This window comes from Mesitornis unicolor, unplaced genomic scaffold (assembly GCF_000695765.1).
Source record: "Mesitornis unicolor isolate BGI_N332 unplaced genomic scaffold, ASM69576v1 scaffold14607, whole genome shotgun sequence".
Lineage (NCBI taxonomy): Eukaryota > Metazoa > Chordata > Aves > Mesitornithiformes > Mesitornithidae > Mesitornis > Mesitornis unicolor.
The window spans coordinates 495-72,076 of NW_010197187.1; the positions used below are offsets into that span (position 1 = coordinate 495).

Sequence of the window (71,582 nt, forward strand, 5' to 3'; positions counted from 1 at the left end):
TATGACAAAGTCCAGCCAGGCAAACTTCGCAGTGAGCGCATGGCACCGCAATGGGATTACCTCACCAGCCTGGTAAAAGGTATTTCTCTCTTAGCTCTGATTCGTGGCAGAAGTTGAAGCTCAGCCCTCAGTATGGGAGGATGCTTGGGTGCGATTGAAAATCCCGTGGCAGAAGGAGGGAAATGTGTCCATCCATGTGAATCAACTCCATCACACTCAGTAGAGAGAAGGGACTCAGGCTGTGCCCTGGGGACATTCAAGGTGGGGATGCACAGCTTCCTCAAAAGACCTGCTGCTCTGTCTTGCAGAGCATCAGAGGCTAGCAGAAATCACTAAAAATCAAACCTTCCAGACAAGGTGAAACATGTGAGGCACACACTGAGCAATGCAGAAGTATCTGAAGCCGTGAAAGAAAACCTAAACCTAAGCCCTTAGACGGTGGGAGCTGGGGTAGCAGCAAAGGGGATGGCTCCCTTGGGAAGCTCAGTCATGTCCTGCCCCAGCTCTCCAACACACTCGCGTATCATCCGCTACCCAACGCACCCTGGCCTGGGTCACAAACACCTCGAGCTCTGCTGACCATGGCCGACCCTGGGGGATGTCCCCTCTCCCACCTCCCCGCTTTGCCCAAGGGTAGCAGTGACACAGCAGGGCAAGCACAGCCCATGGTGCACACACGCTTGTTTTCTCCAAGTTATATTTAGTCCCACTCTCAAGCCAGTCTCTCCACCCCTTCTGCAGCCCTGTATTTAGTTACAAATTCACTACACGGGTGCGTCTGAGGTTTCCTGTGGTTGTTTATCAGCTCGACTACAGACGCTCGCAAAGAAAAACCCATGAATTGCACAGGAACAGAGCATGGAAAGCTGTTACCCCATCCGCGATCCTGTCCCCTCTTCCCATCCCACCACCAGTTACTGCCCCCATCCCAACAATTCCCATTCCTACAGTGGACACCCCAACTTGCTCCCGGTGCGAGGAAAGATCATACAAATACCATCGGCAGTAGCAGGTAAGCTGTTCAGCAGTGGAGCGTCCTGACAGGAGACGTGGCAAGCGCTCAGTCGCACGTGTGCTCACAGCATTTTGTCATGAGATGACAGATGTCCTGTGAAGCAGCCCATAATTCGCCACCCCCCTGGACCGCCCTCCCCCTTCGCGATGGGTTATGAAAGCAGCACATCAGAGGCTCCGTCTAACGTTACAGAGCCCTCACTGCGAGGCGGCTGCCCAGCCTGCCTTTCCTTTGAGCTCTGGTGAGAGCAGCTGGAGCACGAGTCTTAGATGGGAGCCAAAGAGAGATTTCTTCCCTGAAAGGGTTGAAAGGCTATTTCCCCCAAGCCAGTCTGAGTTTTTGACACTGCATCCTCCAGGCTGCTCAAAACCACAGTCGACAGCTCCTGACACACTGTGCAATTGCTCCTCCAGACCCAGAGCCACTGCTTACACTGGGACAAACTGATGCTGCAGCAAAATTGACACAGGGAGTCTGTTCGAGGTTGGTTTGACATCCTGTTTGCACCCTCCCCCTAAACCATGTCTGTTTGCCAGAGAAGGAGTCGCTATTTTTGGCCCGGATCCTGCCCTCCTGCCCAGCTGCACAGCTCAGGTAGGAAAGGGGGACAAAAGCAGTTTTCCAGCCTCCAGCCATCCCAGCAGTCCAGGCAACAGCAGCTCCAGGCTCCCCTGAGGACCTGGACCATGGCCAAGGATAAACACCAAGGGCAGGGTCTGGCTCCATCTTACCTCCCATCAGCCACCCCAGAGCAAGGTGTCTCAGTTAAAATGAAAACCATGCAAAACTTTTGTTACAAAACTCAGAAACCACATAAAGATCACCTGTCAGGGAGTGTTTAAGAGCCTCAAGTCTGGCCCCATTCGGACAGGCTGCTGGGGCGGAGGGGACCTGCAGAAGAGGTGAGGGGAACCACGCACACTGTGAACCAGCCTGGTGTTCCCCTTCTGGCCTCATCTTCAGCTTCAGCCCAAAACCTGGCAGGGCTTGTGGTTGCAGACAGCTCCAATATGAAAACAGATGCTCTCCCTCAAGCTCTCACTGCCAAGGAAACCTACATCTCGAGCTCAGACTCCACTTTCCAGCGACGCTTTGCTGTGCCGCTTGCCTGCTGGCTGCTCTGTCACGGCATGTCCCTGCCAGGAGACTCATGCCCATGGAAGGAGAAGGCAAGAATGGTTCCTACAGCTGTCTCACTAATGAAACACCTCTGCATCTCACCCTGCAGCAGACATGCATCTGCTCATCAGCACTGAATGAGCCCTGAAGCCCTTTGCTAAAGCTGGTGTGGAAGTCAAGCCGCTTCCTGGACACTAACGACTCTTTGGAGACTTCCTCGCCAACGTCACGTTTCATTCTTTCTAAGGAAAGAAACGAGTTTTCCGGAAGCATCAGCTTTTTAGATTTAGCATCTCTCTTTCCATTCCCAGAGTTGGCTTTGGAAAAAACAATCAGAGGGAAAAAATAAGTGCATTTTGAGAACTGCTGCCAGGTTTGCTTGCACAAACAGCCCAGGCAAGTGCTGTCCATCTAGGAGGCAAATAAAAGCAGGCAGAGCTCAGGCTCCAAAATGTGGCGAGCCTGAGAGAGGCCAGGCAGGAACCTGTCTACTTTCTGGAGACAGAAGGAGCTGTGAGGTGGCATGGCTGCTCCCTGCCTCCATACAGTCGCATTTCCTGAGCAAGACCACCTTTGTACATTAACTTCACCAGCAGAGTCACTGGTGCAGCCCCTTCACTTTGCAGACAAGCTCTGCATCACCAGCTGGGAGAAAGCAGCCACGCATTAACAGCAAATCCTTTACCTCACACAAAGAAATTTGAGGTTTAAAGAGCAGTTTCAGGGTGCATTCAGCATCTCACACTGTGGGGCGAGACGTGCTCAGGCAGGAGCTCACGAGCATGGCTGAGCTGGTGCCACAAACGTCACTGCTCCTTGCAGCGCTCTGGCAGCGTGGCTGGGGGTAGCACATTGGCACTCATTGGCCTTGCCCTGACCACAGGCACAATCTGAAGACCAAAGCGTGAGGGACCACCATGAGTGTACCTGTCCAGAAGCCTTAGTGGTGAATCCAGACTTAGGGCTTTTCTGTTCCAGGTGATGCAGCCATGTCTCAGTGCACTGCTGTTCCCTTCCAAGTGGAGCAGATTTCACCCAGCCTCTGCTGGAGCCTGCACTCAGGTGGCCACATCAGCACAGGGAAGGGCACAGGGGCTCAGGAGAGCTCAGAGCAGTTGCCCATGGGCTTGGAGGGCGACCAGAACCAGAATGACCCCAGTATGTTGTGCACAGCACCTTCCCCCAGTGTCAGCAGATGACCAGGCTACTGGTGTGCTCTTGGCATTGGGGTACAAACAACGTCACAACTGCTGACAGAGCTAAGACAGAGCAGGAAGAGAAGCACGAAGCAAGGAAGGGGCGGGTATATAATGTTGCTCCAGGAGGACAAGGTCAATAACAAGATTTAATTACACGGTACGGGCAACAACAGAAGTCACTGTTTTCGGTAGGACCATGAACACCTTCCAGTAATGCCAGTCTGGACTGAAGAATCACACCCGAGACTCAGAAGCAAAACTCGTCCCAGCACAGATCACTCGCAACAACAGCTCCCTTGGAGAGCTCCTGCCCAAATCATGTTTGATGGACGGTGCTGTCTTCCAGGCATGTCACACCTCAAAATAGAAAGATGTGACTCAGCCACCACGGCATCTGCCTTCAGAACAGCCATTTAACACCAGCATAGTGCTCAAAAGCAAGAAAAAAGAACTTCTGAGAAGAGAAAGAAACTCCTGAGAGCCCCTACATGTGGGTAGGAGATGTGGTCAGTGTTAGGAAGGCTGGACACAACCAAAATGAGAGTCTTCTTGGGTCGGCTTTTTTCCAAGCACTTGGAGCAGAGGAGCTCTAATTTTCTGTGAAAATCAGAACTCTCCTCTGTCAAGTCTGGCACACAGAGGAAATATCAGGGGGTGGTGATATCTCACTATGTCTCAGTGAGATGGCACACACGGCATCCCCCACCAAAGGGGCTGCAGGCAGGTCTGACATCAAGGTCTCTGTCACCAGTGGAGCGAGACCATGTCCAGCACAAGAGGACTCTGAGATAGCATTCACAGGACTCCCTGAAGGAAACCATCTGAATACAAAAGAGAAAATGGAAACTGCTCCAATGGGGATGTGCAAGTTGGTGCCTGGCAATGGGGAACTGTGGCCAGTTGCCTCCTCCACAGCCCTCCCATGAAGCAGATATTTTTTTAGTTTTGTAGCAAAAAAGAAAGCACCGTTTCTACCATTCAGCATTCAGTCAAATTAATGTTTGAGAGAAAGCTGTGCAGTTTGAACAGATTCACGTGGCAGACCTGGCCATATATTTCAGCAGACCAACCCATGTTTTCTTGCATTGCAGATGTAGGACGTACCTTTAGACACTCAGCGGGGACCTAAACTGTAAAGGCTAAATAATGTCATCATCATGTGGACCATCCACAAGAGGAACTCAGAAACTGCTCGAGAAAGCCTTGGGAGTCACGTACTCACTCCACCACCAAAGTACCAAACAAGTACACACCTAAAAGTTTGTGTAATACTCGGAGATGAAAAATCAGTCCCTGAAGCCCAGAGGCATTTGTTTCTGTGTTCAGACTTGGTCAAGAGGCAGAAAAGAAAAGCTGCTGCTTTGTCTCATAGGCGCTCAGAGAGCTCCCATGGGAGGCCAAAAGCATGCCAAGGAGGTGAGCGGTCACGGGGCGACAGCTCAGGCTCAGTGCCTCTGATGCAGCCAGAGGATCCTGCCAGAGGAAAACATTCAGCAGGGCACAGCGAGGAAGAGGACTAAAACCTGCCCATTGCACAGAGTTGGCTCACCAACATTTCTGTGAAACTTGGGCCCCAAGCAGTCCCCTTTTGGCTTTCTTTCTGGCCGCGACTGCTGCGTTCTCCTCGTTATCACTGCTGTCATCGCTGTTTATTGCCATGCGGCTGCTGCAGCATTCAGGGCCCCCGAGGGACAGATGAGGCCCTGGGCCAAGGGGAGGGGACGCCCGGCAGCCACACGACTGCACAGCCAGCCAGCGCTGGCACGTGTGCCACCCTGGGCTGCACCAAATCCAGAGCACAGCAACCCCCAGGCTCTGGGCTGGATGCACGAGCACTGCCTGTCCTACAGGAGCTGGGGTGAGAGCCAGCAGTGGCTGGGAGCAGCTCTGGGCAGGTGACTCCATTCCTTGCAACTGAGAGCTGTTTCACACAGAGCAAAATGAACAAGCATGAGGTAGTGCTGAAGCGGCCCCAGACCAGTGATGTAATTGACTCGCCCCATCTGTGCTGAGCAGTGAGCTGTGCTGGCTGGCTGTGGGGCATGCATGGGGGACATGTGTGCAGCAAGTGACCAGGGGCCATGAGCGAGTGCCAGAGCAGTAACAACACCGCAACTGCCTGTGCTGCTCCAAGGGTGCAGACAGTGAAGTCCCTGTGCTCCTCCCTAGGACAGGCTTCAGGGCAAACCCTGTTTTCCACAAGTATCACACTTGCTGGCAGGGTGCAGCAGAGGAAGCTTGCACAAATATTCCCTTCCTGCAGATAAGCAGCACGTTCCTCTCCTCCAGCACCACCAGTGTCCCTCCCCTAATTCACCCCGAGCAAGGAAACAGCACCCATGCCGTTTAAGGGCTTTCCAGGGTCTTTCACCCATGGGGATGCAGCACTCAACACACGCACTGCTGACCCCTAAGACATAAAGCACCCCCCAGTAAAAGCACAGCACTGGGACCCATAGAGTAGCAGACCCCCCTCAAATGAGCAGAGAAAGGACCGGGCAGAGGACAAGCACTGCATTTCCCCATGCACAGACCCAGGAGCAATGCACCCTCCAGGACTCTACCTGCTTCTTCAGGGCAGGCACTGGGAGCCCGGTGAGTCACACGTGTGCCCAAGGTCCCATCCAGCATTGGAGGGCAGAGCAGGGACCTGGAGGAGTCATCGCAGGGTCCGCTCTGTCCGGTGAGGAGGTCGGTGAGTGACAGGAGAGTGCCGGGGTGGCTGCCGGGCTCTGCAGCACACTTCAAAGTCTGCAAAGCGAAAAGGGAAGCGCCGGAGTTATTTCAAGTCAACTTCCTCTTTCACAGAGAAGTCCCTCAAGGAGAAAGCTGTCCCCGCGCAGATTGCACTCACTCGGTGCTCACTGGACGTGCAGGAGCAGGCGAAAGAAGGCTCAGCTGTGCCCTGCCTCTAATCCCCAGAAACCAGCCATGCAGGTCAGGCTGCTCCAAGACCAGCCTGTCCCAGGGGTATCTGCAGTGAGCCCTGGTGCTGACACAGCCTCGGCTGTGCCATGGACCACCCCGTGCTGGGACAACTTCTCCAGTGCTGCTGCCTCCCAGCCTAGGCAGAGCAAGTGCCTTGAGGCTGCACACCCAGCACCTTGAAATAAACAGTGTTGCTACGAGAGACAAGGAGGAGTCTGTCCAAGCAGACACTTTTCCAGCTCCCTGTTCCAAGCACCGTGTTTTGTGCCTCTGCCAGTGCCTCCCGCCCAGAACATCTCACTTGCATCTGCTTTAGCTCAATGCCAGCGCTGCCCTGCAGCTGCCTGGGGACACAGGGAATGCCAGCCCCTTCTAGGATGGGTTCATAGAGAAATTTGCTATTGCGTTGACAGAGGCGTTGGCTACACGTAGGTTGGAGCAGGTCTGGCTGTGCTCAGCAGGGTGTCACGTTGTCATCAGAAGTGGAGCTCCTGGGATGAGTCCAAATGGAGCCCAGGTGAGGCTGCTCGGGGCTGCTGAGGGACACCCAGTTAGGTCTAAGACTCATTTGCACGTTGGCATAAGCCCTCATGGGAGAGTTGTATGGACCTGGCAAATCCAACCCAACTCAGGAAATGAGTTGAGAAATACCCCTAGGGATGTGCCCACCAGCTCTTGCCCCACAGCGAGCCAGTGGGGCATGTGTGCACGGCCACGCTTCTCTGTGCAAAGTGCTCAGGAAAGCTCAGCAGCATTGGCTAACGCCTCCAGCTGGCGACTGCCACAACCAGTGCCGTCCTGCCATCCAGGGCCCTGCTAGGTCAGCTCAGCACCCCAAGTGTCACCTCCAGCAATGTTTAAGGCTTTGAGCTTTTTTGTAGTAAGTGGGTCGGGGGGAGAAAGTACTTCTAGAGGGAGCGTGGGAACTGCGGCTAATACTGTATAACTTCCCATCTTCTTTTACATGAGAAAAAGCATTAGGTATACTTACATACCTGGGCCCCAGATTTAAAAATAACCTACTTCCTTCCTGACTGGGAGAGAAAGGCAGGAGGAGGTAGTTTAACTGGCTGTCAGCGTTACTTGCATTCAATTCCCACCCATTGCACTGGTGCCAAGTTGCCGCACCGCGCAGCATCCCCTTCCCCTGGCGGGCTCACCACCCCGCACAGCCAAGCAGCCGTCCTGCGGGCAGGAAGGCTCCAGGGAAACAGCAGCAGCACACAGCAGCAGATGATAACATCCTCATTTCCTCTGTCTTGTTTACATTCATGTTCACTCCCATTCATGAAGGATACGCGCACGTGTCCTGGCCCTGGTACAGAATCAGCAGCGGCGCTGGTGGACCCCAGGCCAGCCCTGCAGACAGCGTGGCTGTGGCACATACACACGGGATCCTGTTTGCAAAAGATTTGTCCCTCCTAGCATCAAGATTAGCTTCTTCAACATGCCCAGGCCACGTTTTTGGGGCACTGGTCAATAGCTCACTGTCTTGTGCCTGTCCATCAGTCCTGTTGCCATGTTGCACCCATCCCTCCTCAACGAGTTTCCCAGCATGCAGGAGCTCTTGCCACAGGCAGGGACTGTTTCCTATGCAAGTGCCAGAGGAAAGTGAACTGTGAAGCCAATGCACTGACACAAGTCGGTGTATTAGCCCCATGTGGTTGCACAGGAGGGGCAAAGGTTGTCATCGCTGCATGGCACCAGGTGTGCTCTTGCTTTGGTGATGCTCCACAGGCATCTTCTGAGGCCAAGATCTCCCACTTGCTAGTGGATATTTTCATTCCTCACCTCTCAGCTGGCCACTGCAGGTCCCAAACCTAAACCCTCCCAATCCTCACTACAGTCAGGCCCTCGCTACTGCACAGCTTCCAAAGGATGCCAGTGAGTTTTCTCAACCGGTTCCTGTAGCACGCACCCAGCATCCCCCTCATTGCCATCAACTTTGGGATCCCAACCTGAAATTCATTTAGCTAAAGGATCCTTCTGGAGACCTTCCTCTCCTGCCTTTTCTGTACACACCATCTCTCGTCATAGCAGCAGCTAATTTCAGCATCATCATTCTCCAAGTGAAGGCTCATATTCTCTTGTGGTCACACATGTAACAGGGAGGAAGGGGTTTGTTCTCCATGTTTCCCGTCACAAGCTGCCAGTTCACAGCTGATGTCATTAGACATCAAAACACATCTGACTGCCACCCTGAGAGTGAGACAGGGAACTGTTAAACACTTCAGACACCATCATGCCTCTGCCAGCCTGTGCTGGCAACGGCGAGAGGAAGAGCCAGGTACGACCCTGCTCAAACAACGGCTTCAGCCAGAAGACCAAAAAAAATAGAAAAGAACCAAAATAAAGTAGAGAGAGAACCTCTTGTGTGGCAAGTGGCGTGGACTAGGTACAAAACAACTTTTTGTCCCTGCCACCGCTGTCCTCTGTGATTTACAGGTATTACAGGAGCACCATAAAGGGCCGTGCCTGTACGCTTCTGTGCATCAGAACACCACTTTAGAACTGGTCTGAATCCCCCTCACTTGGAAGAAGTCTGTCTTCCAAAATAAGCAGAAAGAGCTGACCTGAAGCACTCATTCAGGAGGGGCTTCCCAGCCCAGGAGGTGCTCCCTGCCCAGAAAGGGCCTTTCCTGCTGTGGGAGCAGCATGCAGCTCTCTCTCCTCTGGAGATGCTCCAGCCTGAACCCATGCCAGCAGCAGCTGCTCTCTGACAGAGAGCACGTTGTGCAGCCACCGTGCTGACACCAACACCAACGCCAGGCTGGCTCCCTTCCAGCAGTCATGCTCTGGCACCTCGCAGCCCCACCTCACAGCCTCAGCTCAGCACCAGCACCAATGGGGCTGCAGGAGCAATAACGGTGCTGCCAGGCCCGGCAGCAAGTGGAGCCAGCAGAGACAAATCTGTTTCGCCTCCCAATCACGGTGCTGATGTTTGGACCTCATTTTGGCTGCTGCTCCACACCCTGCAAACATACAAAGGTTCCTGTTGAAGAGTAGCTCTGGACACCTCTCCTCCTGCCCTGTTTTCTATTCATGGATGCTTTAGTTTTTCCTGCTTTCATTTTCCATCATTATGTGGCTGCTTTAATAGCATACCCAGTAAGTTGTCTGAGTTTCTGAGGGAAGTAAAGGTATTTGTGCAAAGAAAATGACGCTGTTTGAGCTCCACTCCTTCTAAACCACCCATCCTCCAGGGAAACCTCCTGGCAGATGTCCACGTCCCCAGTGCTTCAGTCAATGGATTATTTTTCTTACAGTTTATAAGGGAACAGGTCACAAACCAAGCAATATTTTGATGTTGCATTTCTATTTTCTGCCTTGGAGTTCAGCCCAATTCTAGTTTTACTTCGGCTTTAGCAAACGCAGAAGATGGGGGTATTTGGGGACAGAGAAAGCCAAGCAAACAGCCAGTTTGATGGAATTTAAGTTGCCTTTTTCATTTCTCCAAACTAAACCATCTCCAACACTGTTTTTCTTCTTGACTTGAAGAAATCCATAATGAGGAGATAGCAGCAGCATTAAAAAATAATAACAATAACAACAACAATAATAAATAATCATGGACATTTTAAGACTAAGCAGTGTCTCAGTATATCCTGCAAGTGTGGAAGATACCTTATTTGATGAAGACTGTACAGGTACTAGTACCAGGAGATGTGACTGCTCACTGATAGGTTAATAACAGTCTTGAAAATCCAGTCAAATTGATTGCAATAAGCATGAGCAAACAGCAGATAAGAAACCAGCAAGCTTTGTCTTTTCATCCCATCTAAAGACCAGCTCCCACCACCCTTGAGGCTGCAATTGCACGTCTGCTATGACACAACTGCCCAGCAGTGCAGGCGATGAAAAAAACCCGCTGCGAGTTGAGGTTACCCACTGGTGAGCAGGAAACTGAGGCATCTGAAGGAAACGAGTCCAGGGTGCTGGTGGGTGCTGTAGCTGCCTCGTGCTGATGAGCTGGATGAGGTGGTGGCGACTTGCCAGCGCTGAGAAAGAGATCAGCCACTTCATATGGTCAGAGATCACTTTTTGTCCAAATCTTAAGTGCTACGTGCATGTGCGCCAAAAGCTATAGGTTTCCGCTGCCCGCTGCTCACCCCTCCTGGGATCTTTTTCCCAGAAATTTATGGCTCTCCCATGGGTACTGAGGTGACAATTTTGGAATGAGATCAAATCCTTAAGCTTATTGGTTCTGCCAGTGATAATGTGCAACAGGAAGCAGCTCTTTTTAATCACAGCCACTCTGCTCCACTTCACTCTTTGAACTGATAAGCCGAGTGGAGAAGCTATTTCTGCAGTTGTTTTTCAGGATGGACAAGCAAGACTTTCAAAATCCTGCTTGAGCTTCCAATCTGCTGCATCAGGCAGAGGAAGGGGCAGACTATTGCTTGATCCCAAGGCTTGCTTTTTTGGAGAACCGCAGGACAGGGCTGGAGCCAGAAATCACCCCCCAGTACACGCCCAAGGCACAGCACCCGTCTCTGCTTCCCCTGCGTGGCCACCCCTGCCCATTCACCCTGCCAGACCTGAATGCGTCTTACAGTGTCCCTTATCATCAGCCTTCTCCAGCTGAGTCTAAACGTCTCCCCTCAGACCTGTCCATCATTTGGAGTTGGCAGAGGACAGGGGATGGGCCTAGCTGTTTCCTGCCAGTGGTGCTTCTCTTTACACCAGTAAAGCTGGACCTGTGACACCCAGGTGGAATGCAGCAGCTCAGAGTCAGCTTGGGACCTCCAGAATCCCTACAGCTTTTCCAGCAGAACTACTGCCTCACCAGCCCCTACCATGAGCTGCCACTCCTGTCCCAGGGGGAAGCTTGGCACTTGTCCCTATTGAACAGCAATTTATGGAGAGGTAAAAGGCCTGGACTCAGCTCAGTTCACTTTAAATGCCAGTTCTCTGCTGGAGTCACCATCCTGCTCGGTGTCACCTGTGAAGGCAATTCAGGTGCTCTTTGCTTCCTTTCCCATCTTGTTAATGAATGGATTAGAAAACCCCAGCAGGGACAGGTGCTGCACAGCCACTGTCCTCTATCCCCCAGCTTAGCAATGCCCCTTTGCTGTGGCTGTTGCACTCCCATTCAGTTTTCAGAGGGTGCACCAGGTCTGTGTTTCACCAGTCCCCTTACTGGCAGCGCAGGAGAGGCAGCAGCAGAAACTCCACCACACTCAGACAGCTCCTCAGCATCCTCAGCGTTCATTGTGCTGCTCTAGGTGCAAAACTGCATTGGCTTAAACTCAGTTTGGTTCTGATAATTCCCTCACTTCCCTGTTGTTTCCAGGTACTTGCAAAGGACTGGTTTGTTTGTGCTGGCATTTCCCCAAGAGCTGAATTAAGCTGAGCAAGCTCCAGCTCCATCCCCCTTTCCAAAGGCTGGTCCTCACTTGTCCTTCTCTAGTCTCACAACCTCACTTTTTTTCCACCCATTCCCAAAAGTCACTGCACAAGGCAGCCCTTAGCTGAGCCCAGAAGCACCTTGGCAGGAATTTCTTCACTTCAGGTGATTTGAAGCATTTAACACTCCTGAATGCACCTTGCATAAGGGGACCTGGCCCTGAAGTCACCAGCTCCCAGCTGGGCTCTTCTCTCATGCAAACATAACTTTAACATTTTCAACATCATCCACAGATAGCTTTCCCTTTGCAGCAATGACTTGACCAGCTTTTCTTTGTCTGTCTCTCACTGCTAACATGCTCACAGCATGAGCGTAAGTTGCTGTCATGCTCCTGGAGCCCAGTGTCTCCTTTGCCTTTCCTAACGCCAAGTTCCTTCTGCATTTGCTTTCTGTCACCTGCCTTCATTCCCAGCACCTCAGCCATGTCCTCCTTGTGGCAAGTCAGTGAAGAGTTTGCAGCTACACCAGGCGTGTCTGGTACCATATGTCCTTCTCTTTCCTCCTCACTGGGATGATCTGCATGTGTAGGACAAGGAAAATTATATTGTCCTCTTGGGTGAACCATAGGGAGATCTACTGGTGTCACCCAGTGAAAGCAAGGGCTTGCTGATGCTATCAAAGATACAGAAAGTTGTTTCCTGAAGAAGTAGAAGTGTTCGGTGATACCAATCACTGTCTTACCTTTGTAGTGGTGAAGAATTTCCCCACTGGAATCCCTTTGTAGGTGTTGGCTCATCCTTGTTGGGTTTGTCTCTGCTTCACAGACCAGCTCCATGTTTCTTAAATGGGGACATCACAACAAGTTTGTGTTAAACTTGTCAACAACATGACAAAACCTTATTGATTTATTATTTCCTTTTTCTTTTCCCATTTCCTCACTGCTGGGGATCTTCTGAAAGTTCAGCACATTAGGGATTTTATTTCTTGAGGCTTTTTAAAGTCAGGGGTGGAGAGCTGGGATGCCAGCCAGGAGAAAAGCACAAAGGAGAATGAAAAATTGTGACAAATGAGGCTTAAAAATTCCTCAGAGAAAGAAAAACAAACCAGAGTTTGGGAGGAATAGCAGAAGTATCTCTATCACCCTGCAATATAATGATTGCGCCCTTACTTATGAGTTATTTTCCCAGTTTTTTAGTCCACTCCATCTGCTGGCAGCCAAATCCATCCTCTCCTGGACTGTGGGAACAACCCCAGCAGGTTTGGCGAGCAGAGATGAAGCAGCTCCTCCTGGGCGTCTCTGTAGGGCAAGGAAGCACCGAGCCCCACACACGTGGGGCTGGGGGGGGGCACAGGAGGTGCAGGCATCTCTGCCCCCAAGCACCCACAAAGCTGAGGTGGCCTCCACCTACGCCCCACCAGGTGAGAGACGGGTGTGCGCTGGAGCACATCCTTCATGGTCGGAGGTTTTTCATGGCTGCAACTGCTCACAGAGCAAGGGGCTGCTTAGATTTCTGGGTATTTTTATCTTCATGTGTCTGTTGACAGAGAAACTTCACATAAAGAGCATGAATATACACGTGCACCTACCTGCTATATCTGGCCAGGTTCTATGTTAATAACCAAACCCTATCTATCCATATCACATTACTTACTATCCTAAATAATACACCCAGCAGGGGTGGAATTGTTCAGCAGACTCACACTGCGCACCAGCCCGCACACACGTCTATACATTTCATCATGCAAAGGATGTGGAACTATTTGATGTGCTAAAAAGAAATGTGCAGCGTGTAGGTATATGCCCACCCACCTGCCCACATCTGTACTGCATTTGTCACTCACATGACAGCACGTACATGTGTATATACATGCACAAGCTGAGTATGTATGTTATACAAATGATTCATTGATAGATACATAGAGATAAGTGGGTGGACAGATAAATATCGTTATGTGTATTTCCTGGCATGGTTGTACACACGAGGGGTACTCAGAGGCTTTAACATGACTAAAAGATGGCTTGGTTCATGCAAACCCACATCCTACAGTTGCATATTTACCCACACCAGTAATACAGGGAGAGCTCAGCAAACATCTCCCACTACCTTAAACTATTTGTAAACACATTCTAATAGTGCAGACACAAAGACAGCCCAACCTCCTCTTGGCCATGTTTTATGATCAGCAGCCGTTAACTACACCCACTCTGCCCATCAGCGATGAAGTACAGACTGCACCCACCCTGTGGATGCCCATCTCCACCCAGGGACCTCCAGGGCTCCAGCTAAATACTTTCATGGTTGGTAATAGATGTACCCAGGAGAGACGGATGGAGGGAAACACAGGCACACTCTGTTCCTCCATCCTGGGCATGCTCCATGTCATAGAGGAAGGAGCCCCACTGCTCAACCCAGCCACCGTGGCCAGGCTGAGGGAAGAAGGGGACAAGGGGACCTCACAGTGACAGGCTCCAGTCCTCACACACTCACTGCAATGGAGATAATTTGTCCTGAGCATTCCAGGGGCCGAGGACAGCGTGGGAAGGCTGCTGAGGTGACTAAGTTTGGTCCCACAAAAACTGTCACAGGTGCATGAGGCAAGTTGCTCTTTACTGGTGGCTTCCGGGAAACAGAAGAGCAGAGAGGAGTTCAAAGCCAGACGTCTCCCTCCTTGCTTGCAGCCAGCCCAGGCTACAGGCACCATTTCTCCTCACCAAAGTATCTTTACTTGGGCAATTTCTGATTAGGATAGATGCCTCTTCTGCTCTTCCTTCAGCAAGCAAGCAGATAAAGCAGCATGAACACCAGCAGCCCCTATTTTTTAAGGCTTCAACCCTCCCCCCAGTCTGGGCTGGGTTTGACCTGAAGGACTGAGGCAATTACTGTAATGGCTGTGATTACACACAGGCTAGAGTCAGGCACATGTTCAAGTACACATGGCTCCTTAGGACAGGAAGAGGTTGGCTTCTAACTAAAGATTAGTGTGAATTTCCTTCTGTGATGGCTGTGAAGTTAAACAAAAGAAGAATCTCAGCTATCGCTCAATCTCAGCCCTACCCAGATTGTTGGTGCCAGTTCCAGGGTGTCACATCTCGGAGGGCCCACACGTCTGCAGCGTGCAGATATAAAAGACTGTGCCTGCATTCGGTTCCTGTTCTCATCCCTTGTGTCTCCCAGGGACTGGCTGCAGGGTGCCGCATTTGCTACCCCATTGCTTCCTGCACCCAGCGCACCTTTAAAACCAGCCATGAAACAAAAGAAAAATGTAATTAGCAGCTTTAGGATTACAGCTCAGCTGGGCGCCTGGGCAGGAAAACCCTCAACGGGCTGAACTTTCTTCTAGGAACCTCTCACAAAAGCATCCTGTCCTCAAGAGGTTTAATCTGGACCACTGGTGATGGTAAATCAACACAGGGACCAACTATGGGAAAAAGCATGTGTTGTGCAGGGAAAGCACTGGTGGGTGATTCAGGGCCTCATTTTTCCCTGCAAGTCAGCACCCAGATGGTGCCCACAGACAGCACAGAGAGGCAGCACTGTGTGACCCACTCCTGGGAGATGTGGCAGAGCCTGCCACCAGTGAAGGTCTCCCAGTAGAGCAATGTAGAGGAGCCAGGTCCTGGGTATCCTGACAGATCCATCCACGCGTCTGATTACAAGCGGTGATGTCTCAGCCTGCAGTTCATAGGTATCTCCTAGAAAGATGCTGCATTGGCAAGTTAGGCTGAACCAGTTTAACATCTCATCACCATGGAAAATGGTGTTTGTGTACTCTCCCTGGTCCCAGACACACTACATTGGGATCTTTTCACAAGCCATTCAGCTTCCTAAGCCACTGAGAGACCGAATCGCTTTGGCCATTGAGTGACCAGACAGGAGACCTGATGCAAAAGCAGGACTTGTCCTTGTGAGGACAGAGAGCATTCGACTGGCTGAGCTACCCTGCTCAAGGACCTCTCTATGGATGGAAATGCCAGCTAAATACACTGCCAGACTTTCCCGCTGCTGTCTGGAAAGTTTTATGTGGTCAAACCCAAGCCTAGATGTTCCCAGAGCTGTGTAAACACCATGAAATATTTTTCATGCTTACTTTGATTTGGATTTCAGTTTTTAGACACGTTTGCTCTGGCTGCAACCCTTTAGCTTTTACATGTCTTTCTGTGAGCTTTACTGGGGAGGTGCCTACAGAGGGGAGAGGGGAATTACAAGGGCACAGAAGCAAATACAAGAAGATGATGAGCCCGGATTTGGCATGGCCCAGCATGTTCCTCATGCAGTTGGGTCTCTGCACCAATGGACATTGGCATGCGGGCTATGGTATGCGTGTTGTATCTGAACATACTGATAACTGCGCAACTTTGCATCGTTAGGACACCGTTCTAAATTTTCCCCACTAGGAAAACTCTGTTCCTCATGCAGGCACAAGGAGCCTTGTTAACTTTTAATTGATCATTAATTAGCACAAGGAAGATAAGGACAGTGGAGCAGCAAGCATTGCCAAGAGAGATAAACAGCCGCCTGCAGCCCAGAAATGTTTCACTTGCCCAGCTTCGCTCTTACTAGTCCTGAGTAAAGGTCAGTCCCAAGATGAACAGGGAATCGAGGGCCATTTTCAGTCACAGGTGCTGGCCAAAACCCTTAAGAAATTAGCAAAATTCACAGACATTTCTTATCTTTTCTACTTTACAACTGCCTGTAAGAGCAGCTAAACCTTGCACATGGAAAACAGCCTGATCAACCAGCCCAGAAACCTGCAGCCACACAGGGGAACCAGGGCAGGGAGTTTGGCAGAAGAAGATACTTCCTGGATTTTCTTCTGCTTCTCCCTTTTCATCTGAAAATGCTGGATTATTGGCAGGTCTCTTGACCAACCCCTCTGGACCAGACAGACCCTGTCGCTGATAGAGAGGTGGATTTGGCTGTCATGTTGTGGGTTGGTTAGCCAGCCACCAGCCCCAGGCAGGGAGCCAAGCTCGGGGCTGGCTGCCAGCAGGACCTGAGCTATCCCCAGGTACCACTGCTCTGGCCAAGGGTAATGTGAGACGAAGTGATGGGAGCAGACGGTCAGCAGAAAGGAGGGGATGGTGCTTGTGGGGCTGTGACCTCTACCCGAGGAGGCACCCTGGGCACGTTAATCCTGATCCTGTAATCGTACACAGGGACTGAGAGCTGCCAGGAAGCCTGTGTTCCCTGCTATTTCCTGCTACAAGCTGAGAGAGCAGATGAGCACCTCCAAAATACCTCCTTGTAAGAGATCTGGAAGCAGCCCAATTCAGATCCCATGACTCCAATCCCCAGGTCCTTGTGGGCTTCCACACTCCCTGTCATCCTCCATATCTGCTGGTCTCTCTCTGCAGGACATCTGGAAATACCACCCAGGAAACCACACATTTGTCTACCGGGAAGCAAAAGTTCAAGAGGACAGTTTGCCCTGGTACTTCTGAAACTGGTGGAGCACGAGGAAGGGATGGAGGTGCTGAACTGCACAAGCCTGCGGGCAGTCCCCTACACCCAGGCGAAGTGCCCCATCGCCAACTAAATGCCTGGTCTGTTTTTGTCTCAGCACACCAAGCCTGGGTGCAGGCTCCAGCTTTCTCCAGGCAGCCGGCCTAGGCCTGGGCCTAGCAGACCTCTGCTCACCTCTGGCAGACCACTTTACAAACAAACTTTTTCCCCACCAGGAAAGCTAAAGAAAAATCAGTCTAAACAAATACTCTACTTAGGAGAGAATATATTTTTCCCTCACCCAAAATGCTTCAAGATACAGCGGTCAGTGTTTGGGAGCATTTGCCATGCCTCACAGCAATCTCTCCATTCAGACAACCTGATGATGACCTACTTAGACCATGGAAGAAAGGTTCTGTTGCCCCACCTGCCAAAAGAGGATGGCACCTGCTTTTTCTACCTTTCAGAGGAGCATCGTAATGCCCTTAATGGTGGACCCAGCACAGACAATCTCATTCCTGCCTATTGATGCTAATTCATTCTGTATTCCAGCCACCAGATCAGGATTGGCCACTTAAGCCAATGATCATCCAGAGAAGGGGTCCTTATGTTGTCCTCCACCTCATGCACTAGAACATCTCCATCCTTGAAGCCATTCAAACCTTGGCTGGACCCTGAGCAACCTGACAGGCATTGTCTGCGTGAGCAAGCAGATTTGGCTCTCAACCAGCTCCTGGGGCACCCTGGCACCTGATGCAAGCATCCACACTGGGGTGCTCCTTGTTGTGCCAGTAAGGATCACAGCAGTAAAGATGAGGAGCACCTATACACAAAGTGCCATGGTAGAAGACTAGAGGACAGAGAGTCACCACCAATAAGGAGCACCTATACACAAAGTGCCATTGCAGAAGACTAGAGGACAGAGAGTCACCACCAATGGTATGTAGTGAGAAGTCTCCCCATAGTGTACTCTCACACCACATCACCATGTCCCACCTTACCAGTGGTGGAGCACATCCCACTCCAGCTGTGCCAGTGAGAAGTCTCCCCATAGTGTACTCCCACACCACATCACCATGTCCCACCTTAACAGTGGTGGAGCACATCCCACTCCAGCTGTGCCGAGTCCTGCAGCTTCACTGTGGTGGCTGTGGGATGACAATGCCTGGCAGAGCAGGGGACCATCTCAGACTACGACTGCACCTTGATAAATCAACACATACCAAAACCCCAAGGCACTTTCTTTGGTATAACCTATCATCTCATTCAGGAAGCCAATGAAAGTGGTGTTCCCTGCCTGAAACACCGAACACACCTTACTCACAGAAGCAGACGGGCCCCAGACCAGCTCAGTGCTGATGCTCTGAGAGCTGCAAAAAGCTCCGTCGAGTTGATTTGACCATGTCTACAAGAGGCAAAACTAGTTTTGTTAAATAGCCCAGCCTTCACTGGGCCTTACTTATTTTAGTCTGCAGCTGTTTGCTAAATCTTTTGTGCTTACAAGAACAAAACGCTCAGCTATGCGGCATTCCAAGGATCAGACTTGAGCCCTGATCCTAAACTTTTCGTCATGCACATTTTCAGAACAAAATACCTCCTTTCTGCTTTGGATTTAAGCATGTGTGTTCCTCTTTCCACTTTTTAAAAAGAAAATAAAAGAACAGAGAAGGGGGATTTGTGGTTTAGGGTTTGGGGTTCTTTTCTTGTTGAGAACAAACAAAAGCAGATTATCATTCCAGTTCAGAAAATAAAGTATTTTCCTTTTGAATTTTATTTGCCTTTTCAAAAGACACTTTTCTTTTTATTTTAAAAAAACACCTTTTGATATTCTCTAATCAGTGTGAAAAAATTTGGATAGCTAATACATAACAAAGTGCTGATTCACAAAAGTTATTCTCATTTGGTTTTTGGCTCGCCTGAGCTGAAATGACTTTTCCCACGTTGTTTATCTGATTACGACACATTGGCCCTCACACCTACCAGCTAAGCCTCTTTCCTTGAATATCCACTGGAAGAGAAGGGCGACACTTGAGATAGTTAAACCTTTGCAAGCATCATTTCAGTAGTAACAGCTCCACCTGCAAAGTCTGCATACCCAAAGATGCAGAAGAGATTTCCAAGTTGGAAATACCCCAATACTCATCTGCTGGGCAAAGACCAGCCACCCCCGAGCAGCCCCTTCATCCCAGGGCTCAGCTGTGCACCTCAGTCCAAGGCTGGACCTTGCCCATGCATGGCCCCAGGAGCTGTAAGGGTGTTCAGCTCCCAGTGTAACTCCTATTTCTCTGCAAACCAACACAGCAAAGTTCAAGGAGCCTCCTATCAGGGAAGGGTCTGCACAGATCTCACCTTGCACACACAAGCTCTGCTAGTTTCTTTTCTCCTTAATTCAGCATTAAACCCAATTTTGGATTTACAGCATCAAAACCTGCTTTTTTACTCACAGAACAGAAGCGGCTCCATTAACCGCTGCAGGTCTCCATGTCGTGCCCTCTGGGACTAACCTGATGAACATAATGACTTTATGAGCCTTTTCCTGCTCTCAGGTCAGCCACTCCACAAAGGACCCGGCTGCTCCCTGTCCTCTTCAGGGAGATATGGGGCCTCCTCTCATGCCTCCCACCTGCTCAGAAATGACTCAAACGCTGTACTTGTACTTGAAATAAAACATTTAATATTTTATAATTACCTTAAAAGTTCTTTGAACAGTATTTTACAGATCAGCACAGACATTACACAGATTTGGTGAGGCTGAATGTATGTACAAGGATGACCTGAAAGAACCTCAGACTTCTTTCATTTCCAGAAAGCATCAGAGGTCAAAACTTTATCCAGGATTATGAGTCCCTAGAGATTGTGCTTGTTTTTTTCTATGAGATGGAAATTCTCTTCTCTAGTATTTCTGTAGGGCCAGCTGAAACCAAATAGGTTATATCATTAACAGCAGCAGGGATATATTTAGCCACAGATATCAACATCACAAATAGCAATGTTTTGACAGGATAAGGTGCTATTTTAAAGTACTGAATAAAAAACCCAGCTGCCAAATTTCAGCCCCTTATGAGAAGATGCACACAAACATGTTTGGGAAATGAAAAGTCAGTAGGAAAACCTTTTCCAAGTGCATGGAAAGAGCTATTTGAATCTGTTTCTGAAACTCAGCACCCACTGGACTTAAAATACTGTTGTGCAGAAGAGCACAGCAGTGACCTCAGCACCCTGTGAGGAGGGAGCTCACCATGACTTGGCAGTGTCTTGGTGTCCCTGCCAAGTCTGTGTTGTGAGCAAGGGATGGACATTGCTCCATGTACACAGGAAAAGGTGGGTGCTCCCATGGCCAGGGAAGGTGAGTCCTTGCCAGGAGTCCAAGCCAGCTTTGCATCATGGTGGAGACACAGCGCCTGCATATGTTCAAGTGATGCTTTGCCCTGCACGAGGGTCTTGTCTTGGAGTCCACAAGACAACACCATCCTTGGGATGGTTTATTCAAGTAGAAGGATGAAGCACAGAGGCCTCGGGAGCATGTTCAAGTCTCATTTTTGCTCATCTCTAGCCATTGGAGGAAGCTGCATCCAGAGTTGCTGAGGACACCAAAAAAACAGCTGGCACCTTCTCAACCCAAGATGTTCACCACTGGGGCCAGACTAAGCCTTATCCAAACAATCGAGGGGACAGAAGCAGGTCCAGCATCCAGTGGGGATTGGATTGGAGTCGCTGGCACAGGAGGGGTGTCCCAAACACTGCTAGTCCCAAACACACCCTGACCCACACTCCTCAGAGACAACTAAAGCTCCTAGGGGCTCTGGCCCTTTTCCTGGCAGTTTTAATTTCAAATGACACTGCTGCTGTGCCACCAGCCCTTGGGGACAGAGCCCAACCTTGTTCTAACCAGTGCTAGGAGCTGACCAGGTCTCCTTCTCTGGAGGATCAAGGGACCCACACTGAACTGATCACACCGTGACTGAGCCCTGCAGCCCTCTAGTAGTACTGAGGGTCCCTTCCAGACACTTTCCAGGGAGCACACGTCCTCATAACCGGACGCAGACAGCATGCTCTTCTGCCTGTTATTGGTTAGTGCAGTCACCAAAAACTACTGAGAAAGAGGGCTATGAAACCAAGCAAGGCTTTTCCATTCTCATTTTTTGCTCCTGGGGTCAAAACACCTCTAAATACCCCCAACTATTGCACCTCTCTGTACCTACAGCCTTGCAGAGAGAATGAAGAGGACAGAAAGCCTCTCTGCAGAGAGGGGATCTCAATTATCACCACCTGCAAGTGTCACTAGTGTTTTTGGTGCTGGGTCCTTCTCTAAAAACGCTGCCTCCTCAGGTAAGCTTTAGCAATTCTAGAGATTGTCCCAGTACTGCCCCCCCTCTTACGAATGTGAGCATGGTTCTTGCCATATTTCAAGCAACTATTGAGGATTCAGCCTCCAGGATGTCTCTAGCATACAGTGCTGGGGAACAGGACACAAGATCATGGGCTGAACAAGGAGCACATCTCCTGGGTGAACTGTGAAACTCTGTGGCAATTAGAAATTAATGTCCTGCAGGTCCTGCATTTACTATAAACACACATATGCATGATAGGGTGTCCATGCCCTGGTATGGCCTATTGCACTCAATTCACTGGACTGCAAGCAGCAGTCTACAACCCATGCTGGGGTCTTCCTGGGCATCGATTGGGTCACTCTGCTCTGCGCTCTTACTCTGCAAGACACCTAACCTTCATAATTTAAGGGAGACACTGAGAAAGCCTGTTCTCATCCCAAAAGAACTGTCCTGAGCATTCTTGACCTGTTACTGGTGAAATCCCATCAGGACTTCGGTTGGGTGGTCTGCAACTCTGCATGCATTGAAGACCACCTACCACCACTCAAAGCCAAGGACATTCATTTTCCAAAACGTCCACCTATCAGCTCCCTGCAGATCACGCTGTCCTTGCCATTACTGTCAAACACAGCCACGGCATAATTTTCTGGCAGGAAAATGTCACTGTCCTTGCCTTGCCCTCTCAATCCAGGTGCTGGCAGTCTGATGAACCAAACAGAGATCTCAAGGAAACCACTTTTCTCCCATTGCCAAGGAACCCTGAGAGATACCAGAGCACACCACCTATGTTCCCATTTCCCAGGAATGGGCTAAGCCCAGACCAAGAGCAGCTTGGCTACCATGCCGATGCTTTGGGCTGCTGGATGTCTTGGACAAGAACAGATGGGTCTCCAGCCCAAAAGAGGACAGTCAGCTTCCTTTTCCTGAGGATATAGTGGTGTTGGATGTGAGTCTGGCGTGAGATGACACAGAGCTCTTCTATGGCAGTGCTCCACTGAAGGTGGCAATGGGTAAACACAGGAGAGAATGAAACTCAGAGGAGTCCTGGGAAGGCAAAGAGGACCTTCTCAGGGCAAAGAGATCGCTGTCCCTGGGTTTGTAGCACACAGAGATCTCGCATCTGCAGGGGAACAAAAAAAAACCAAGTTATAAGTAAGGTGTGTGGGTGAGAATCATGGTCCTAAGCTGCAGCAGAAATATCTGGAAACAGGAATCAGTGCAGTCTTTAATAAGACTGGAGTTTGAGTGCTGAGTTCAGGTCTTTAAGCTGGCTCAGACTGGCACCTAGAGCAGAAGCATCCATAAAGAGTAATTTCTGAAACTCATTAGGGAAAACAAGAACATTTGCACCCCACCAAGTTTTGGGGAGAGGGAAATAGCTCCTTTTCCATTTCGTGTATTGAACTCTCCCACAAGTCCCTTGAGTTGCGCAACAAACAATTTAAGTAAAACATGTCTCTTTACGGTTATTTAAGAAATAAGATATATTAAAATAAGATCCAAAACGTTTTTCCACTGGAGGCAGCATAACCTTGCAGAGTTTTGCTCTCTCTGAGGGAAAAATTAAAATGCTTGCATGTTTTTAAGACCCAGGGATCAAGTAGTTTGATCACTCATGTCGTCTACAGTGAGTTTTCAAATTCTATCACCCGGGGGGGAGCCAGCTTGGTGCCCTGGGGACATGACTGATGGATGAACAGGCACATGAACAATTCTTGCTCTACCCCAGTCTCTCTCATGGAGATCATGGGTTCCTCCTGCAATGGGTATGCCAAAGGTGGTGGACAACCCAAATGAGGTTCAGAAGTTGGAGGCTCTGCTCATATGCACATTGCTCTCCAAATACCTAATTATATTGCATAGCTTTCCTCTGGCTTATGACTGGTCTTGCTGAAAGAATCATCTTTACAGAGTTGAACAGTTGACTGGGGACCACCCTTTAGATGGTGGCAGTCATGAAGGTAAACTACTGCTGGGATCTGAGCAAGACCATCCATCCCACCAGAGCTCAGCTGCACTACAGAGTTCAGAGCTGTATCACCCAGCTTGGGCATTTGGCAATACATCACCATGGTGCTTGGGACCTCATTCCACCTGATTGCACCCCACACTTTGCGGGCAAGTCCTTGCACGCAGGACACACCATCCCAGGAGGGCTGACCACAGTGGGCAGCCGGGGTTCCTACCTGGTTACACTCTGCAGAATCTTCTGCTCATCCTGGTCCAGACACACGGCGAAGGAGGACTGGACGCCGATAATCTGGACTTTGTCTACTTTTATCTGGGACACGCTGATCTGCTGGTAGAAAAAGAGTCCGACTGAGGGAGCTGCTAGGCTCAGTGCGTGTCCTCATGCAAGGAAGGAGAGAGGGGAGCTGGGCACCCCTAAGGCAGGGCTGGTGGCCAACCACAGACACGCCCCCCCACCCCACCATGGAGCTACTATCTCCTGCCCTGCTTCCCCCCCAACTGAGTCAGGCTGATCTCCTGTTAAACATAAAAGCACTGTGATTTGAGTTACCTGATTGAAACTTTTTTTGGATTTGGAGTTTTGCCTTTTGACCACCTCTGTCATGGTTAAGTTCAGACACTCTGTCTTTGAGGCTGTAACAAAAGAAAACTGTCAGCACTTGGGGCTTCTGGGCCACTGGTGGAAACAGTAGTGGTCCCTCCAGCCCTCAAAGCATCTCAGAGGCAGTGGCTCTCAGCAAGACCCCACCATTGAGGGAAATGCAACACAAGTCAAGCTTTATTTGCCCTCATGCTAACCCACACAGAAATAAAGCCATCAGAGACACAGACGTAAATGTCCTCTGCAATTTCAACTGTTTTCCAAACATAACAGAAAAGGACATTTAACTATCTCAGGATTTAAACAGGACAAAAAGCATTGCCCCATCATCATGAGGAAATTCTAACTCTCCCAGGGTGGCCTTTCTTGCAGTCCACCTGGAGATGCTTGTTCGTGTCTGGAATTACAGTGACATCCTGTGGTCAAACTGCTGAATGTAAAAACCCACAGAGGCAATCGAGGGGACCGGGTTTCTCTTGGAAGGAAGGAGATTAATGAAAAAGCTTCTCCCTTATGTGGAGCTGACGACACCCCCTGAAGCAAATCCATAGCACTGGCAGCAAAAGCAAAGCTCCTGAACCAGTGCAGAAATACCCAACTCAAATTACAGAGAGGAAGTAAGAAATTAATTCCTGCTATGTTTTGTTCCAGGGTTGTCTGCATGGTGTCTTGGATGGGGTTGCAACAGGTGGGACAAGTGGTACAGAGGTTTAGGTTGAGCTAGGGCATGTAGGAATCACCTGCTTGCCCCGACTACTCCTCTCACAAACCAAACATCAAAGCACACGATGAAAGATGAACTAAAACCCCCTCAGTTTACTCAGAACTAGGTGTCTGATTGCCAAAACAGCAGTTCTGAAGCCAGAATGAACAGGTATTGCTTCCAAATACACACATAGACTACAAGTCTGGCTGCTTTTAAAAGCCTCAAAGCCTTATTAATACCCCACCAGAAACCTGAATAGAAAATAGATTAAGAAACAGACCCACATGGCAGCCAGCTATGTATGAGCTGCAGGAAGGACACCGGGCTGGAATATCAGCTTTACGAGAGCCTGCTGAGAGCTCACTGCAGGGCCTGGTTGCTGTGGACGGCAGAGCAAGCACCCTCGCCCTTAGTCCTTCTTCACTTAACAAGAGCTTTACCTGTCTCCTCCTTACTGAACAAGTGTTGTTCTGGAAAGCACCACTCCGGTGGTCATCCTGCTGTTTGCACCATCCCAGCCCCATCCCCAGTGGGCAGCCCATTTCCCTGGCTGGAAGCTATAGGACAGCGAGAAATCAAATGCCTTTCATTCCTGATGTGGTGCTAAGAACAGCCAAGGACTGCAGTACGTCCCAGGGAACACCAGGCACCTTCCACGTATCTTCTCTCGTATTCACACATCTCTGCTTTGCTCCAGCTAGAAGATCCACACTGTCCTCCTGCTCTACCAGTCCCTCCCATTGCTCCCTACACAAAGCCACAAAGACCACCTCTACCCACCTAGTTCTTCGTACTTCTTGCAGGCCTTGCTAAGGTTGACGGATGTGCAGACCTTCTCAACATCATTCCAGTGACTTCTTCCACTGATGGCTGTCTGCAGAGAGCAACCAAAGCCCGTGAGATGATGCCACGCTCCAGGCTGATGTCACCCTGCCCTCCCGCCCCTAACCATCTGGCTGGACTAGCTCAGATCTGGATTTACTTTGAGCTGCACAACAAAGTTTGAGTAGGCATTATAATTAAACTAATTAAACTAACCTTGGATTTGAAAAGCTGCCCAGGCTTAACACTAAGAAATTAACAAAATAGGAGGACTATTGTGACCAGCAGGAGATCGCTCCCTGGAAGCAAAGTCATAGAGTCATAGAATAGACTCAGAAGGGTTTCAGTTGGAAAAAACCTTTAAGACAATCCAATCCAACCTTCAAAGCAGCCCTAAGTCTGCCACTAGACCATGTTCCTAAGCACAACATCTCCTTGCCTTTTAAAGACCTCCAAGGATGGTGACTCCACCACCTCCCTGGGCAGCCTGTTCCAGTGCTTGACAACCCTTTCAGTAAAGAAATTTGTCCCAATATCCAACCTAAACCTTCCCTGGCGCAACTTGAGGCCATTACCCCTAAAGTCCACCAGTGTAAAGCGGCACCAAGTACACATCCAGTCTATGGAAACCGGCTGCACATTCCCTATTTTACTGGGCTGAACAGGAGTGGAAAGCCAGCCCCAATTAGCCAGTAAGTAGACAATTAGCTTGAACTTGGCCCATCAGGACTTGGATTCGGATCCTCCAGCAGAATGTCAGCATTTGCCTCTCTCAGCCCCTAGCTGAGAGACGTTTGCCCAGCACTTAAGTGGTTTTCTGTCCCATCTGTCTTTGTGTAAGTCCCATGCCCTCACCTTGCTGTAGGCAATCTGTAGTGTTAGTGGGATTGCTTCTCTGTCTCCATCTATGCCCAGCCTTTTGCTGCCTGGACCTGCACAAAATAAGGAGCAAATGTCACACGGTGGCCTTTTATCCCCATTCTTCCATTGGCTACCGATACAGCAGCACACTCGGTACCTACAAAAAAGGAGAAAAAAAATGGTTTGCTGAACACAGCTGTGAAGCTAAAAGGCAGAAAGAAAAGGTGGCTTAAAAGCTGCCAGAAAGCAATTAATCCAGTGCAGAAATTTCAACACAAAGCACAACAAGCAGCTCTGTAAAGCTGAAAGCGGTGCTGGCTAAGCTGGTGCAGAGGGGTCAGTGCTCCAGGGAAAACACAAAGCAATAAAAGGCTGCATTGCTAACCCAGCTCCTGTTTTTCTGGGCATATTTGTGCCCACATTAAATTAGCCTTGAAATACTGCGCCCAATACTTACAAACTTTTTTTTCCTGTTTAATTTTTTGCAGATGTTAAGTGGTGTGCTACCAGACAACCCAAGGAAAACAAAAATCAAAGTCAGAAAGGATTGGTGGTTTTATGAGTTATTGGGAAGACGTCTTAGCCAAGCCTCTATTTTAGGGGAGCAGGGTGGTGACACTTCACATGGAGGATATTTTATGAGCTCTGTTTAGAAAGACAAGGCAAGATCACAGAAAAGCAATTGGTTTAAAAGAAAAAAAAAAAGCAATGCGTTTCAATGCAGTATTGTTCGTTGGCCATGAGATGTCTCTGCGAGCTGCACCACAGCACGTTGTCCTTGGTACCCGGAGAGAGCTGGAGACTACGCTGCAGGCAGACACTTCTGCCATAGCTTCTTGTCTTTAATAATTTCATAAATTCCCAGTTTAAAAGCCTGTGGATCTCCCTTGCAGGAAGAAGCCAAGCACATGCAGGAACCTTGCTTTGCCCAGTAAACTAAGGAAACAGAAAGGGTTTGTATAAGTGACACTTCTGGACAAAGCACAAACAACAGAAAGCAGCAAAAAGAAAAGAGGAAGAGCTGCACTTGGCCAGGTGCTGATGAGAGGAAGAAAATTGGGCTTGTAGCTCTGTTATTGCAAATACTTTTTAGAGTTAACAGCAGTAAAAACAACAAGGCATTGACACAGCTTTGCCCCTGGAGAGGAATGCAAGAACTATGATGCTTCACTTCCAAATTTATTAAAAGATGTCTGGATCTTTGCTCACGATGCAGCCTGGACTCAGACACCTCTTGCAGCCCAGGCTCCCTCCAGCCCCTCTGTCCATTTATCCCCCAGCCCCTCTGTCCATTTATCCCCCAGCCCCATGGCATGCAGCTACAGACCTGATGCCTTGATGGCCCGCGTGGCCGCTGAGTGGCCCAGCTCCAGGGAATGGATGAAGACTTCGGTCATCTTTTCTCCCCCAATGAAGGTGAGCTGCCAGGGGGAAAAGGGAGATGCAGTGGTGAAGAGACCCAGACCACACCAGGCAACATTCACCCCTCTCACTCCTTTCTACAGGAAACAGGTCAGTTTGGGAAAAATCACATTTTCAAAATAGACCTTTCAACAACTGTCTCGGGTGACACTTGCCTTTAACTGTACTTCTGACTGTTTTAACAGACCACTAGCAAGTAAAACAACCCAAAAACCTAATTTTCACTTAAAGAAAACTCCCCAACCCACTGGAAAGAAAACCCATGCTGAGCCTGACAGCAGGGTCTGGGCATTGCTTTGAGCAACACAAATCCCATCCACAGCAGCAACTCTGCTTGCCACAGCCCCACTGACACCAGTCCCATACCACCACATCAAAGTGGTCATTGCAGCTGTGCACTCAACCTTCCCCACATCTGCCCTGTGCATGCTGCAGGACATGGAAAATAGACTTCACAGAGGGTCTTGGTTCGGAAAGCAGAGCCCTGGAAGGAATTCCAGCAACGTGAATAACTCGTCAGCACTGGCAGAGTCGCTGGCAGGGAAAAGTATTGGGATGGAAAACTGCTTGTGTGACTTAAGGACTGTCCAGGCAGGACATGCATGCCCTCAGTCTCTGAGCCAGGAGTAGCAGCCAAAGTACCATGGGCACCCAGAGAATAAGAGGAGACCGAGCTCTGTCTCACCATGGTGGCTGTGCCATCCCCCATCCACTTCAAAGGCAGGTTCTGGGTTGGTGGCACAGGCAGAAGACCTCCCTTTTCCCCTTGCCAAGATGGGGCTGAGCCCCTTTGCCTACCTCTGTCTGGTAGAGCTGCAGCAGGACGGGGCGCATGGCGAAGCGGCAGTAGTAGAGGATCATGTCAGCCAGAATGGGCAGCTGCTCCTGGGAGTCTTCCTGGGGCTCAGCCTCTGGCTTGGCAGACTGCGGCGAGAGACTAAGTCACAAGCCTGATGGCATATGTGGTACTCACAGGCCAGTGGCACGAACTGCCCACCCTGTCCCACCAGGGATGGAAACCCTCCTTCTCACTACCCATCTCTGTCCTGTGTCTATGCAGCACAGCCTGCTGTACAGGATCATGATGGCCCAGTGCCAGGCAGAAGCTCTCTGCTCAGCTGCCCTGCACCTCAGGAAAGGCGACGCCAAGTCCTACCAGCTGGCATTCACATACCTGACACAAGACATCCATGGGCAGGTTCATCAGCCCAAGAACATTGCGCTCGTACCATGGGTCTAACATGCCGATGTAGTGGGAAATGTCATTGGTGCTGGTCTCCATCCTAGCCAAGGTGGGGTCCTGAAATCAGACACACTGGTGTCATGCTGAGGGCCCCCAAGCTCCTCACCCCACACATGGAGCTGGTTGAAGAGATACCAATGCCCCCCTCAGCCTGTCTTGTTTGCCCCCTCACACGCTGCTCTCAGAGCCAAGCAGGGCACTGGTGGCACCACAAGCTCCGCAGTGAGCAGGATACCTACCGCCTGTGCCGAGGGCCGGACCTGCGGGTCCCCCAGGGACGGGGAGGGATGCATCAGCGGGGTCGATGGAGCCAAGCAGCTCCTCTTCACAGGAACGTAGAAAAACTGCAGCTTGAAGTACCTTGTCAGTGAGGGGCAGGTGCTCTCCTTGAGCCTGGGAGAAGGTAGGAGAGGGCTGGGTGAGCAAAGCTCTCTGGCACATCTCAGCAGTGCCAGGTACCTGCAAGCTGGGTCCCCCACACCACCCGGCTCACCTGAGGTTGCTGTAGGCTCGGGCCACTTTCCCAGAGATGCGGTCAGAGCCAAAGACCACGACGCGCAGCGTGGACACCTTGGTGTCCTCGTCGTAGCTGAGAAAGGGCCGTCGGTGGAGGCTGAGGTGCTGCGGGGCAAGTGGGGCTGGCAGCCGCTGGCTCAGGACGTGCTGCGGCAGCGAGTGAGCGCGCCGGGAGCGCGCCGGGACACGGTGCTTGGCCTGGGGCATGCACAGGCTCTCGGCACGGCGCAGGGGCAGAGAGAGTGAGCCCGTGTCTGGGCAGTCCTTCACATCCCTCCTCAGGACGTACTGGCTTTTGCTCTTGAACAGTTTGTAGATCTTGTTGGTCAGCGTCTGTCTGTATTTGTGGTGGGTCTTCTCCACCTTCAGCTCCAGCCTCCCCACCATGTCCAGGGAGCTCTCGTCGCTGTCCTCTGCATACCCGCTGTCCATGCAGTCCTTCAGGCTGGAGACAAACGACTTCAGGGACTTCCTGGAGACCACTGTCAGCTCCGAGATGGAGTCCTTGGAGGTGGTGAAGAGCGACACTCGTGAGGGCTTTGAACCTGCCTCTGACAATGCTGAGTACACAGAGTCTTTGGACATGGTGCAGATGGGGGAAAGCAGCGAGTCCCGCTCGGGAGAACAGCCATCGGTTTCCACCTCGTCCTCCTCCTCCTCTTCGTCGTCTTCCTCATTTTCTGAGGCCATAGGCTCAACAACGCTGCACTCCTTGCTGAGGACATCATTGAGGATATCTGAAAGAGAATCAGAGAGAGATCACATCTTGCAAGGGCTCCAGCATAACCACGGGAAATGCGATGACTCCAGACAACACCACTACTGCAGCATGGCCAACGCTCTCTTTGATCCTGCACGGTTTCAAACACGAAGCTGAAAACGTCTTACTGAATGTTTTTAGATTTCCATAAGGCACTCAGATGCAATGCAAAACAAAACCTGCTTCTCTCCCTGAGGTCACATTCTGTTTGGGTTCTCAAAAGGCAAACACCAGTTGGGGTTTTTCTTCCTTCCTACACAGATTTCACAATGTGCTCACATCTGATCCGGGTTTAACTGGAGGGCAGGAGGAAAGCAAGGTATTTGGGTAATCAAACCCCAAATCGCACCACTGCGGGTGGCATTCTGGGCAAGACTGGACTCACTGCAAAGCCCAAGCCAGAGCTCTGGTCCAGCTTGCTGATGAGGCTAGCAGGCAATGAGCAGCAAATCTTCACAGGAACAGAAAAGGTCTTCCAGGAATGGGGAAGCTGGAGAGACCAGCTCAGCAGAAGGGGAAGCCGCTGCTTCCCCTGCAAAACTACTGCGGCCAGGCCGAAAGCACGGCAAAGGCACCCCCTCCTTGGCCATCCCTGCTGTGAGTGGGAAAAGAGCTGAAACGTCCAAGGGGTCTCAACCCCACAAAGCTCTGACATCTCAGTGAGGTCAGGGCAATAATTATTGCCAAGGCACGGACCCCTTGCAGAGGAGGAAACCAAACAAAGTTGGTTGTTTCTACCAAAAAAATTCTCTGCCCTACCAATACCCCCACTGACTCAGGTGGGACAAACCTCTTCCAGCTTAATTCAAGGCACAGTGCTGCCCTGGAGATGAAGCCCTGCATGATTTGTCTCTCACACCACATGTTTTGGGGCCACCAGTGCCTCGGGCCCACTGCTTGGATGAGGGCTTTGCTTGGGATCAGAGCAGGCATCATGTGCGAGCTTGATGCCCACAGCTTCTCCCATCAGGGGTCACTGGCATCCACCGTGTCACCTCTCCCCCTAACACCAACACAGTTTGTGTCATGCACCCGGTGGCACATGGCAGCCCCAGCCAAACAGAAACTTCCCCTGCCATGGGGAGCAGAGGGCTCGGGGCTCCATAGGAGGGTTGGGGGACCCCCTCTGCTTACCAAAGTTATCCTGATCCCAGCTGTACGTGTAGCAGCGAGCAGCGGGGATGGGGATGGTGTGGAGCTTGCGGGGCTGAGGCTCGCCTGTGAATAGAGAAGGGAGAGGAGTTAATTTGCAGGGACTCCCAATATTCCAGTAGCTCTCCTGGCTGGTGGGAGATGCCACCCACCCCATGCACATCTTTTGGGCAACCCAGGTCATGCAGAGCACTGATGCTGCTGTCATTATCCCCATGAGCCAGATGCAATTGGGACAAGGGGACATTTCACACCTCTAAAAGCCATCAGGCATCACTCCTACCATTGGCTTCTGATTTAATATTTTCATCTCACCTGCAAAGGCTGGAGAATTACTTTTTTGTTGCTGTTTTAATGAAAGATAATAAACAATTTCTGACTCATCGTGTGGTTATGAAATAGGACCTGGGTTGGTGTTTTTCTGTCGTAGTTGTTGTTGTGCTAGGTTGGAACTTTGCACAAAACTGCTCGTTACTGCTGCAGGGGCTGAGGCAGCAGAAAACCCTGGAGGGAAGAGGGACCGGGGAGGTTTCTCACCCGCGATGGCAGGAAAGGATGCAGCCCCGGCGATGTCCCGCAGCACGGCCTGCAGCCGCTCCTGGGCCAGAGCAGGGTCACTGCTGGCAGCTGCAATCTCCTGCGCATCAGCAGCGCTGGCATAGATCTCTGAGAGCTCCTCCAGCGTCTTGGACTGTGGGGAGCAGAGCAAAGGCAAGAGATTAAGGGGGGCCCCACCACAGAGGCAACACGCAGGTCTTTGGGGAAGGTCACTGCCTACACCACTGGGCAAATCTCTCAAATCTCTCTCCCTCCTTTACCTCCTACCCCCTTCAGATCCCCTCAAAACTTCTGCATATTTAAAAAAATCCATGTTCAAACACACCTTAGGGGTTTTCTTCGCAAGTTTTTCCCCCCTCCAAAACACCAAAGTGAAGTGTTTCTCTAGTCAAATGAACACTTTTGCTGCATTTGAAATCCAGGGGCTCTTCCTCGCTCCACTTAGGGATGGGAAAAGGAGTAAAAGGAGATTTACCCCCACCACCACCACACACACACTTCACAAAAAAGAAGCACAGACTGCAGGTCTAAGCTGAGAACAGAAGGGAAAGATGCACATTTTTCCTACAAGAAGAGCTATCAAAACTTCTTTCTTTTGTTAATCAAATACTATTTTGGCCAGAAAATCTACCAGGCAACTGCATGAAACTGCTCCCAACAGCATCGCAGCACCACCGAAGCTGAAGTTCCTCAAGCCTACCTTCAGGAGGTGGTGCAGGCTGTCCAGGTCACAGCGGGTGCCAAAGTTGGCCTGGTAGAGGTGCTGGAGGAGCAGGACGAGTGTGGCGTGCTGTGGGTGCTCACTGGAGCTCAGCTTCTCTGCGATGGAGAGGAACTCGCTCTGCACCTCGGATCGGTTGAGCAGCAACACCGTCCTGGGGACAAGGGGATGGGGCGGTTAGGCTGGGCATCCTGGTTGGTGGCACACAGAACTCTTGGATGAATCCACACTAGATGGCAGTGTCTTCTCCCGTTAGTGACAGCTCAGGGGTCCCGGGGCTGTGTGGGGGTACCCAGAGCAGGAAGAGCATCCTCCATCCTGCCCCTCAGCACCATCTGTGGCACCATCTCTCCTACCACATTGGCAATATCAACAGCCCAATGATTGTTCAGTCAGTCCCAGACAGAGCTCCAGCCCAGCAGCCAGTTATCCAAACTGGACATTCAGTACATGCAATGAAAAGGGGTGACAGAAAACGAGAGTGGCCCTCAAAACATCTTCCCCATGCAAGGTGCAGGTCAGAGCATCACTTCTGAGCTTTCAGGAGAAGAACCCCATTCTTCAGCTGCATTTTTGCTCTGAACCATAACACGACTATCCACAGGCTTCGAATTCTCCACAGCCTGGAGAGTATGAGCCTCCATTCACAGTCAAGAGCAGTCAACCTCACTGAGCAAAAATCACTCCAAATTCAGGATGAGCTCTGGTGCACTTGGTTCTAGTCAGCTCAGGCAAGGGGCACAAGCTTTCAATAAGACCAAGGTTCAGCTTGTGTACAAGGTTTTTGCCAGGTTTTCAAGGCTTTTTATGCAAATACAGCCATCCTGCTGTAAGTCATCAGTGGCCACACTTGCACCAGTATAAGCATGTAGAGCAAGAGAGCTGTACTGGGAAAGCAACACAGCAGCACCAGCACAGCTGGGTGGGATACAGGTGCAGATCCAGAGCTGCACAGCATGAGTGGAGAAGCCCAAACAGGACAGCCCTCCTGCAGAGACAGGAGGTGGCTGTGCACAAAGGACTGTCTCTGGGGCTGGGGACAGAAAGGGCATGCACCAGCCAGACTCATTTTCCTATTCACAAATGAGGTGCCCTGCAGGACAGGATCAGCCCTCGGTTAAGGTGCAATGTCTGACTGCGCTCAGAGCTGTAAGGTTTTCATTAATTGTTGCACTGGGACAGACTCACTTCTGTCCCCACTGGGGCTGGTGGCTCCCAACACGCAGATCAAAGCATCTCCTGGCCATTCTCCAGCCTGTGCCAAGATCAGCAGCTCCCTGTGGGGGAGACTTTGCCCTCCCTGGCTGTTTTCACCCAGATCTGCACCCTGCAGTCAGCAGGGCCGTGGGATAACTGACACAGGGAGCCCACAGACCCTGACCCACATCTGTGGAAATGCCACAGCCACTCTCCCCATCCTTTCCCACAGCTCAGCCCCGCTCTCCAGCTCTTCTCCCTGGCACCCACCACTACACCTTTGAGATGCTGCTTGCTGCTGCTCAAGCAGCGTGGGATGGTGGGAATGCTATAAAGATGCCAGCAGCACCCATGGCCACACTTACACAGTGGAGCTCTGGTAGTTCTTCACAGGCAGCCCCTGCTCTGTCCTCACCAGCCTCTGGAAGGAGATTCCTGGAGGAGAGAGCAGAGAACAGGAGACATTGCACCACCGCAGACCAGGAGCACATGGGCTTTGTCTCCTAACGTGGTCTTGTCCTGGTTGAGCCGCAGCCTGAAGCGCGCATGGCAGCAGCAAAAGTCCTTATGGGGACAAGGCACCATGCAAGGGGATGAGTGCAGGAGCCAGGGTGCCTTGGGATGGGAAGGGTGAAAGCCCAAGGGGATGGAAAGGCAACTAGAGGATGGGAAGGGAGAGCTGCTCCATCTCCAGTCCCTTCTGCCCCACTGCTGATGTGGGATTCGTTCTGAATTTTACAAGTGCTATTTAGCAGCTTCCGCCACTTGTTTTACCCCACCACCCACCAGGCCCTGGATGTCCCTTATGGACAGCTGGTCACTGCCACCTTCCCTCCTGCAGAGCTGGGGTTCAGCATGGCTCCAGCAGAAGCAAGGTTTGTGCAAGCAGCTCACACCCCTGGATGCATCACTGGGACCATCCCCAGGATGCCATTGGGAACCCCAACCAGGCAATGTCCAAGGGACCAGGACTGGGTGGCAACAGCAAAGCCCATGTCACTCCCAAAAGGCAGAAGGACTGGGATACATCTTGGGAAAGATCTTATGGCATCAACAAGATCCAGAACCTGTATTACTGCAGGCAACCACTTCCAAACCCCAGCTGCTGCTCAGCAGCCAAGAAGCAGCACCCAAGAGGGGCCCAGAACCGATAGGCAGCTCATGTTGATCTGAACAGGCTCCATAATTACAGCAGCGTTCCTCCCTCTTGCAGAGACATCAGCCCCAGTTTGCACATAAAAGCTATTGCATTCTTGGCAAATATGCACAGCAGCTGGATCTCAGTTAATATTTACCCTCATCTCAATAAAAAGCTTTTGCTTCAGTCTCACAGCAGCTCACAGAGCCCGTGTAACACACGTATAATATCCTGGCCAGCTTTCCAGCAGAGGACACATTTTCACTGCTCTTGGCTCCAGCTGGGGAGAGGCCATGGCAAGGGACAGCACCAGGCTCACCAGCCCCAGCACACCAACACCTTCCACATGGCATCTTTTGACAGGGGTGGGAGGATCCCATATGCTCGTAGGAGGGGAAAAGTTTTCAGACCAAAGTCCCCAGTGCAGGCAGCCCCGTGCACTGGTGATGGCACAAGAGCAGGATGCAGCAAACCCCCCAGCTCTGCAAAACACAGCTTTGATCAGCATCACAGCAATAAGCGACCAGGTGGGAGCTGGGAAAGTCCACGGCTGCAGCAGCATGGGACAAGCATCTCCACGTCTGTGCTGGCCCTGCAGCTCTGAGCTGGAGGCTGGATGCAGAGCAACAGCCCAGCCAGACCATGCCTGGTGGCCTTGGCCATTTATGCTGGCAGAGTCTTAAGCTGGGGGTAAATCTGCCAGTTCAGTGCCAACGCTGCAGAGAGTTTGAGATTTTTTTTTTTTATTTTTTTTGTTCCTTTGAAAGCATCTTTCATCCCATCTGCACCTACAAGCTCCCATCATCCCACTCAGTTGCTGCTGTGATGGAGACCCTGCATTTCACATCCTCATCAGTGCTCTCCAAAGCAGCTCTTTGCTGCCTGGTTTAAGGATGGGGGGGAAGCATCCCCCACCTCAGCCACAGCCCATCTCGCTGCCATGGCCCTGTGCAAGATTAAACAAGGGCTGAAACCTGCTCTGTGTGATAACAGCTCTCCATAAGCCACCAAAAGACAGGGAGATTAGGAGAAATGGCTTTTTAGAAATAATTGGAAGAGTTGCTCCATTGGGAACAACAGGACATCTATGAAGAAGCCCTTAATTAAGAGGAGCGCTGCTGCTGCCGCCGATAGATGTGCCCAAAGCCGTATCACAAGGTAGTGTCTCGGCTGTAAAGAAAGAGCCAGGGAGTCCCTCAGCCCTATGGAAATCTCCACGCAAGAGCAGGCTCGAAGGCTCCAGCCACCTTGATGCTGATGAATGGACCCACTGTTGCCACCCCAGTTACGCCACTGGGCATCTCAAACCAAGCATCTCAAACAAAGCCCAGTGTTGGGCGGGAGCAGCCAGCACATGCTTTGCCACGGAAAAGACCCCGCAGAATGAAAGGCAACCAGGAAACAGTTACATGTTTTGCTAATTCACACTGGTCCGGAACTGAAAACACAACCCCACCATCCCACCTGCTCCTCCAGAGGAATTGCGTCCCACCTGGTGCTGGACCACCAGGGAAAATAATCCAGAGGATGGACGGCAGAGGTCCTTGCCTCCTGGAAAAGTTGAGGTGTGTATGCACAAAGTAAATGTTGCCACTACGCTCAAGGGATGTATGAGACAGCAACACCAGGCAAAAGTCTCATGAAGAAACACAGGGTGGTCGCAGCAGTTGGTGTTTTTGGGGAAGCAGTGCCAACAGCACACGAAAAACCCCAGTGGGGCGGAAGCACTTACCGGGGGCCTTGAGTTCGTCACTGATGAAGGTGAGCAGCTTGCGGAAGATGTCGCAGTAGGGCACAGGCCAGGTCAGGAAGCTGTGGTAAATGGTGGCGGCCCTCAGGAGCAGCTCGGAGCCCGGTGGGAAGTGAGGAGCCTGCAGGAGACAGGAACACCTGGTTAGAAAGGGGTTAGAACATGGGCCTCAAGCGCTGCGGAAAAACCTGAGGGTTTAGGCTGGAAGTAGGAGGAGGAGGAGAAGCGGATCGGAGCAGGCTTTCACCCCGACACCTCGTCTCCTCCCAGGGAAGAGTCACAGAATCCCCACCGGCCACAACTCCGAGAAAGCTTCATCGGCTCTGCACCTTCCCAACCTTCCGGCTGCGGCTCACATTTCAAAGCCTATATATAAATTTTTTTTAACAACTACAGATCCATACAGATGAATCGCATTACAGCCTGTGCTTTTGCAAGATCTGGCAGCAATGATTTCCTTGGGATAATGATGCATTGTGCTAATAATAATAATAATTTAAAAAGTATTTCCTGTGAAGGCTCCACTCCTTTTCATTAGCATTGCCTATGTATTCTGCACAAGTATAAAGAGTAATGAAAAAAATTTGCCTTCTCTGCACAGCAATATTATCCATCTCCTTTCCGATTAACCCATCTTTAAATAAAAAGACTAAAAACACTGAAGTTCATTTTTTTCATCTCTCAGCTTGTGCAATGGTTGTCTGGTCTTGACCCCTGTAGATTTGTACAGGATCTTTTTTCTGAGATGAACTGATCAAAGCAGACTGAGATGTTTCAGATGAAAGCCACCCTGGTTTCAGTGAGTGTTCTGCACAGGGCCCCAGATCCTGGTGTCTCCCCAGGGCTGGGATCGAGCCACATGCAGCAGCCTCAGGACTTACATACAGGACCGCATAGTAGAAGAGCAGAGCCAGAGGTGGGACCAGGTCGTAGTCGCACTTCTCCTGCACCTGTAGGGAACAGCCAGAGGGCAGAGGATGAGCTGGGCTGATCACCAGGAGCATTACCCGACAGCATCCTTGGGGGTGCCAGGGGGCTCCCCGACAGCACAGCTGAGCGCCCAACCCACACCATCACATCACCATCCCCAGCAGACTCCCTGTCTCCAGGGGAAAATAACCCCTAAAGCCCCAGTAACCTGCACCAATGAGACAGGCAGGTCATCACAGCTTGCGCTCTGCCTTCACCCCCAGGAAGCTGGGTTTGGACAAGCTCCCAGCACTCCGATGCTCCTGAGCCTCGCAGAGTTGCCTGAAATTCCATTAAAGCGGCTCAAAGCAGGTGTTTTGGAGAGGCAAGCAGGCAGCCCAGCCCCTGCAGGCAGCTTGCAGAGCTTGGCAGCACGGTGCAAACCATGCAGTCTTGTCCCAGCCTTTGCCAGTGAATAGCCAGGGACAGAGCAATAGCTCAGGGATACACTTACGGACAACATCTTCTCTTGCTCATGAGCACAGCACAAAGTGCAATAAACCCTTACATAAATCCTAATGTAATGTAGCTCAGTTCTGGCCATTAAAATAAAATATAAATGGATTAAACCAAATTGTGCTAAACCTAACTGGTATTGGCTCTGCAACCTGGCAGGTAAACAGCCTCTCTTTCCTAAAAAACAAAATGAAAGGCGGCATTTACCCCATCACATGCATCCCAGTACTAAGGCTCTAGGAAACACATCACCATTTCCTGCCACATCAAGGAATTCCTCTGAGGTCTTCGTGGCCACAGCCCGTGTCAACCCTGCTTGACCAACGATACCTTGAGCTTCTCCAGCACATGACGGGACCATGACAGGCCAATACCATCGGCCCTGCTCCCGTTTTGTCCTCCCCCTGTGCCTGTCCCAACTGCTGCCAGCTGGGCTGCCCTGTGGTGAAAACCCTGCCTGCAGTTTCCAGCGGCCCAGCTCCACTCCTAGCTCTGCAGGAAGCCCAGCAGAGCCGCAGCAAAGTTTCCATCAAAAACAACAGGAAACTTTCAATTTGCTCTGATTTGAACAAGCAGCTCTCAGTTTATGCCAGGGGAAGGTCTGGGGAAGGCTGGCTCCATCCATGCAGCCCTATGACTCCTGCACAGCATTAAGCAGCAATCTGGGGAATGAAAACTCTTCCTCATGGATCTGCAGTGCAGATATCAGAGCTAGGTTTTTCCCTTGTAGTTCCCATATGCTGAAAGTTGATGGGACACACAGGGTTGCTCCCACCAGTTTTGGACCTGCCAAACTCTCATCACCAAGTTCCTGTGCTCCAGGAATACCTTACCATGACCCAAAAATCACCCACAAAGCTCTGCAAGTTCAATTTTGGGCAAGCCCCAGAGCTGAGACTGCCTGAAACCCTGCAGCCTCCCCAGCAGCCCCCCAACTCACCTCCTGGGCCTTGCCGAGGATCTTTTCCACCAGGATGAGGTAGTTGCCGGCGTCTCGGCTCACCAGCTCCTGCAGGCTCCAGCAGTTCAGGCACAGCCCGGCTGTGGGGGAGACAGAGGCACCGTCACTCAAGAAGGTCTCAGGAGGGACCAACAATAGGAAGAGGTCAGGGTGAAGGTGTTCACCACCTGCATCAGATCACAGCAGAGGAAATACACCTCACGTCCTCATTACGGACAGATCTAATCTCACCAAATGGTGCTTATCAGCAGCATCGTTTTGCACCCAAGCACCTCGCTGCTCACACAGACCAATCCACTCAGGAGTGGATGCCCACCTTCATCCTGTCTGAGTACAGAAAACCCGTCTGTGCAACCCCTTGCCCTGCCACCCCAAGGCTCAAATGCTCCAGATGCACTAAGCCAACTGGAAACTCACTTAAATCCCACAAAATTCAGCTCCTGTCAGGCACATGTCCAACCCCTTCCAGCTGCATCACATCTGAGGGAAGATGCTGCACCCCTCTGAACAGCTTCCCCATGCCCTGGAGATGCTCCATCACATCAGCATTGTGACAGTCAGAGTTCATATCGGCTTCATTATGAAGACTGCCCGGCATTTATTCCACCTCTTAGCACCTTCAGATTATTCATTAAATGTATTAACTCTGGGCTCCCCAGTTCAAAAACAAGGAATGACTGGAGAGAGCCCAGTGTAGAGCCATTGAGATGATGAGGGGACTGAAGCATCTCCCATACGAGAAAAGACTCAGAGAGCTGGGGCTGTTCAGCCTGGAGAAGAGGAGACTGAGGGAGGATTTCATTAATGCTTATAAATATCTCAAGGGCAAGGGTCAGGAGGATGGGACCAGACTCTGTTGTGCCCAGTGACAAGACAAGGGGCTATGGTCACAAACTGGAAAACAGGAGGTTCAAGTTAAACATAAGGAAAAATTTCTTTACTGTGAGTGTACCAGAGCCTCGGACCAGGCTGTCCAGAGAGGTTGTGGAGTCTCCTTCTCTGGAGACATTCAAACCCGCCTGGATGTGTTCCTGGGTCATTTTCTCTGGGTGATCCTGCTCTAGCAGGGGTTGGACTGGGTGATCTCCAGAGGGCCATTCCAACTCCAACCGTGCTGTGATTCTGTACTAATTCTCCACCGGAAGATCAGCCAAATGGAAAGGACAATTGCATGCAAAGGAATGGAGGGTCCTTCACCCCAGTTGATTGAAACCCCCCTGGCCCCCATTCTCAGACATCTGCCTCTTGCTGCTGGGACCCAGCCAGTGACAATGGCCCAAGGTGTTTCCCGAGGCTGCGGCTTTTCTTGGCGGCCAAGGCCGACTCCCAGATGGTCTCAGAGGAAATGATCTGCGCGAAGGCTGCCAAGTGCCTCCATTCATCCCAGCCCTGCATCCCAGGGGAGGAGGTGGCGCTGGATCTGCAGACCAAGAAAGGAGCAGCACCTCCTCCTCCTCCTCCTCCATTCCAGGGCCCCAGACACTGCACAAAGACCCACAGAGAAAAGTTATGGGGAAGTTTCAAGCAAACAGCCTAAGGATTATCTGAGAAGGGTCCATGTTTGTGTCTCTCCCATCCCACATTGCCATGGGTTTTTTCACCAGGAGTGGACGCAGCTCAGTCACAGCCCACAGCATGGTTCAGGGGGTGCTGGCACCAGGGCCCAATCCAAAAGCAAAACTAAGAGAAACAGAGCATCTCTCACTGCAGGGAAGTAGGGCTAATGATCAGAGAGGAAAAATAAATATAAATCCAGCCCTTCTTCACTCACACAGTCTATTTAAGTGGCACAGAAACATAACAAACACCAACTCATGCGTGTTGGCTGTTGCATTGAAGCTAACAAGGAAGAAACAATGCTGTGATCTGGCAAGTGGACAGCAGCATGCACCACAAATCTACACGTTACTCTGTCCAATCCTCAAACAATTCCAGCTGCAAAGGAGGCTACAAATTCATCAAACATACAGACACATAAATGCCATAAGAATAGCTTTACACACCTTCTAGGTTTTAAGCAAGATGAATTTAACCCAGAAGAGAGGTCTGCTGTGGCCCAGCGGGGAGCAGCACAATGCCAAGACAAGCAAAACTAGTGCTAAGGTTGCAAAAACAGCCTTCACTTGTCCCCCTCCATGGACAGGCTTTTGCTCCGCAGAGCACACACTATTTCCGTGGCTTTATGTCTGCCCTGTAGCTGAATTAACAGGGCAGAAGCCTTCCCCCCTAGGAAAGGACCCCCCCACTGCCACACAACTGTTTATTTTCAATGAATCAACATTTCCTAGTAGAAAAAGATCCCGTTGGAGAGTTTCCCAGGAGCTCAGACACACTCACTGTTAGTGACAGCTGCAATTTTTAATTTGCTGCTGGTACTCCCAGCATCTCACTGGGTTTGCTGACACCCAGAGTGCAACCTGAGGTTGCGATATCTTGTCAGTGAGGGCACAGCCACTGTAATTCAGTGATGTTCCAGTTTCCCTTTGAGCCACACAAAGACATGGCTCTGCCTCGGATTACTCTGACAGATCACTCAAATAAATCAATATTGTCCCAGAGCGTGACATCCTCCAGGGAAGGGACCTGTGAGATAGCGAAGGAAGCAGCAGAAGTGGTCAGAGCTTTGCTGACCTTGGCAAGAAGTGGCTTGCGTGATGCTTTAAAACGACCCATCCTGCTCCAGCTGGAAATGTTATGGCACCCTAGAGCATTTTTGTACCCAAGAGCACCCGGCCCTGCTGCAGCTGCCCAGGGCAAAGCTGAAGTCCAGCAGTGGAAGGGCAGAGGAGCCGAGCTCCCTCGGGGTGCATCGCCCAGCGAGGAACACGCCACTTCCTGCGCGAGCGTAACCACAAACACAAATAGCCCAGCAAAACACAGGCTCTTTCCTTCCTCTCACTTCGAGCAAGGGAGGAGGAAATCGCAGCGGCAGCAGCTCACCGCATTACCCTGTGCTGAATGGGGCAAAAGGAGAGGCACTGGGTAGCTTCCCCAATGGGAGCTGAGGCAAACTCGCTACAAACTGGCAGATAGCAGGGACAAGGGCTGGAGGGAGGCGTCTTACAAATATCATTCAGACCTGAGGTCTTCTGACCTATTTTTGGGTTTTCTACAAGAACTGTGAGCTGAAGCACAAGGACGAAGCTGGGTATATTCAAATGACATCGCTATAAGCAGAATTTATGCTTAACTTATGGTCACAGCAAGGCACTGGGATTACCCTGGGATTGAGCCAAGCAGTGCTGGGAGGCAGCAGGCTGACAGGGTCTGAGCTCCTGCCTTTGGCAAAGCAGCATTAACCAAAGACACACCAAAACAGCTGCTGCTTTGCCAAAAATAGTCATCAAGCACAAAATGCAGCTTGGAAATCCTGCTAACAATAAACAGTGAGCACACAGCAGAGTGTCTGGCATCACCAGGCATCAGTCAAGGTGGGGCATCCAGAGCTGGAAGGGAATTCCCTTCCCTCCACACAGGTCACAAGCACCTGGAGCAGAGCAGTCAGTCCCTGCAGCCACATCCCCTGCATTCGGACTAAAAGGCTTTTTTGGGCACAGAGGGTGATGCTCCTAATGTGCACAGGCCAGGAACAAAAGCCCCAGGTGACACAAAGCAGAAAGGAGCCACCCACCTGCAAGTGTCCCCTTCGTCCCTCTGCAGATGTCCTGTGTCCGCCTGGGACACAGCTGGGTGCTGCGGTAGCACCCAGGGACTTGTATGAGCTGCAGAGCAGCACTTGGTTGATTCCCAGGATAGGGAGGGGCTGCAGCCAGGTCAGAAAACAACTCCAGGAAGTTTTATCTGTGGTCGCTCCTCTGTCTCAGTGCACCCAAGCAGATGCTCTGCTGCTGGCCTGTTGCGATGGTGAAGTGTGCCGCTGCACAGGGCCAGGCCACAAATCACAGGGACAACTCAGCAGCAGTTTTACACCAGGTCAGAGCAGCACGGACCATCATGTCCCAACTGGGTTCATTCCAGGCGTGCTCAAAACGAGCAACACCAGATCATGCCAGGTACCCTACCTGTCCCAGGGTGGGCAAAGGCAGGATGTGCAACCAGGGCATGCAGGAAGCTTGAACCAGGCTTTCTCCTGGACTTTGCACTTGCTCTTTAATTCCTAAAAGCACATTTCCCACTATGAGATGCAAAGGCAAGTCCCAAATCTGCATGGAGTGCGCAGCATAGAGATGCCCTGGGATGTCCCTCAGGCGAGTTCGGGGATGCTCCCTGCCATCACCACAAGCAGAAGCTGTGCTCCCCGTTACCCTCTCTCTATCAAGTTGTGCAATCGCTCGAAAGTCCTGTGATGGGGAAACACTTCACCTCACTCACCTAAGCCCACAGCAAGGCAGGTGCCTCTCAGCTGAGTGAACCAGTAAATAAAAATCACACACACACTTAATGTCTTAAAGGAGAGCAGTCCATGCAGAAGCTACAGGGCAAGCTCCGGCTCCAGCTTTTAAAGATGAACCTTGTACAGGCAGCACAAACTAAGACTTCACTTTCCAGCCCCTAAATCCTACGAATCTGTCCGAAGAGGCACCGGGGACCTCCCAGCAGGACAGTAGGAAGCCCTAAAACTAAAAAAACTGCTGACACCCACCCTGTCCTCACACTCATCTATCCAGTTTTGCACCACTAAAACAGCGACCCACCACTATTTATTTTTTCTTTATCCATGGAGAATGAGTCAGATCTATCTGCCAGCCAAGAGCACACCGTGGCCTCGGCTGCGGGATGCTGGGGCTGCAGCACATGGAGCCACAGCAGAAGCGGACCAAGCTGTGCTTATCCCAGCATTCTACACCCCGCGCGTAGACTGACCCCGATGTGACACAGCTTCAAAGGAAAACATTCCTTTGGGAAAGCAAAACCCATAGCAAAGCCTCTGAACTGGGACTCGGTGCTGGGCAGATGTTGCACCGAGACCCCCGTGCTGGGAGGGAGCCTGCGCAAGCAGCACCCGCTCTCACTTTGATCGCTATCAGCATCAGCATCGATGAAGATGCAGGCAGCACTGGGAGCCAGGCAGCAGCAGCCCTGTGGGCGGCCTCGGAAGGATGAGGCTTCGCGATTTCTTTTCTGAGAAGTGCACCGAGACACCCTCCCTCCTCCCAGAGCGGCTCCTTCCTGACTTCGGTGGTTGACATTTCCCCTCTGCTGCTCTTCATAGGGGGCAACTGTCAAGTCGGAAAAAAGAAATAAAGCAGAAATATCACATGCCCAAGCTGCCTTCACCCACGGCACTTGGGCTGGGCATCGGCTCCCGATGCCATCAGAAGTGACACATATTTGGAGGGGTGAAAAGCAGATTATCTCCACTTCCTCCCTCCCCCAGACCGGCTCCCACCATTTCCACTACGTCCTCACCAGAAGAAGGTGATTTTCTCCAAGGGACTGCCCAGAGGAAGGGCTGACCCACAGCAGTTCATAAGTAGTGTGGTTGAAGGTGCCCAAAGCAGAGGGGATGGCAAAGGCCCTGCAGTCACAGCATCCCCTTGGGATGCATCCCACACCACACAGTGGTCCAACCCACGGCTCCCATTCCCAAGCAGCTGCTCAGAGCCCCCTGAGCAGGGCACAGCAGCACCTCCCAGGGCTGGGGCCACCACAGGCCTGGATAAATCGGTTCAAAGGTTCACATTTGCCAGGTTTAGTAACCAGCACACCTTAATTCTGCACTTAGAGCTGGAAGTATGTCAGACATTACATTTTGCTGCTTGGTGACCAAGTTGGAGCATCCCCACTCTAGACTTCTGTTCATTCCCCACAAGGGTATTTAGATGACTGCCATCAAGCAGGAGCTTAAGCTTCTCTTCATTAGAAGTGAGCAGCCCAAACTCCCTGAGCACCACAGAAGACATTATCAAATGCTCCTCTCCTTCTCCAGCTCACCAGTGACCTCCACCCATCCTCCCTTGCCAGCATCCTTCATTGTCCCCAACTCATGTGCTGCCTTGCGGCAGACACACAACTACTCCTTCCCATTAAGGACCTTCTGAGCACTGGGCTGTCCTACAGCCACTCCAGCAGCTCCCATCCACTGAGATCCTTCAGCCCCTCTCATACCTCACTCCACAGTGCAGCACCCTGGCACCGCCAGCACCAACCTGAGCCCAGCACTCACCTGCACGAAAAGCTCAAATACTCCCTATTTCATTGACCACCAGCAAGAAATAAAAGTATTTTTCTTCCTTTAGCCACTTTGATTTGATCATCACCTCTCTCCAGCTACACAGAGCAAACTCTCCAAGGAGGGTCACCACAAGGAAAAGAAGGTTATCTTTCTAACAGCATTTTTTATGCATCAGAGACAATCTGGTTCCTCCAATAAACACTGCAGTTCAGGAAAGATTTTCTGTTTAGACCCCAGAGCCAACCATGGGCTCATCCAGGGTATAAATCTGTGACGGCCAAAGCACTCACACTTCTCTTTGCTGACTTCACAGACCTCAGCGATTCAGTCGCTGATGGGGGTGGGGGGGGAACAACACATTGGAAGTGATTACTCACCCATTCTGGAGCAACCTCCTGTAAAATTATCATGCAAAAATAAATCATTAAATAATCTTTTAAAACCCTAAAATTCTCGCAAGGTCTCCACCCCAAAAACTGCAACATAGTGTGTGTTATTTTGGTGTATGGAAATGGTAAAAAGGAGGGGAAAGCCAATAAACTGGGAAATAGAAGTGATATAAGAAGTTAAAAACAAGAAAGGAGAAGGCTACGGCACAGTTAAGAACAAGATGGAGGGATTCACTGACTGTATGAGGAACAGAGCCCTGCCATAAATAACAGCCTGGATCTGACACAGGACAGCAATAATTAAACTGTTGCTTGTAACACAGAGAAGGCAGGAAAATGCGAGAACCCTTCTGCTCTGGTTTTGAAAATAAATGGGATACACTGTTAAGGGGCATAGATATATCTGAGCATTATGTTCGGCTTTCCCTAAATCATATATGTTAGCGCAATAACGAAATACTTCCTACTCCGACTGTAAGGGGATAGGATGTGAGACAGCAGCTTTTCAAAGCAAACACGTTACAATCCGCAGGGCTGGACAGCCCACATGGACGAGCACTAAGGGCACTGGGCAAGAAGCGCTGCCCCAGGGCTGGCCAGGGCTCAGCAGACCCATTAACATCGCATCCACCGACCACGGCGGAAATGGGCTTCGCTGGTCACGCTGAAGATTTTTGGCAACAGCACAAATGCTTTTGATGAAAGGGAACTTTCTGATGTGTAAAATGCCTGAGATTCTCCCAGGAATACAAACCCCACAAAACCCACATGAAGAGGACTGAAAGCCAGCAAGCAGAGAGATGGGGGGAAATCATTAGAAATGAGGCATCACTGGGCAGCACAGCTGCTTCCAGCAGAGCCCACCACCACCCAACCCCTGCCTCGTACAGTCTTGTCTTTGCTAACAAGCCGGAAAAATTATGAAGTCCTTTTTTAAAGGCTGCCCTAACACAAACACCAGCGCAGAGGGGCTGGGATTAGAGAAGGGCAGAGTCTGTGAGTGACACGGGAGCTGATTAATTATAATTACAGGAAGAGTTGAGCTATGCAGTGCACAATGAACGGCTTGGCAAGATGGAGTCCCCTGGACATGCACTGTAACGGTGACAAACACGAGGTTGCACTTCCAGGAACCAGGAATGTAGGTCACTCTTCAGGGCCCATTTCCCAGAATGTGGGGACACTAAAAGGACCCAGAGATCCTGGTCATAACTGCATGAACCAAGACCCAGGGTGATGCTACAGCATGGGGAGCTGGCATTGCTCTGGTGGGTGTGAGGAAATGGGCAGAGCCAGAGGGATTACTCCAGTATTTGGCAGCAGGTAGGATATTGCTCACGTCTCTTGACTTACAGGTAAATGGAAAAGCAGAAGGGATTGGAAGGACTGCACAGACAAAAGGAAATCAGAATTTGACAGCTCCTCAAATTAATTTCATTTCTTTCATCCCAGGATTTGGGAGTGATTTAATTGCAGCCTGCATGTGTAAGTACAAGGAAGACAGGTCAAACTGACATTCAAAAATTACTTTTACTCATTGCTGCTCTGCCCTCACCACCGCCATCCCAAATCCCTTCGCAGCTCTCTGAACATGGCTCACATCTTTATGGCCACCATGGTATCGGATCTAGTCGATAACACTATCTTCATGCTTGCTTCTGACAATGCGGCACAGATTACGCCCATCGGTTTTGAGGGCTATATGCATCAAAGCAAGGCAAGGCTGGCTGATTACACAAAGGAGTCTTTCCTCGTGGTGAACAAATGCTCCTCCTCTCCCCAGTTCACGCATGGACAACTGGCAAGATGCACAACTTCTCTGCTGAGTCTTTACCTAGGTAAGACCTAACATGACTTGTTCAGCATCTTGGCACATCTTCCTACTGCAAAAAGAGGCTCAGGAAGACTGACTAGGGTGGATCTCACCTCTAACTCTGAATGCTGGAAGGGAGAAATGGCCTCCAAGCCTCCAACAGCCCCAGCAGCTCCCTCTCACCCAGGTGCCCAATAGATCATGCAGAGACAGGTTAACAGGTCACCTACCAGCCCATCTGCTGGAGACAGCATCTCTGCTAAGCCCATGTAGACATCTTTCCAGTGCGTGGTAGATTCTGTCCTCTGTGCACGTGGTGTGCTGCATTTTAATTCATCTCCTAAAGAGAAAGAAGAAAGTTAGCATACCAGGCCCTTAGCTAAGTGCAAGGAAGAGAGCGCTGTAACACCTCCACTGGAGCACAGACAAGATGCTCATGGTGAAACATTACCTGTTACAGTCTCCTGTCACCCTTTCCAAGTCTAAAGCCAATGATGCACCCCACTCTGTTAGCTGTCATCTTCCCCTTGGCTCCTAACCATGGCAAAGAAAAGGCAATACATTCACGACCTGATCACGACAGGCTGTGGGGCCACGGCACCCTCCTCCTGACCTGCTGCAGGCATATCTGCCTCCTCACAACTTCCGTCTGTGGGACAGACCAAGTCCTGCTCGCATGTCTGTGGCAAGGAGGTAATCTTGGGTTAGCCTCCATTGAAGATAACACTGCGAGGGATTACAGCTGCAGCACCTTGGACTGAGCTGAATGGGGATCACAGAACTACCCAGGCTGGAAAGGATCTCAAAATATCATCTGGTCCAACCTGGCAGAGTGACAGCAGAGCCCAAGCAACTACTGCTTGTGTTAGGCATGGATTGACAGCTCTAAAGTTCACTGGTGATGGTCACAAACCCACTCCAAGGGCCAGCCTTGTACCAGCCAGGAAAGCCTCTGTCACTGTCCTCTTGCTGCCACACAGCCAACGTGAGGAAAAGGTCTACATGTCCTTGTGGCAATGCAGGAAAACACAGAGGGGACCTCAGCCCCAACACCCAAGGACATTGTGAAATTGCGGATTGCGTGCTTGGCTGCAACCTTTTCACAACACAGCTCTGGGCATCTCACCTACTCATGGCTCAGGGTGCAAACCTAAACCTTGGGCTGGCAGAGACTGCGTCAGGGGGTGGAGATGAATTTTATCCCACACAATTCATATGCGCCTGTCTGCGACACAATGAAAATAAAACCAACTTGCCCAGGAGGTTTACTCCTCAGATCCACCCCGACCGTGAGCAATCAAAGAGGTGTCTGGGCAGAGCTTCCTTTCACCCCTGCAGTTTCAGAGGGACTGTGGGGCTGGCATCTCTCCGCTCTCAAAGCACACAGAATCACAGAATTATTGAGGCTGGAAAAGACCTCTGAGATCATCAGATCCAGCCCATGACCTAACACTACCACATTGGCTAGACCATGGCACTAAGTGCCACATCCAGCCTTTCTGTAAACACCTCCAGGTATGGTGACTCCACCGCCTTCCTGGGCAGTCCATTCCAATGCCTGATCACGTTCTCCATGAAAAAGTGCTTTCTAACATCCAGCCTAAACCTCCCCTGGCGCAGCGTCAGGCTATGCCCTCTCTGTCACTAGTTGCCTGGGAGAAGAGCCTGACCTTCACCTGACTACAACATCCCTTCAGGTAGTGGCAGAGAGTGATAAGGTCCCTCGAGTCTCCTCTTCTCCAGGCTAAACACAGATGGATCCATCCCACAGATGCTTTACCTCTTGGTTACAGGCAACACAAATGCAGGAAGAAATAAAACCTGCCCATACAACAGAAGACACCTGGCAAGGAGATCCTTGCTTTCCTCTCAGACAGCACATTCCTGTGCCACACACTCACGTAGTCCCCAAAGCTCCCCTAAAATGCTCAATTCTCTGCTTATTTGCTCACCATTTGACACTTGGTATTCAGTGGTGGCTGCACCCATCACAGGTCGCCACCTCCACCCTGGCAGGAGCAAAACCCACTGTGGTCTGGGCAGAGGCTCCACCCGGGCTCCCCTGCTTGCTGCACTCAGCACAGCCACCTTCACCCATGCTTAATTCCCAGCAATTCCTCCAACAGGGCTCAGTAAAGCCATGACCAGGTGCTGGGTCTCCACGCAAGCCGAGGGAGCGGCAAGGCCGGCTCCAGCATCTTCCTATGCTGGAGAGAAGCCACCAATGGCTCCAAACGGGTGACAGCAAACCCACAGTGAGGAATCACTGACCTGCGAAATGCAAGCTCTCTCCTTCACCCCAAAGAGGCTCATGGGCTCCCTCCTCTTGTATCCTGCTGCCACAGCCTCTTATGGTCTTCACCGAAAGTTTTATCTGTCCATAGTGCATGCACGAGGAACACCCAAGAAATGCTCTGCCACGGTGCCGAGGACTGAATGAGCGGCGAATCGGCACATCAGCACCTTAGTCATGACTTGTGGCAAGAGGAAAGCGGTGACTAAGAGCACAGCGTGACTCATAGGCACCCTTCACAACACCCAGCTCACAAAAATACACCTCCCCACATGTCAGTTTGTTTTAGAGCACAGCTCAGTCCTCACAGGGCAACACACTCCTCACTGCATGCTCGGAGCTGGCTGCACCAGCCAAGCCCTGCACCAGCCCAGCCTCTTGTAACCCAGCACAGAACAGGCAGGGAATTTAAGGACAAAATATGACAAAGATATTGCCATAACTTTCAAACCACAGAACAGAGTCTTTGGGTTTTTTTGTTGGTGTTTTTCTTCCTAGCGTGCTGTGGACCACACAAACTTAAATCTCAGCTCTCAGGGAAGTGCTTATGGAAGCATCTTTCATGGGAGAGCACTCAGTTCATCCACCACAGCTGAGCAGAAACTTTTCAGGCTCCTCTACTGTTTATTCCCCAAACTCTCCCTTCCTTCCCACCCACACTGAGTAAAAAGATACAGCAAGGGACAGTTCTGGAGGACATAACCAGACTTTTCCAGGAGTTCTGTTAAGCACCTCAAGAACACTAAGAAAAACAAGTGTCGAGGTCAAGGTTTTTAATTAATGCTTTGCAATAATTTATGAGAGAGTTGGGCAACCATGCAGAAAAAAAACCTGTCACTTCACGATCGTCCTCCAGCTGGGCTCCCAGTAGCAGAGCTGCTAAACCAAGAGCTGCTCTGGCAAAACCACAAGATGCAAGGTGTTGGGAGCAGGTGGAAAGGCCAGTGCAGTCATCTTGCAGTGAACTGTCTTGTAGCCGTGTTTCACAACACAACCAGGGCAAACGCTGCAAGTGGTCATGCCCCAGTGCCCTTTGCGGACACCCTCGTCACCGAGGCTGCTGCTCTGCACATTTCCCAGCAGAGCAACATGTTGCAAAAGATGCGGGTTTCCCTGCGTTCTCCTCCCTTTTAAGTGAGAAAAAACACCACACAGGAAAAAGAGAAGGGTTTTGATGGACCAATGGAGACAAAACAGCAGGGAGGACAACGAGAGACATTCCAACACTGGATTATCACAAATCTCCTGACAGCAGCTCTGCAGGCAGCACAACAGGGTGCCCACACATCTGTTCAGTCTCCATGTAAAGCATCTAGAGATAATGCTTCTAGGAGGCAGGAACAGAGAGGAAACCACAGGAATATCCTGTGAGGAACATCCTCAAGGAATGACCACCACCTTTGGACAAGTCATTAACCACCTCTCTTCTGAAAGCATATTGTGTATAGAAACCTGTGGTCAGATTGACTGACACTCTTGATCTCCACAGGCTCGGCAAGAGTAGAGCAAAACAAGCAGAAGGGCTTCATCCCACCTCGCTCATGCATCGGGCTCCAGCCCTACAAAATCAAGTTGTGACACTTCAAGCCCTGGATGTTCTCCGAAATAAGATTGGTTTCCCTTCTCCAGGAACTTGGCACCTTAAAAGCAGCCTCCAAACACCATGCAAACCACGAAATCACCATTTGATAGGCAGAGAAGCCAAAGTTTGGAAAAGTTAAGCAATTTTTCTGCTGTCCCACAGCGACTGTGAGGTAAACCTCCATCTCTCTAGGCACATTCCTTACCCTTCACGCCATCCTCCTGCCACATTTACAGTCAGAAAGGACTTCTTGCAAGAAGACAGCTAGATCTCACTGAGATTGAGTCCCCATCGCCTCACACCGCTCTGGTCCATACACATAGCTGACCAACCAAGATAAACATCTACCATCGCACAACCCAAGAAATGCCTTCCTCTCTGTGTCTCCCACGCAGGACGGCCACCCGCGAGGTGCATCTGCGGACCGCCCCGACAGGAACTGACAGAGACCGAGAGGGGAACCAGGAACCCAGGAGCCACAACCACGCTGATCCAAGCACGCAGGGAGGCGTCCGGTTCACAAACAGCTTCAGGACAAGGCAGGCAGAGAGCAAGGCTTTCTCTCGCTAATGTTACATCATGTTGGTAACATTACAGCACCCTTGGCACAGTGGTGACAACATTTTAGCCCTCTGGTTTTAAGCATCCTGTGTTCGAGAAAAACCAGTTTGCCTCGAGATTTTGCCCCGTTTTTGACAAATGGCCAACAATTAGCATTGTCATGGGCATAGGGCAAAGCTGAACCTACCCCTCAGAAGGCCGGATTGCCCAAAAGGCAATAATTTCTAATGACTACTAATCATTTTCTGATCATTTTCTAATAAGATAAAAAAAATTACTAAAGTGAGTGAGAAAAGGCACAGCACACTAAAGCTCAGTTTGGAAAGTATCTTAAGAGTATTTCTGAAATTGTCCTAGTACCTTGCATGGATGCAAGATCTGTCAAGAATTTCAATCTCAGAGTAGAAAACTTCATTCATCTCTGTCTGTCACAGCTGAGTAAGTGGACAGATAATTACATTTTTCCTGTCAACTAACATCAAACAGGTAAACATTTTTTCCTTGGTGGAAAGTGGGAATTTGCTGATCATTGGTTTTAGATTTTCACTTGTCATCCTGCTTTGAGGCACAAGGTTTGAAAAATCCCAAAACATCAACAAAGAAGAATGTATTTTCCTGCTGGGCTGTGATGCCCAAGGCCACGGGGAACCCTCGGGGCGTCACAGCTCCATGACAGGGGCTTTCCACTCAGCTGGGACAGGCTGTGGTTCCCCCACTTCTCTTCACTGCCCTGGGACTGTTCCCTTTCATGGCTTTTCTCCTGCTTAGCATCAGAGCAAAGGAGAACACCTCAGCTTCTTCATGCCCAGGAAAACACTGTCCCAGGAGCAGAGGGTTACTCTGCACACAGCAGCGAAGCTGAAGAGATGACTGAGGCCATCAGCGGTTCCCATATGGTCAGGACAGGGCACATAAGATGATTAATCAGGAGTGACACTGGCTTTTCTGCAAAGAGAAGAAGAACTTTCCTTGCACTAAGGTCAATATGAGTTCTATCTTCAACATCCAAAGGGCTTCTCTGATCTCCTGTAGTGGTGGAGTCCAGGATACCACCACTAGATGGGAACAGAGGGAAAGATCAAGTCCAAAGTTTGTGCTCACAAACAAAGCAGTGAAGGGAATTAGACCCCCCCTCCTAGGACACCAGCCACCTCTGGCCCAACTGGCAAGGCAAATTCCTGACCACCCACCCCAGACTGCTCCAGCATGATGCCCTGGTGAGGCACCATGCCAGCCAGCATCCACCCTGCTCTAATCCACTCCCCCTCTAGAGAAAAAACCCAGGCAGCCATATAAGAAACTGAGATTTCCCTTTTCATGACAGCAAATTGCAGCAGCATCTCCTTGAGATGCCCATGGGCAGGAGAGGACCTGACTAAAAGTCCTCTACCTTCCCAAAGGGAATGCTCCGCCTGCACCGGAGAAAGTTCCCGGGTACCTTCACAGCAGGATAACGCCCTTTCCTGCCCCGATTGTTCTGAGGCTGCTGGCTGAGCATCCCAGGCAGGAAACAGGAGAGGAAGAACAAAGCCCTTCATCTATGAGATCAGCTTGTTAACACGCTGCCCAGGTTTGCTTGCAATGGCAGCAGGTGGAGGGACACGGACGGCCTCGCAAAGATGCTAACTCATGGGTTAGTGTGGCGTGGTGGCTCAGCATTTGGCTCACTGCTGCAGTCAGGCTCAGGGCACTGGAGAGAAAAGGGCAAGAAGTCTACTGAGGCTAAAGAAAAAATGAGCTTGGGCTGATGCTGCACTAGAAGGAATCCCACTTAATTAGGAATTAAAAACAACTGGATTCTAACCAAAGATTTTTTAGGGCAAGATCCTCATAAGGCACCCCAGCAAGGTCATCACCTCCCTTGAACTACACCTCAGCTTTCTGCCTCTTCCACTTCATCCTCAAAATGGGCAGCGGGCAACAGGGCAGCACAGGACTTTGGGAGATGCACCCCCATCGCAGCAGAGGAGCTGGATATGCAGCTATGCCACACAGTGGAGCAAGCACACAAATGGTACTTGCTCCTCCAATGAAAGTGTCTGTTTTTCTTAGATTACAGAAGAAATCTTGGTTTTAACTACACTTAGCTTGCAGGATTTTACTGCCTCCTCTGCACCCTGTGCGGGAGCCAAAGATAGAAACTCAGAGCCGAGAGAAGGAGCAGCTGGAGGAAGTCTTTGTAGAAATTGGGGCAACAAGGGGAGGAACCTGCAATTTTTAAGACTCATTTTCAGCCTTCGTGTGTTTACGACTCAAGTGAGTGCTTTGCAAAGAGCAGGGAGATGAAGGTGATAAGATATTCGTTCAAACCACACAAAGGCAGCGTATCAAAAGATCCAGGAGGCAACTGGTTTGACAAACATCCTTTCAGGGCGCTCGCAAAGGAGCGGGTACCATCCAAACACCTCAGCACCACACGGCTTCCTTACAGGGCCTTGGGCTCCTGCACCGCTGAGTAAGGATGAAAGTTGCTCCTACCCTGTGGAACAAGAGCACACTGAGCCACAGCAGGGACCATGAGCAACCTTTGCTCCTTGGACTGCAAAACCTCCCCTCCAGAGAGTCTCCATTCCCTGAACCAACAGAGGTACAGGCAGCAGAGGAGTGACACAGAATCTTTTCCAAAAACTGGCCGGCAAAACCCAGACCAAGCCCCTTAATGAACCCTGGCTGTGGAAGAATGACCAAAACCAACTATCGATGAGGCCATGGAGGACAAACACAAAACAAACCCACTTAGGTGCCAGCAATCACATCTCTGTAAATCCCCCGTACACCTACTCACCCACCCACACTGTGCTGCCTTGCTGAGATCATCACCACCACCACCACTGCCAGGTAGTGGTACAGGCTCAAAAGCAAGAGACAAGACTGAAAAGTTTGCCATTAGATCTGATTTCTTGAGAAAACAGCTGCGGCAGTGCCTGGGTACCCCGAGGGACTGACCTCTTTCCTCATCTATAAAGAGAGGAGCCAACTTACTTGGAACAGGACAGATCACAAACATGAACTACAGCAAGATCTCCATGATGCTATCTGCTGTACTTACAGATACCAAAATACAACCAACAGGCAAACAAAACCAGGAAAAAAAAGAGTTATATCCCTCTGTTATCTTCTTCCTTTTCTTGGGGTGCAGAAGGAGGAAAGGAAGAGGACACCAGAAATTAAGCATCTTCTCCCAGGGCATAAAGGAGAATCTGAAATAAAAAGCTGTATTTTAACGCCATCTGCACAAGCCCAGCTTAACCACCTCGTACCATCTAGTTTGATGGTGGGCAAAGGAAAGGCCTTGCCCTTCTCCAAAGCGGGACATGAAATCCTCGGTGACAAGCAAGGTACATCCAGAGCAGAGTGTAGGGGGTAAACAAATCCCACAGGCAGCAGGACAGGACCACTCAGCATGAGGCTGGAAGGGCAGGTTAAAGGGCGAAAAAAATGCATCTGGGACCAATGCTGTGAACATCCGCTGCCATCAGGGTACCAATGAATGAACCAGAGCAGAAACAACATCAAGGGGCATTGCCAACTCAGAGGTTTGGTGGTGAGCGCCCACAATACGACTCTGCAGGAAGCAACATATGCCAAGGAGAAGTCATCCAGATAGAAAAACATCAAGTGACACACTGGTCATAAAGACATTGAGACCAAGGCAGTTTTCCAGAAGAACCAAAACCACCAAACCAAAAGGTCAATTAGCCATTGGGTTGAACAAGCAACACAGGAAAGGATTTGGCCTCCTTGACACACAGGGTGTCTGGTGGTTCAATGATTGCATCGATGTGCTAAACTACCACCAAGAATGAGCCCTGTGCATCCCTGGCAAACTCCACATTCAAGGTGTCCAGCTACAGGGATGCATCTCTGCTGGGAAGGATGGGACGATCTGCTGGGAGATCCCATCAGCAACTGATGCAACCTGCTTTGTTCTGGAAGGAAAATTATCACAGCAACCAGCTCCCTACTCGGGGATGGCTGGAGCAGCACACGTAGAATGTCTTAATGGAAGAGATGAGCAACAAGCCATTATATGCACCAGCAACCTTAAAATTGCTGTGGGATTGGCACATAATGCAGGATTCTAAGCATACTGCAGTATTTGGAAGTGAAATGGGAAACAGAGGTTTAGACAGTGATTTCGTCTTCACATGGAAGAGAAAATTCATGGCACAAGAAGAAAACCTGGTTCCAGAATAACAGCAGCATCTGTGCCTACAGGGCTAGGGGTATTACTGCACTACAGGAATGGAAGAGGACACCAGAAATTAAGCATCTCTCCCAGGGCATAAAGGAGAAGGTGTAAGTCATCTCTGCATGCTAACGTACGAAATGAAGACCTGACTTACGGTAAATACTGTCTTGGGAAGAACAGAGATACCAGCCTGGCAGCTCCCCTGAGGTAAAGATCTTCACTGCACAGCAGCACTATGGATCCGAGCCCCCCTTGCGCAGCACGGCAATGTTGCTGTCTCACTGAACTGCAAAGCCTCATTTACACCAGAAAACGTGAGAAGTGGAAAGCTTACTAAGATGCAGAGATCGCTCCTTGCTCTCACCATGCCTGAGAACCAGGCTGAATGAGAGACTCCCACCATAGAGCAGGGAAAGCACCTAACGCACAAAAGCGGTTTCGGAGTGCTTTTAATATTGAACAGCACCTACAGAAGGTGACACAAAAGGGACACAGAAGCACCCAAGTTCTATTCCCAGCTCCCTGCTGGGTGCCAACCCAGTAGTGCCACAGCAGGCACTGCACGTCTATGGGGTGGGGGGCTCCTTGCAGCAGTGTGGGAAGGGGGGCTCAGCCCAGCCCGAGAACTCAAAACGTGAGCAGTGATTCATCTCACCAAACTGCCGACAGCAACGTGCAGACACCTCATTGTGAGCTGCTCATGGGGGCTGCTCGGCTTGTGCTGAGGGGCACCCACTTGTGTCCTGCCAGGACGTGCTCTTCCTCTGCACTAAATGCATGGTGACTCACTCCAGTGCAGTCACCCACTGTGCAGAGCTGGACTGGATGAGCCCAGCCACTGACTTAGATCACAGGAAGCTTCTTTGGAGAAAGACATCCAAATTAATTCACCATATGCATTCATGAAAGAAAATGGCCCTGTGATAGTCATCACATTGGTCACAGCCAGGGCACAGAGAGCATCCTTTATGGCCTCAAGTTGCGTCATGGAAGGTTTAGGCTGGATATTAGGACAAAATTCTTTATTGAAAGGGGTTGTCAAGCACTGGAACAGGCTGCCCAGGGAGGTGGTAGAGTCATCATCCCTGGAGGTGTTTAAAAGATGAGAAGATGTCATGCTCAGGGACATGGTCTAGTGGCAGACTTCGGGCTGGATCGATGGTTGGACTCGATGATCTTAAAGGTCTTTTCCAACCAAAACCATTCCATGATTCTATGATCCCTAAGCAGCCAATTTAGCCGAAGGTTCGAAAGTCAATTCTCACCTAACAACTGCACGTTTGCACGGTCTGTCAGGCTGCTTGGCCATGGGCACAGCACCCCAACATGCAGCAGGAGGACATGTCTGTGGTAAGAGTGGGAAGGTCTCTGACTTGGAAAAGAGCTTAAAAACATACTGCAACAAAAGAATGGAGCACTGTCTGAGTGGGAAGCAAGAAAAAAGAACAAACATCTACGGGGGCAGAGAAATAAGAGAAACTGCCTCTGCCATCTTCCTGTATAAGCAGCCTCTGGTCATCAATTTTGTCTCTCATACTTCACCTGCAACAGCAAACCCACCAAGAAAGCACATAAGGTGTCCCACAGCAGCTAAAACCTGGAGATACAGAGCACCATGCGCCCCAGGGCGGTGCTGTCAGGCAAAGCTGCAGGCAGGGAGCAATTACAGCTGCAGACAGCGGCTCTCCCTAACACAAGGCAGCATTGACTTTTTATTGCTCAGCGCGACTTTCCCACTGGCCACACCAATGCTTTGCTCTCATGGAAATGCAACCGCACCGGCGGGGCGAATGCAGCGAGCGTGGGGCAGGAGCAAAACCCGGGGGAGGGTAAGAAAGGGAGAGAAGAACAGAGCAACCACGAACCTCCATGCACACACACGTGACATCAGAGCCGGTGGTGCTCAGCATCACGTAGCCCTGAGTGACACCACTGAAAAAAGAAATACAACGCTTTATGCATAGAAAGCAGGACTGTGGCAGTCACAGGAAGCAGGTTACCCGGGGTGCGGGACAGCACAGATGCCGCAGCTCTGTCGCTCAAGCAACACCTCTCTGCAGAGCTGCGGGAGGAGAGGCTTCCGCAGCGGCTGGGGATAAATATTTTGAGCCTCTGGTGAAGTAGGGCAACTGGGTTTTGGGCTGTAGATCCCACAGTACCGGCACTTTGCAGTGGTAATCACAAGTGGTTTATAACCCCAGCTCCCTCTGGTACAGCTTTGCTCTGCTCTGCTCAGCTGGCTCAGGGGATCAGAAGAGAAAGCCAATAGGAAGCTGAGAAATGCCTACATGTCAGCTCTGCACAAACACCTCCATCCAAGCCCTTCACATTGCTGCAAACGGGAATTATTTAACAGGATTTCCCGAATTCCATCCCCAAGATTACCTGCATTAGCAGCCAGAGATTAACACTAACGCTTAAGTGATGAAGAGGCTGTGAGCTCCAAAAAAATAAAACCAAAAGGTGCAAATGAACACCAGCTCTGAATTGCAACTGCTTTTTGCTTCAGAAATTCAGAGATGAAGGCTCCACAGAAAGCAGAAAAGGAACTATCAGAAGCAGAGTCGCAATACTGCACACCTTTGCTGCCTTTTGCTCTGGGATCTGCTATCATTGAGCTGATAAGGTCTCAGATGTGTCTCAGACCATCAGGAGCAGGACTCGCATCCCTCACCAATAGCCAGCGGGAAGCAAGCCCATACGTGCTCCAGGCGTTGGGTACCAACTGCCAAGGATTCAGCTTTGCCATGTCCCACCATGCATGTGGGGTGGTCTTAGGACCAGCCCTGATGATAATGGAGATGCTGCTTTAGGACCAAGTTTTCAGAAGGGTGTGCATTTAATGAAAACAACAAATTTAATCGCAGTAGGAGCAAAAACAGGGATGCAAGAAAGACAAACGTAATTGAAGAAACTGTTTCGAGGTGAGCAAATTCCTCAGTGAACTGGATTGGATTTCAGCAAAACACGTCTGCTCAGAGGGTGTGCAAGGCGAGGAGCGGAGAGGGGGGTCTTGAAGACTCAGAACAGAACCTCTCGACCCATCATTTCGAAACAGTGTTTGCACTCATCTGACTGTGACTCAAAAAGTAAAAATCAAGCCAGAAGAAAATGAAACTTCTCATTTCTGATCAAATGAGACATTTTTCTCCACACACCAGTGTTCAGGTTCACGTTGCAATCAGCAAGCCCCCATCAAGCCAGCTCTCCTGGAGACCAGCATCATACAGTTGCGAAAACCAGGACCCAGGTAGGTACTTGCCATGGAGGATGCTGGTTCCTCCACCTCTGGCACCCCAAGGCAGCTGTAACACCAGCACTGACCCCCTCCTGTGCTTCCAGAGCTCACCAGCCATCGCTGCTCAATTCTTCACCGGCTATGAAAATGCTCACAGCTTCCTCGGAGCCAGGGCACGGCATTAACCATAGGATGGGCCGAAGAAACACTTTGCCTGGGTCAGGGCAGTGAACCTGGGGCTGAGCATGCTCAGAGAAGGAGAGCCGGGTGCTCAGCTCACACCCTCACAAGTATTTTTTTATGAATGGAAAAAGTTTTCAATCGTTTCCCAGCTGGTTTCCCTGCTGTGAAGAGCTGGGCTCCCCCGACTCCTGCCGCTGCCTTGCCAGATGGCTGAGAGCAGGAAGGAGCTCAGCTCAGCACCAGAGGCACCGAACATTGTTTATCTGCTGGTTCCTGTTTTTAGTTTTGTCTCTGCTTTCTTTCTTTGTTCTAAAATGGTGTTGCAATTGCAATACCTGGTCTGAATGACACGGGATTGCTTTGAAGTAAGAACCAGCCCAATCCCTCATGCTGTTGAATTTTCTTATCTAATAAAAGAACAGAGGCCCCAACTCCAAAGCAAACCAGGACCAGATTAACCCCCACAGCCTTTGTTTTTAAGCCGAATTGGAGCAGAGATCACTGGCAGTCAGGAGCCCCCAGTATGAAGGCACACCCCACGCATGTGTGATCCTCCCAGATCTGGGGCTGTCAGCAGGGACATGCTTCCTGGGATGAAGCAAGGCTGCCATGGGCTCTCCATACTGGAAGACCTGTTCAAGCAGTGATGGTGTTTGTCACCAGGACGTATCTGGAGATGGGGAGCTGATCAGAAAACAGTCATTGACGTGCATCCTCATTGCAAAAGGTAACTACAGGTCTATTGCTGGAGCTGACATGGGCTCTGCTGCTGATAGGCACCCGAATCCCACCCTGCAGTTCCCCTTGCTAGGGTTTCCTCCCAGTCTCAAGCACAAGGCAGATGTGCTTCATCAAGGCAGGGTTTCATCAAGAGGCTGCTGCTAGCGAAGACCTCTTGGTCATGCCCCTCATGGGTTCATCACCACTGTGCTCCTCCTTTTACCAAGAGAAAGGGACAAACAACGGTCAAAGAGGTGGCCCGTGGACAGCTTGGAGGTTCGATGCTCCCTGGTTTTGGGTCCCAGCAGGCCAGAATTTTCTTGCCCTCAAGGGCCTCTGCCCAGAGGCAGCAGCACCCCTGAAGGACATGAGGACACTGATGCAACAAAGCTGCCCCTTGCTTACCCTGCATTCCTATCGCAGCACTGATGCCCCTAAGCAGGGTTGGCCACATCCCTCTCCCCAGAGGGCTCAGAGTATTTTGGCTGGCTCAGTGTGGGGCTGAGGCTGATGCACCCTGTTACAGCTCTCAGCTGCTGAAAGGACAAGCCCTCACACCCCACGCCACAAGTGCAGATGGGAGCGTATCGCACTTCAGCTGCAGCTCACAAACACCTCCTGCCGCTCACCAAGGAGGGGCCAGGCTACGACAAGCTGTATTTTTAGACAACTGGGACTGAGCCCCCAAAAAACATGATGGCCCAATCATACTGCTCTCCATGCGGTCCCTGCCTGGCTCTGAAGACTCCATTCTTGGTTTCAAGCCTGCAGGTCCCCCACTTCCATCCTGCACCCTTGCAGTATGGGTGCCAGCCTCAAAGTTGTCTGTTCCCAACATTTTTTTCCTCCATCCCTAACTCTGTGTCAGGTGGTCCCATAGTCCTGCTCACCACAGCCACCTCCTGGAGCACCCTCAGATCCAGGAGATGCATCAGAGCCCTGCCAGGGGCATGAGTTTAGGCAGAGTCCGTCTGATGGGACACTGGACACATCCCACTTTATTAGAGAGCTGCAGAAAGGGAAAACAGCCCCAGTGCTTAGATGGCTTTTAGAGTTTAAAAAATTGACAGATTCCAGGCTGTGTTTGAGAAACCACGTGTCACAGTCCTAAGGCTGAAACACTTGATTCCCAAAGCCCAGATTAGCACCAGCTACCCTCAAGAGTCACGAACTTTGGGAATTATTCATCCCCCATTCCCTCAGCGCCAGACCTGGACATTATTTAATGCCCTTACCCTCAAATCACTCCTTCAAGGAAGAAAAACGCACTACTATCCATGCAGATATGGGGATCCGAGGATGATGGGGAAAAGCAATGTGACACTGCCCAGGTCACCCAGGAAGGCTGTGGCATGATAAGGGCCACACCAGTATCCTGATGGCACCTTAAACCCAGAGCATTTTCCCCTCAGAGCTACTAAAAAATCCACTCACCATATTTATTCTGTGCTTTTCTCGGTTCTTCCACTCTCTATTTCATCTGCAACTCTCACAGCTCAGGTCACATCTGAATTTAGCTGGTCACTCAGGGACAGTATCTTGTTTCTGAGAGGTACCTGGATGGTCTTTTTTTATGGAAAAGGAAAAAAAATAAAAATCAAAGAAACAGCACAGGCTCAGCAAAGTGAGGCCACTCTGCTCTGCCAGCACACAGCTATTCAGTGGCTTGGAGCAGATTTGTGGGCTTCCCACCCCAGCAACCTATTCCCCTTCCCTCTTACCTCCAGGGAGACCTCGAGCTGTTTCTTTCTTTTTAACTTCAAAAATTTAACTCCAAATAACTGTGAGGTTATTTTGACAGAGTTCGAGGTTGTGTCTCACATCTGCCAGTTCCCAGGTTGCACCCGGGAGGGATCAAAAGACACAGGGAACTGATGGGGTCACCTCCCTGGGAAGCCCATCTCCCCTTGCAAATATGCTCCCTCCAAACTAACCTGGGAGGTGTAAAGCCCTGGCTAATTAGCTAGCCTGACCCCTCTGCCTTCAGCAGAAAGACCAATTAGCAGGCAATTTGCCTCTAGCAGCGGTGGGTCCTTGCAGATAAACAATTGCTGCTTTTCTGAGAGGGCAACTCTCAAGTGGGTTAAGTGCGAATTGCTTCTGGTCGCGGCTTTCTGACATTTTGGAGCTCTCCTCTCCCAGCTCTGTGCCTGCAGAAGTCCTTCCAGGAACCGTGCAGTTCTCCCTCTCTAAACATTGATCACTTTTACAAGTGGTGCCAGCCCCAATTCACTATAGGGTTTTGCTCTCTGCATCAGCCAAGGCACAACCCAGCCCAATTTGAAATAAGTTATCAGGCAGAGTAAGGACATAAGACAGCACATGTAGCATCCGTGGCACCAACCCTGGCTCTCAGAAATGTTCTCCCTCCAGAGCCTTTAAGTAGCTGTCTCCTGTTGGACACCAACACAGAAATAGTCACTTTCAGAAGTCTGTGCTAAAGCATCAACGTCCTCTCCACGAGCACGGGCTTTGCAGTGCTTCATCTCACTGCTCCCAGGCAGTGACACAGGATGCAATGACCAGGATAGGAGGAGCAGACACTCTCACATCCAGTGACACCACAGATGAGGCAGACCCTGCCCTGGGCACAGTGTGGAGCAGCCACGGGTCTGTGCTGAGCCCCCACAGCTGCAAGTTGTGCCCAGGAGAGGAGCAGGGTTGCCTTCCCGAGATGCCATTTCACAGTGTGCAGCACCCTCCCACACCATCCACTTCAAATCTGCCTGGGTCACTCAATTGAACACAGGGACCCCAAGTCTGCTCTTCTATGTCCCCTTTGATAAGAAAAGCTTTGGTGATCTCAAGGAATAGGAGACCAAAGCAAAGCCACCCTCTGTAGATCTGCTGTGCTGGAGAAGGACAAGACAGCAAGACACATCTATCAGTCTTTTGCATCACCCCATCCAATCATGGGCAAGTCATTAATATTAGTTGTAGTTGTTTATACCAACAAACAAAGCACCCTATACACAAGGAGCTTAAACACTGCCCAGTTCAGCACCACCGCTCCTCTGAAGAGACCCTAGTCCCATCCCTAACACAGGCAGAGTGGCCCCTGCTTTGGTCTCTCCATGTCTGAGTTGATAATTTGTAAGTGGGATGACAGCAACAGCAGCACATCAACATCATCAGCATCCACAAGGTTCCCCAAGGCCCTGGCACTGGGTTCCTAGGTTGCAATAGATGACACGACCCCACTACTTACCTCCCTCCCAGACTGCTCAGACCTCAAGCCCAGAGAAAGACAGTGTTGTCCAGTGGTTACAAAGGGAACCAAAAGTCCACATTAGAAACCAAATGCTCTGGTGCCATGGCATGGTGAGTGGCCTCTCTGTGCCTCAGTTTCCTCCTTCAAATACAGTGACAGGCGCTCTTGCTGCAGCAGGCTCTGTTAGCCATTGGCTGCGAAGCAATGGCAGCTAAAGGTGAGGGCATGATATTTTTCATCCTGTTTCTTTGATTTCCTAACGTAGCTTTCCCAATGCCATTTATAACCCTGGCAGGTAAGGCTGGCAGGGCAGGACATGTCAAAAAACCATATTTATAATACATAAAAACATACTAATATTCCACAGAGGTTATTTCTAACCCACAAGAACCACTTGCTTTAACCGAGATATCCTACCACGGGCACCTCAAGAGCAAAGTACCCACATACCCATCCTCAAACCTTTTGAGCAGTAAAACAATGACACGCAAACAGAACTGCTCAGGCAACGGTAAATCGCAGAAATAAAGCCATGCACGAAAAGAAACACGTGCTCCCAACAGCAGTGCACGCAGTGGAGCCGTGGATTCAACCACTCGTACCAGAACAGCCCTGGAGCTCTATTTTTTTAAAAAACTCAAATTCCTAAGAAACAAAATACAGAACTGCCTTGTCCAAACTACTGCAGCACCAGCAGCAGCAAGCACTCAGCTCAGTAAATCTAATTAATGAGCCAGGAAAAGTGTCATTCGTTTGCTAACTACTTCATCCAGGGTTGCCAAATAGACAGATAAAGGATTTAGCTGGGGCCTATTCCAGCCAAAGGAGCTGGGAACCTGGCAAAGATCGCAGAAGATTAGAGAGGGCTGAAAAGAAAAAAGAGAGAGGAGGAAAAATCAAAATAGATTAGCACTTTCAAAATGCAAGCATGTAAATCAGCTTACGTTTTATATAATGCCACCCTTGTGAGCGTCTGGCCACGGGTCTGAGTGCAGCACCGCACCGCAGCACGCAAGAGGTCCCAGCTGAGCTGCGTTTTATTTGGGCTCAGGAATCTCACGCTACCAACTCCCTCACAAAAACAGCAGTTTTGTTTTTACCAGCTTTGTAAATTCTCACAGGAAGCCAATTAGGGGAAACCTGGGAACAGAGGAAGATTCATAATTGCAATTAAAGCTTCAAAGCACTCATCCCAAGTGTGGCTGTTAAAATTAGAGCTGGGGAAGAAAAAAAACCTTTGAAACATCCAGCTTTCAGATACCTCCCAGGCTGGAAGAGCCTCTCGCTCCCATAAGGACGCATCACCTGGCAGCCAAGGAGCTCACCACGAAGGGGACCAAGGCTCCAGGCTCCCACTTCCCCTTCTGGGACCTTCGCCAGGGCTGCTTGCAGGCTGGGCACACTGTGTACATACATTTACCTCCCACCTTTGGTTTTGGGAAGAAAGTTTAGTCCTGTGCACATGAGACTTTTCCTCACTGAGAATTTTGGTGTCAAGCAAAGCCTTTGCTTCATCTATTTGATGTTCTCAACTCCTACGACAACTCCTAAACCACTGCAGCATCCCTGGCAAGGGCAGAATGCCTAATACGAGAGATTTGGGGTTAAATCCACTGTCAAAGTGATCCAACGTTTGTAACTTAGTGCTACAGACCATGATCCATCATACCATCACAAATGAAGATGTCCTCTTAAAAGTTAAGCAGTTTCAGCAGCAATCGGGATACTAAGAAACTGTCTAAACACTCCAGATAACTGTCTTTGCATCACAGCAGAGCTGCTTTGCCTGTTTGCAATCAAATATGCACCACAGCTCAAGAGCCTGACACGAACACTGCTGTGGCTACACCGAGAGCTAGGAAATCCAGCCCTGCAGACACACCTACAGCAACTTCACTGGACTTCACTGTCGTGGGGGGATGGAGGTGGCTTCTCTGCTTTTGCATTGACTTTCAAAGACAGAAGCTCCAGTTCAAGGTGAAATATCACCAAGCAGATGCTCTCCATGCTCCCCACCCTCTCAGACAAAGCTGCAGCAGTTTGTCTTGGCTTGACATTCACAACCCAACAGAGCAAGTGATGGGTGCTGAACCACAGCTTCTCATATTAGCAACCCCAAGACAGGCAAAACCTGAAAATACTCTATGATCTGCCCAAATCGAGCATGTTTTAGCCTATACTCTGGGTTTGGCCATTTCAGCTGGGACTAGAGCAGAACAGCCCCAGTCGTAGAAACTCAGTCCTTCAACAGCAGCTGATCTAGATCAGGTCCTTTTGCATGCTGGAAGAAGTTAATGATACACATGGGACTGGACAGACACTTCTAAGCTGGGCTACAAAGTCCTTACATGTGGGGAGTGTGTTTGCCTCTATATATGTTCCATAATCTCATATCCAGTCCTTCTCTTGCAGAAAAGCTGAAGCAGGGGAAGCCCAATTTACAGGAATAACTCTTCTGCACTAGGTCATCGTGCAACTCACCACTGTCAGGTATGGGTTGCCCCCCTTCACATCCCTCGTCAGCAGAAACGGTGGTGGCAGCCTGTACTACGGCCCCAGCCACATGGATCTGCAGCTCCAATGTGCCCTTGGCAGGAAAAAGGATTGAGAAGAGCAGAGAGGAGAAAAAGTATCTCACCCAAGGCATCCAGGCAAACCCCTGGTAGATCTGGGAAGAGACCAGGAAGGTCCTGCACCAGTCGTAGCGCCAGACTCACCACTGCTCCGCTCTGCCTGTTCTCACTGCCAACACTTGCAGACACTTCCCTCCTGACGGCACCTCCTCTCTAGACAACACTCCCAACAACAGCTTTTCTTCCAGCCCCTCCCAGCCTCACCCTGTCTCTAAACAGACTGAGAACATCACACTGCAGCGGAGCCAAGGCAAAAGATGCAAAGGCTATCCTCTTCAGTGGGGGTACATGCTCTTCCTTCCACCAGACACACCAAAGCCCCTGAAGCTGCAGCCACACTTGTCCCCAGCACAATTTGGAGGAGGAAAGGTCTGCTACGGCTTTACATGGGACCTAGGAGCTCACACAGGCAAAGCGACTTACCCTCAGTCATCTTCATCCATAGCGTGCCCGTAACCGCATCTGCTTTCCCCCACGTGCCCACACCCACATTCTCCCCATGCCCTCGCACACCCCATGGCTGTCTTATGCCGTGGCTGAGTAGTTCCCAAGGATTTTGTGGGTGAAGCTCAGGGTCTACTGCAGGATGTGCTGTGTGACCCTGGAAAATAATTTGTGTATCTGGAAATGTATTGGCTTTAGGTGTTTTTGCATAAGCTACTTTCCCTGTGGTGTTTCAGCCCCACCACTGAGCACGTAGGACTCAGCAATCAAAAGAAGTCAAAGAAAATTCCAGCCAAAACCCTGGCAGCCTCAGGCCCTCCCCAGCAGCAGCCACTGAGACAGCCAGCAGTATTCGAACAAGCGCAGCCCAGGCTTGGACGATGGCTCTCCCTCTCTGGTAGCACAAGACAAACCATCACAGAAAGCAGGAATAATCCTGTGGGATCAGGCAACCTGCCACAAGCAGGGCTGACATCTAAGACAACACACGGGCAAGCAAGGGCATGGACTTGCAAGTTTGCAACTGGAGAAGGCAACTCTCTGGAGCGACGACTGCAGAGCCTGCAGCCCACCCTTCCCTGCCTCTCATTACACACTGAGTAGACTTCCCATCTGAAGAGGAAGCCACAAGCCATGTGGCTGGATCCATCCACACACAGACATATCCCTTCCCACCAGCCAAGGCCGAGGGCTCCACCACGGGCTCGCCCATCGAGATGGTTTCCAAGAGCAACCTGCACTTCTGCATTCTCAACAGAGATCTTCTTACTTCACCTTCCCGTGTGCTGGTGCCAAAAGGAGAAGTGCTCTGGAGCCAGGGGGAAGTTGTGCCACCGTTTCCTATTCTGGACAATGATTTCACTCTCCTGCCACATCCGAACCACACGTGGCACCGGCCACGCTGCGCAAGTGAGCCATGAGGCTGTTAACATGCAAAGGGCTCTGGTTTGGGCCAAGCAGTTCCAGGAAACTTAACAGTCGTGTTCAAGAAAATACAGACCACACACAAATTATCAGGTCAGAAATAACCGTGCTGTCCCTTGGTGGCTCAGCCACAGCGAGGCTGGGGAAGGAAAGACACGCAAAAGCAGCCGTACAGGTCCAAGCAGTGACTTTCTGCACTCTCCTAAACAACGACATGCATGGAGAGGTTGGGCTCAAGCAATCCTGGGGCTCTCTCTTCTTGTTTGAAGGTGGTCAGTGCCCTTGGCCCCTTCCCATGGCCACACAGCACTGTCTAGTGACAGAGGAAGAGCAGATCCAGAGCATCCAAGGGATCTGCTCCTCCCCACACATTTGTGGAGCTGGACTCTTCCCACTAAAGGAACACCTACATACCAACTGACCACTGATAACACCTGAAGGAAAGACTCTTTCCACCATTTCTCACCAGAGCTTCCCCCTATTTGCTCAGCATGGGCACGGGGGCAAAAACTTATGCTGACCCCAAGCACTTCAGTTACGTCTTCTAGTCTGGACGGCAGATTCACACACCACTCCATATGTAGGTGGCTTTTCTTACAGCCATAATGGCTTGGGTTTCTGCTGACACCAGCAGAAATGGCATCCCCATTTAGAAGACAAAATCTCTTGCCTCTCTTCCCCAATGGGGTTTGATAAGCCATATTACCAGAAGCTTTCCACAGCACAGCTAAAGAGTGGATCAAGTCTTAACATATTCCCTGCTTAAAACTCACTGCCACAGCCTTATCACCAGAGAGGCACCTCTAGATATTTTTAGAGGTAGTATCTGCCAGCACAGGAATTACAGTGTATTAATGAAGCAAGAGACGCATACTGGCAATCACAAGGTCAAAGCACAACATCCATAATTTACACTTTGTTGGGAGTTACTGAGAAAACAGAACACACAAGAGCCATCACAATCACAAGATCTGCTGTCTTTAAAGGCTCTGAGCACAGAGGCTTGCATCTTCCCAGAACAAACAGGGAAAATGTACTTTCTCAGGTGGACCAAATCCTTATAGACAGCAAAACTCAGTACAGCCATGCTGAGTCAGTCCCTAGAAGGTTACTCATGGGTTTGCAAGGCCATTGTCCAGCAGTTTAATGGCCTGGGGAAAAAACAATAAGGGGCGGTCAACATTTGCTCTTCTGGGATAAACTACTAAGAAAATTTGTCTGCATTTTGGTTTCAGTGGCCATGTATACTTCTCAGCAGATGGATGCAGTGTCAGTCTTTCAGATGACGGGTTCACCTTGAATCTGAGAGATGGAGCTGTCTTTTTTAATGGCTAGTTAAGACTAGAGACAGTTGCAAGTTCACTGGTCATACAGATGGATAGATTCACTTTCCTGAGCCATCTAGATCATTCCTCTAGAAGTTCATAACCTGACCCCACCCCAATCAGCCTCTCTTCTCCCAGAGCTTCCTCCACTGGGTAAATGTTACTGGCAAGGAAGCATCAGGGCAAGTCAGGCAGGGACAGGACTTCCCGCACTTCCCACTGCACATACAGAGAGCATCAATAGCAATAATCAGCTGCAACCTCAGAGCCATGGATCAAGGGAAGGCGTCACTCAGGTTTCGCCACTGCTGAGCACGACAACCCAGCCAGATGAGTGGATTAAGCAGGATAATTCAGTTCCTCTCCAAAAAAATCCCCAAAGCGCAGCTGCTCAGAGGAGAGAGAACTTCTGTGGGATGCAAGACTGACAGCAAGCCGATACTCATCACCATCTAAAGAAAACTGTGCCATTATTTGCCTACAAAACACTTGATCATGACAAGGATTCAGATGAAATTAAGCCATCCAGAGCTGGTTGATGTCTACGTCAGGTGCACTTTGCTTAGGTCCAGAAGGGGCTCATTCATATGCACAACAACTGTGCACTTGGACTTTCTACTAGAAAGGTTTGCACCTTCTTCTCTGAACACCCTGGGCCACCAGCAGCCCTGCTGGCATCCCCACAAAGGCTTTTACCAGCACACCAAAGTGTTTCATGAAGTGAAGAAAGCCCCCAAACACCCTGAATACCTTCATGAACCTGCTGCAGAGTCAACAATATATTAAGGCAAAGACCATCAGCCAAAACTCTTGGTACCTTATTTCTTACAGCAATGTAATTAAGGTTGACAACTTCAGGACTATCATTCAAAGCCAAAAATAAAGTAAAGTAGAGTAAAGTAAAGTAGAGTAAAAATATAAAAAAAATGGAGTCCAAAACATGAGGCAAGATAACGGAGCAAAAAAAGCATCTGGTGACTTTGGAGAACCCACATCAACTATTTGCTCTGCTGTAAAGCTCTGCAGTGACACTGGGTCTATGTCAGGGGTAGGATTCATTGCCTCCAACTTTACCTATGCAATAATGAGGTGAATCTCTAAGCAAATCACCATCTACAGAGAGAGAGAGCACCTAGTCTGGAGGTCAGCTCATCCCATCCAACTTGAACCCCGCTTCAAAGCAATCCCACAGACTAAGTTAAATTAGAGGCCTACATTTTTAGGCAGGCATCCTTAAGCAAGAGGACTTCCATCTTTATTCTTCTAAGCTGCTTCCCACATGCAAAGCAGGAATAATCACACTTCCTTCTTTAGCCAGCAGTTGCACAACCAAATGTTTCAAAGCCTGTAAGCAGCTCAGATAGTGCAATAATGGGAACACGGAAATTGCAATAGAGTCACTTAGTTTAGCTTTCATTTCTTTCACCCTCAAATTTGATTCATAACAAACAAAAGCAGAAAACAACATTTTTGCAAGTGCAAAAAAGACGCATTAACTCTTCAGCTGGTAGGCAAAATTCCCATCAGTTGCAGCAGGGCCAGTCAGGGACCCTCACCTGAGGTTACTGAAGAAATGAACTGTCCCTATAACCAAGCGCCTCCCCATCACTCCTGGAGGGAAGATGCAATCTCTTATGCAACCTGCTAAGTCTGACCGACACAAGCAGGATTTGAAGCGATGGCAGAGAAGCGAGGAAGGCTCCAGCACCCAACTTCCCACTGCTGAACGCTGCTGTTTGGGGCTGTCACTGGCTCTCCTCTCTCAAGTCATTTTTTCAGTGATTTTTTAAACAAGAAAAAGTTAGACAAGCAGGTCGGACTGCCCCTAAAATGCAACCACAACAAAATTTTGGTGATTTCAGAGTGAAACCGTCACCATGTTATCATCCTGGTAATGAACTTCTCATCACAGTATCACTGATGAGACTTCAGCTCCAGGAGTTTATTTCCACTTTATGAAGACAGTCTCCTCCTAAACCTGACTGGTGATACCAAGGTAAACTATCCTGCAAAACACAGTGCAAGAGTGGGAAGGAGACACAGAGCACCCAGGGTTGAGGTCACACCAGGACAAATCCAGAGCAATGGACTGGTTCTAGTTTTAGCAAGGAAGTCATGGCAGGTAGCTGAAACCTGAATGTGGACCAGTAGCCCTGGCGATGGCAGGGCTGAGGGCAGCACCAGCAACCATCATCAGTGTGGATGGACCACTAGCCCCATCATTTACAGGGGATATCACAGAATCACAGAACGTTAGGGATTGGAAGGGACCTCAAAAGATCATCCAGTCCAATCCCCCTGCCGGAGCAGGAACACCCAGATGAGGTTACACAGGAAGGCGTCCAGGCGGGTTTTGAATGTCTCCAGAGAAGGAGACTCCACAACCTCTCTGGGCAGCCTGGTCCAGTGCTCTGTCACCCTCACTGAGAAGAAGTTTCTTCTCAAATTTAAGTGGAAACTCCTGTGTTCCACCTTGTACCCATTACCTCTTGTCCTATCATTGTTTGTCACCGAGAAGAGCCTGACTCCATCCTCGTGACACTCACCCTTTAAATATTTATAAACATGAATGAGGTCTCCCCTCAGTCTCCTCTTCTGCAAACTAAAGAGACCCAGCTCCCTCAGCCGCTCCTCATAAGGGAGATGCTCCACTCCCTTGATCATCTTTGTAGGAACTGATGGGAGAGAATGAGAACAGCAGCAGCTCATCCGTTGTGGGTTCAGCTTTTTGGGTACACAATTTGTGGTGGG

The 71,582-nt window shown here is 50.4% G+C and overlaps 1 protein-coding gene across 1 annotated transcript; it reads right to left on the reverse strand.

Annotated features, from left to right (window-relative positions):
- Positions 1-22,361: 22,361 nt before the first annotated feature.
- Positions 22,362-47,867, reverse strand: PIK3R5 (phosphoinositide-3-kinase, regulatory subunit 5). Its single transcript, XM_010188721.1, has 18 exons — positions 47,756-47,867; positions 39,167-39,267; positions 37,683-37,751; positions 36,784-36,922; positions 34,279-34,348; positions 32,696-32,870; positions 31,975-32,128; positions 31,420-31,503; positions 29,503-30,262; positions 29,249-29,402; positions 28,941-29,066; positions 28,565-28,690; positions 27,672-27,765; positions 26,339-26,415; positions 25,442-25,535; positions 23,905-23,987; positions 23,570-23,679; positions 22,362-22,503 (listed from the first exon to the last, which is right to left on the reverse strand). Exons 1-18 carry the CDS (start codon positions 47,850-47,852, stop codon positions 22,362-22,364), a joined length of 2,655 nt encoding a protein of 884 aa, XP_010187023.1. The 5' UTR covers positions 47,853-47,867.
- Positions 47,868-71,582: the final 23,715 nt, after the last annotated feature.

Coding starts and splice junctions, on each gene's coding strand:
- PIK3R5 (XM_010188721.1), bottom strand. CDS start 47,852: ATGCAGCACACCACGTGCACAGAGGACAGAATCTACCACGCACTGGAA. Junction 32,871..34,278: donor AACTACCAGAGCTCCACTGT/GTAAGTGTGGCC, acceptor CCTTGTCCCCAG/GACGGTGTTGCTGCTCAACC. Junction 29,403..29,502: donor CGAGCCTACAGCAACCTCAG/GTGAGCCGGGTG, acceptor ACCTTCTCCCAG/GCTCAAGGAGAGCACCTGCC.